General features: G+C 38.6%; 1 protein-coding gene across 2 annotated transcripts; it reads left to right on the top strand.

The window, feature by feature from the left end:
* The first annotated feature begins 33,943 nt into the window (after nt 1-33,943).
* Nucleotides 33,944-64,557, top strand: GUCA1C (guanylate cyclase activator 1C). 2 transcript variants are annotated; one of them, XM_074146102.1, is made up of 4 exons: nt 33,944-34,135; nt 56,774-56,923; nt 59,243-59,330; nt 62,385-64,557. In XM_074146102.1, exons 1-4 carry the CDS (start codon nt 33,944-33,946, stop codon nt 62,513-62,515), a joined length of 561 nt encoding a protein of 186 aa, XP_074002203.1. In that variant the 3' UTR covers nt 62,516-64,557. The 2 variants fall into 2 exon arrangements, with proteins under 2 accessions (XP_074002203.1, XP_074002202.1); XM_074146101.1 differs by lacking the exon at nt 33,944-34,135 and adding an exon at nt 41,154-41,437.
* Nucleotides 64,558-72,089: the final 7,532 nt, after the last annotated feature.

Genomic DNA, 72,089 nt, shown 5'->3' with positions numbered 1-72,089 from the left:
TGGACGTCGGCCATCGAAGAAAAAGAGTTGACCCTTTGATCCCTCAGCTTTTATACCGAGCGTGGGACAGATGGGATGGAATACCCCAGTTGGTCAGGTTTGGGTCACCTGTCCTGTCCTCCCCACAGGTGTAACCCCTTTACATTTTTCCATTTCTGACCCCCTAAGGGGGCAAATAACGAAATTGGCTGACTTTGGTTGTTATAGCAATAAGTATAAGCAAGGGCCTCCCTGCATACCATTCCTTGGCACGGAGCACAAACATTGGTCTTATCATTCTGAGAACAAGCAGTTTTTTCCACAATATGCCGTTAATTTCAGACAGTTAGAAGAGGCCTAGCTAAAATGTAAAATTACAGAACAGAAAATTGGTTCTGTTTTACTTCAAACTGGGACAAATAGCAAAACTGAAATCACTTCAACTACAGGAAAACACATCACCTCCACCTCTTGTGATGTGCTTTGCCAGGTTGGTAATAATTCTCCTTTTTTATTTCAGCTCACCTAGTATTTTTGATCTGTTTTCCTTTCTTCTCTAGAGAATTACAAACAAGTTCCTTAATATGCGACATCAGATTTTCTTTACATATTTCTTTCTTTTTTAGAACAAATTGTGTCTCCCTACGTAGTTGATAAATTGATCAGAAATTACCACCAAGTTAAGTTGCAAGTAAATTTCTTTGTGATTCAGCATTTCTCCTTTAGTTTGCCAAACTCACACCTCTTCTGTTCTTAGTATTATTTTCTTAAAATTTCTTCTGGGAACGTTGCTTCTCCACAAGTTAACCAATTGGATTACTCTTGTCTTCATCTAGTTCTCTTTGTTTTCTGAAGCTTGTCTATTCCAGCATTGATTATGCTTGTTTATCTTCTGTGTGTCTTCTTTATCTTGGTATTTAATTGCCTGAAAGCATAATCTCTGTGTTCTATTTAGCCCAATGCTTGCAGTTCTTATTTAGTCCTGCTTTATTTATGCTAAGTCATTTGTTCTCCCAAAAAGAATATGAGACAAGGATTTAGTAAAGTTAAGAGTTTAGAACATATAGAATAAATGAACTCACTTATGGTTCATAAATGGGGCAAATAAAGATTTCATGAGTCATCATGCACCACCCATGATAGAAATGATGAAATTTTACTTTGAAATTTAATTTGATACATTTGTGTTACTGCCTTACTGGCTATTGGTTTCTTATAACCTCTCTCATTTATCTACACTATTGGCTTTTCATCTGTGGGCAATGCCTAGCTAGCTCCTAGAACTGCCCCTCCAGAGGGTAGAAAGAGTGCAGGTATTGGAGTCATCTCTGCCAAACTGAAAAGCTTCCAGCTATGCAGCTTTTCCTTTTTTTCTTTCAACAGCTTTTTTATCCCATATTCTATTGTACCTTCTGTTTCTTTGATTGAAATCCCTTGCCAAATACTTTTGGAAAATCTAAATATAACTACATCCTCTGAATTTGCCTTATCTTGGTGGTAATACCTTCAAAGGACTCTTGCAGGTAAGATAAATGTTCTTTCCACTGTCCAAATGAATATGGAATAACACTTCAGTTGTGCATGTATCTTATGGAAGTTTGAAAAATGTACACATTTTATTGTGGCAGCTTTACACTCTCTATTATACTGCAGTCTTTTCAAGTAAAGCATCTTTGCTGTAACTACAGGCTATTTTTTCAAAATTTGCACTCAAATTACAGAACCTTTTGAGGGTTTTCAGGTGAAGAGGGGTTAAGCTCTTTTTGGATGCTTCTTGAACTTAAGTCACCTATCAAAGAATAATAAATTACTTCCTAAAATGTAGTAATAGCACAATGCAGAAAAGAGATGCATAATATATACTTTCCAAAATGCAGAGAGAGAAAGGAAGAAAGTGGGAAAGGAAGAGAGAAAGGAAGGAAGGAAGAGAGAAAGGAAGGAAGGAAGAGAGAAAGGAGGGGAGGGAGGGAGGCAGGAAGGTCGTTAAAAAGTGTAAGTGATACTAACATTTTTCCAGGAAGGAAGTATAAATGCTTTCATATTTTTGAAAATTTTTATTTGTTTTCATGCATAAATATACTTCAGCTATTTATAGAAAATGTATGAAAATTTGATGTAAAATAATTCAGTTGGAAGTAGCTGAAATCTGTTGCAGAAGTATGACATATGGCTTGCCCTATTCCTGATCTCCCTCAGCGTTTTCTCATAGCACTTCTGGGAACAGGATAGGTGGTGAGATGGGCCCTTGGGCTGAACCACGTCACCAATTCATCTGTACTATTTTGACCCCACATTGATGAAATTGATGCATCCATTTATTCCATCAAGAAGGTATAAACATAATTTTATGCTGAGTGACCACTCTTACAAAGCCCACATTCCTTGTGCAAAGAATATTATTTAAATAATTTCTGCACATGACATGTTTTATATATATTGGAAATGTATATAGAATACCTCTTAAAGAATCACAAGGTGAGCAATAACTTAGATGTTGAACTAGTGTTGTCTGTGATAATTTCTTATGCAAACTGTTAATGTTAAAACATATTACTATTCCCATTTTTTATAACAATTTTTTTTAAAAGAAATTTGCATTCTGCTCATCTTGCAGTCTTCTGGATAGTCTAGTTAACACTCAACCTCAAGGCCTTTGAGAAGCAAAAAATGAAGGGTCATTTCATATTCTCATTTCTTGAGTTTCCTAAAAACAGAAAATACAGAGTTAAGGCGTTCAGCAATGTCCATTGATGCTAGCCTGAATTGTCAACAAATGGTAGAAATTACATGCATGTATGGCTGCCCTGCACAGGGGTGAGGGGAGCTGATGTGATGCCACCTGAACATGCCCAGGATGCATCATCTCAGAAAGAGCAGGTGTCCATAGTTGAAGTGACCTTTTTTCTCCACAGGCTTGTAAGGGTAGTTAGAAGTCATTTTAAAAGGGGTTTTGCAGCTTATTTCTGTAGTTATTTCTTTGTGCCACTACATCAGGGGGCATAGTGAAATCTGAGCATTAACTTAAAATGTCAGTTGCTAACCTTTTGAGCAGTCATTCAGCAAGCCTTTACCATTTAATGACAGGCATATATAATTAAGTGCCTACATTTCATGCGCCTTTTTCCTAGAGGGCTTTTTCATTAGGACCACAAACAGCTCTTCGTTGTGGAGGCAGCAGAGCCCCAGGAACAAATGTCTTTCATTGTTTGGTTTCGTGCTTTCTGACAAACACCTACAAAACAGTGCTAGGATAAGAATGAAAATACTCCATGCACACAGTCAGTTTTTGGCTTTACATCATACAAAATAGAAGCTTGCCTTCAGAAAAAGTCACATTTCGTCCTACGGAGACAGTCTACCTGATTGGAAACCCATTTAGCATTAGCGGGGAACTAGAAAAGGTCAAACTTTACACTTATTCATGAGTTATACTGTAAAATCAAAGACAGACAATTCTTAAATGGACTGACCAAGTGCAGGTTTCAGCATAGCAGGCCTCCTCCTTTCTCTAAGGAACAAGTGCATGGTCACAAAAGAGTGCAGCAAAACTAATTTTCCTTGAGGGACCAGTTCTGTCATTTCTGTACCTAGACAACTGTAGGAAAAAAAGGCCACATGCCAATACAGGCTTTAAAAGGTGCTGTACTTCAGGACAGAGACTTCCATCCCCAAAGAACACTAGATCACCTAGATGACAAACATACTCTTTCCTTTTTGAACCGTGGAGAGCATCCCCATGCTCCTGAGGTGCAGTATTGCAACCCTCATTGCCCTCCTTATTTTAGTTCTGTGTTTGCAGAGTTTATTTTGTAACCCTGCAATTTCAAATGTGCTTTCAGAAACATTAAAGATTGTGCAAATACTGTCAAAAGTGATGCATTGGACCTGGTTTGAAGTGGAATATTTATCCCTTCTTTGTGAGCCCTGTTACCTCTGCCTGATGTCTAACACACGCAGCTAGTGGGAGTGTGTGTGCAGATGAGACTCACACAAGTGTCCCCCAGCAGCCTCAGCTGTCTCCTGTCCTGCCATTTGACTTGTATGTTAACGCAGCTGCCTGTGGGCTCTCTAATGACTAGCTGCTGTGCCACCATGGTAGCAGCTGGTTTCTTCACTAAAGCTCTGTGGACTAAATACCAAGGGATTAAGGCAAGACAAACATCAGAAAAAGGTTTGTTATACAGCAGAGGCTGATGTGAGGGGACACCAAGTACTGAATCTTGCTTGTTTTAGACACATTACAGAGCAAGTTTCTTGAGGGAGGGATTGTCCTACGTATTTTTAAAAGGGTCCTTACCCTTCCCTCCCCCCCCCCGCCCCCCCCAAAAAAAAGGCCTTAAAATGCTGTTTGAGTATGTAGAGTAAATGATTTTGTGTTTTCCTTTCTGACAACATAAGAAACCTTATTTTAGGTTCTGAGGCAGTTTTAAAATAAGTAAGAATCTAAGATTTTCCCCAGGGGATCTGCATTTGTGTGCACTGGCTACAGTGTCACTGAAACACATTTTCCCTTTGTCATTTGACAGCCAGAGACACATGGAAGGTGGGGCATGGTAAAAAGAATCTGCTCTATTAAATACCATACAGGGAAGACTCAAAAAATGAGGTCAAGTAAAGAGCAGCCTAAGGTGCAAGGCAGTTACCAAAACTTGTGTACACCCTTAGGTGGCATTTGATTGTACAGGAAGAATTAACACATTTAATGTTAAGCTGGTTTGGTTAGGTTTTAATGCATAAATGATAGCATTGCTTAGCATTACAATGGGTTCTAGCTTCCCTGGAACAATTTCCAAGTCTGCCAGCAATAGGTATGTACTCCTTCTGCTGTTGTTACATACCTATTTTTCATGTAACTACATTTGTTTGACTCACATTTACTGCATACCAAAACACAAATGTATGGTTAGCTCTTGCTGGTGATTTTATCATGGTAGTGATTCGGGGAACCTTTAATGTGTTTCTCTCAAGCACGCAGAAGTTTGTGTGTCTACTAAAAAGTTGTTCTCCTATGACCTTTACCCTGCATGGTGTTTTTTGAATTGTAAATATGCTGATTAAATTTCACTGTATCTCATTTCTCAGTGAAAAGTTTCCTTGTAATTATAGATGCCAACTACAAGTTTTAACATCTTCATTTTGAAACCAGTGTAGCAGTTAAGAGCAAGATGATGATTTTTTTACTGCCTTTGACACTGGCTATGTGAAATACCAGGTTCAGGAGCACGTGTTTTGTATATACAATATAGTTAGCAAGCTCTTTGGAAAAGGACATTTGTATGCTGAACCACAAATAATTCCACTCATCTTTTAGCTCATGAATGATGATGAATCTTATCTTCTGTGTTGGTAATTTTATTACAGTGATCAGATCAAGTCAGGATTAATGCTTCTTGAATTTGGCAATAGCCTCTTACACTGTGATATTGCAGGTCATGCCTTTGACAAGACGACTAATTACATTGCTCCTGTGAAGGTTTGTCTATATTTATGTTTTTTCATTAGAATAGCTCCTAAACCATTTTTCAGACAGTTAGCTCACAGTACTTTGCCACAACTTCTTAGTCAGAACAAAAAAGTAACTTTTCTTGAATTAGATTGTTCTCACATTCCCTCAAGCGTCAAAAAGACCGAACCACTTTTATTTCAGATGGCTGAAAATTCCACCCCCACAAACATCTTCAAAGATTAACGGGGAGGGGGGGAGTGGGAATAACTGAAATAAATGGCTTTGCCTTGGATAGAGACCAGGCCTCTAGCGCTACAGATTTCAGTTCCAAAAGAAAGGGATCAGAATGTTAATGTATATACAATTGGGAAAATAACATTGTGGTGTTATAGCTCCTATAATTCAACTTGCCCAACATTTCTGCGTTGTGCTAGAAGAAATAGAATGTCAGAGAGCAGTAAATAAAGCTGTATGTTAATACGAGTCTAAATTATAAGGCACGGCATGAGTAATGCTTGTATTTAAACTGGCTGGGATAAAAACTTATTGGTGCTGCCAGTCTTCATGCTTCAGGATGTACATCAATCACTCAAAAAGGTTGGGAAAAAATTCATCCCCTCACAGCCCGTTCATCCTCTTTTCACTGCAAGTTTGTTGAGTATGAGTGTATTGATTGTTTGCATCCTGGTTTATTTGCTTCTGCCTGTTGTTGAGTCCTGCTGAAGATTACATGAAATATTGGTTTAACCAGATAAAATAATTCCTGGTCATATCTGCAGCAAGCAGTGGTGAGGAATTATGTGGCCACGTGTGAACTGATTAGCATTTTATTTGTTTTCTGATTTCCTGAAAAAGAGGTGTGTCAGATCTCAGTCTTTGGAAGATTAAACTGTCATTAAGCTGAGTGCTATCAGCAAGATAGAGGGTTGTCAGCCAATAAGCTATTAATTGGAAACCTGTTTTTTCCTCTGACAGTCAACCAGAAAAAGGTAAATGCATCCAGTTTCACCCACATTTTTCTACAAAAACGGCAAGCAGGATGCTGCACAAGAAAATGGTGTTTTAAGAACAGAGGCGACTTTCTTGAAAATTTGTCCTTAAAATCAGAACTGCGAAGCCAGATATTTTAACATGGAGGTATGTTCCCCATAAATGTGATTTAACAATGTGTCTTAGGTTCTTGTAACTTACTCTATGAAAGCAGTGGTTTGTAGGGGAATTTAATGATGGTTTTCTAGACTGATGAATCTTTGTGCTGCTAAACGTCCATGGGGCATCTCTCTTTCTCTGTGGTCCTGCTCAGCTACAGGCAGTGGTGCAGTACACAGTCCAGAAAGGTCCATGCAACATCTCTCCCATGCACCCCAGGCCACAGATGTGTAAGTCACACCTGGAACATCCCATAACAAACTCAAGATCTTATAGAAAAGAATCATATTCTGCAATGTGACACAGAAGGAGATGACCCAGGGAATGATTTCAGACTGTGAAGGCATTCAACATACACATTGTTAAGCTAAAAATATCTCCAGCCTAGTTGTTTCCTATATAATTTTGAAGGTACCCCTTCCCAATCTAAAGGAAAACACCTGTGTTGTGAACCATGAATGTTGTTACAACTGATGTGAAAGACAATGATCCAGAAATTATCTGTGTGAGGAATTTCTTTAAAGCACCAAAGCTGTTATATGAAAACAAATCACATCAAAATTGAACACAGGGCTGATCCTAAACCTCCTGCTGCTTAAAGAACATTTTTTAAAACTGGTGTCTTACAATATTGTACTATCATTGAGGACTGAAAGAAGTTGTGTATAAATACAAATTTACCAAGTTTCTTGTAAACTGTGATGGGTTGACATTGGCTGGATGCCATGTGCCCACCAAAGCTGCTCTATTACTCCCCCTCCTCAGCTGGTCAGGGGGAAAAAAATATAACAAAAGGCTCATGAGTCGAGATAAGGACAGGGAGAGATCATTCACTAATTACCATCATGGGCAAACCAGATTCAACTTGGGGAATTTAGTTTAATTTATTACCAATCAAATCAGTAGGATAATGAGAAGTAAAACCTAATCTTAGAACAGCTTCCCCCTACCCCTCCCTTCTTCCTGGGTTCAACTTCACTCTGGATTTCTCTACCTCTGTCTTGGAGCTGTCTGGCACTGGGTCTATTGGACATGAGGAAAGCTTTAGCAGCTTCTCACGGAAGCCGCCCATGTAGCTCTCCCACTACCAAAACCTTGCTAGGCAAAACCATGATAAAAGACTGTGCTGTGGCAGGAAAAGTAGCATGGATGAGCTCCAGCATAGATGGGCTTTCAAAGTCTTAAAGCCAGTAATACTCTTAACACAGTGACTAAGCACTCTAAATCTCTGGATTGTGATATCGTTTGCCTTGATTACTTGTGGATCATCTGTCTTAAAGAGCTGACTCATTCTTGAAAACATAACGTTGGTGATGTAGTGAAAGTCAGTCTACAAACCTGCTAGATAGGTTCAATTAATACTTCCTTACAATTAGTTGCAAAAATACAATCAACCTAAAATAATATCAAACCCTCTAAATAGTAGGTTTATCTTTCCCTCTCTTCCTCTCTGAAAGAAAAAAAAAAAAAAAAGAAAGAAAACCCACTGATATAGTATATAGGAGGTGAAGACACCTATTATGTATTAAATTTCAGAAATGGAAATTTGATAGCCAGAGGCTAATTTGCAAAATTATAAAGAAATACAGGCAAAGTAATTTCCTGAAAATAGTGTGAATTGAATACCCCAGAATCAAGAGGGTAAAGTATAAGCAGAAGATAAATCAGGTAAAGCTTAGAAGGTATTAGTAGGTTATTTTCATGAATTTGTCGTAGTGCTTCATTGCAGCACAGAATGGGACTTTTAGAGTACAAAAAAACTTCCTAGAGTCATTTTTAATTGAAAAAAAGAAATCTGCACCAATTTATGACACCTTTGGTGGAGAAAGAGAGGGACTTTCAAATTAAGGAGCAGTTTCTACAATAGTAGTGTGGATGGATAGTAGGCTTGCATTAGAAATTAGCAGTCAATTTAAGAGCAGAATAATCCCGAGCTAAATGAAAGCAAAATTATTTCCTTTCATTAAACTAAATGTCAGTAAAATTTTAAGTGCTTATAGCACACAACTGTTTCTCATAAGGGATACAAAGTCTGGCACTGAGCAAGGCACTAAAGGTGTGTGTCATTTATTATCAGGCCTTAGGACTTACTCATTTTGGCATGATATGGCAGGAAGCTGTTTAGGTTGCAGTCCTGTCAGTCAAAATGAACTATCATTGTGTTGCTTTCACTTACATTGTGTTCCATGTTTTTCTGACAAATAGATACCTGTCTATATGCAAATAAAGTAACTTTTAAGAGGCAGCATGTGTGATAGAACTAGAATGTAAATTGGTATCGTCTGGCTTGAATTTACAGGTCTTACCAAGTCACATTACAAATGAAATTGCCTGCTAGCTGTTCCCTCTCTGTAATAGAGGATCTGTGCTGCTGATGTGCAAACAAAAGTTGAGTCCATACAGAGTAATTAATGCCAATTACATCTTGTGAGGACACGTTTTTGTGTTACACTGAAATTTTTATTTTATTGACCAAGAATTCATCACGATACCAGTTCCACCCACTTTGTATCATTTGATCCTAATCTATCTTTAATTACTGCTTAGACATTGTTCTGATTGTCCGATAAATAGTGAATAGCTCTAAAATCCCTACAAATGGCTACACTCAAAACATTAACTTTTCAAAATTACTGCATAATTCTCTCCAGGTATGCCATCCACTACAATGATTCTATTTTCTGATTTTTTTTTTAGTTTCTTTTAGCCCTTATGCCACTGTCTCAATTTATTTAAAAAACATATGTTTTACACTGTGACTTGACTAAGCCACGACTACATAATCACAGCTGACAATCTAGCCTCAGATTGCTGGTGAACAATTAGGTCATCTGATCACACCTCATGTACCTTTAATTGCTTTTCAATTATGCTTTCTGTGCTAGAAAAGAAACATAAGATTTAATAGTGTTATGTTCCCTTAGCAGCTTCTGTTACCCTAAAGCTGGCAGTTTTTAGCCCCACTTTCTTTGCTTAGCTATCTGCACACAATCTTTCTCTCATTTTTATGTTTCAAGACATGCAAACTCTGGCATTTTGGCAGAATAAAAAAAGGTAGTATTTTTCCTTACTACTAGGCTCAGGCTCTTTGTTTGTGAAAAAAAAAGGCCTGGGTCTCCTTAAGTTGCTGGATATCTGGCAATTTTACATGCACTGAAGATCAGCCATTTAATCTGTCAGCTGGAATAATGTAGGATAGGTTTGATGGATAGTTTGCAGAACACATATTATCCCTGTTTCAGGCCTAGCTGAAATGTCTGATAATCATACATTATACAATGCTTTACCTCATTTCCATGTGTTCAGATAGGTAGTTCATTATTTTTAACACTTCTCATCATGCCTGAATGGTGACAATAATGGCTTCAGTATTGCTTTCTATTTGTAGGAATGTGATGCTAAGAATTGGAGTTATATCTGTCTTGATCCTTTCTTTCCTTAGAAAGTATGATGTCGCTTCCTTTCCTCATCTCTTTAATCATCTGTTGGGCCTTGTCATCGGCTGCGTCAACACACGTCAGGGAAATGGCATAGCTAAGGCTTGTCTAAACTGACTTGATAACTTACTATGGCTATCAGAGATGAACAAGAGCACTAAATGTTGTTCCTCCTGCTGTCCCCTTCGGATCCATTAATAGCACCCTGCAGTTCAGGAGCTCTTTGTTTTGTTTTCTTACGTCTTCTTTAGTTGCGGAGAATTTGGGATGGCGTTGTTTGTTTGTTCCTTTAAGCTAGAAGCCTGTCTCCCTTTGTGAGCTAATAATTCTTGATTTACCATGACTTCTGTATCAGACATCTAGATCTGTGATTAACTTTTGTGGCTAGTCTGATTTGACCATAGGTGATAATCAACTTGCTTTTACTGTTAAGAAAGTTACAGTACAGTACATGGACACTTCATAAAATCATTGTTCCAGGGCATCTGTACTGATAAGTGACAGTGCACACAGAAGATAATCATTGCCAATTACTCTGTAAAAAATCCTGTACTATTCTCAAATGGTAACTCCTCTATAATAAAGGTCTGCTACTAGCTCTGTTCTTCTGAAATATATAACAGTTCTCAAAGCATACTCTAAGACAAAGCTTGGTATAATAAACCTAATATCCAAGAACAAATGTGAAATTACCTGCTCACTTTTCAGTAGGCAATAAAACAGGGCGGCAGTTCAAGCAGTTACGTGCTGTATATAAATGGCTGGAAATTGTAGGCTAGTACAAATCTATGCCTCTGGTCAAACAGCAGATTCCGTTTCTGTCTCCGATAGACAGCCTGCATCCAGCTGAGTGCTTTCCCTGCAAAACCAGTCTTGCTTCTGCTTCTTCCTTTTGAACTTTGCATGTAGAAGGACAGAACGAGCGAAGAGGCTGGCCTGCTGCTGCCTTGGGCTGTCAGGTGGGAGGTTTGAGCTCTTTCACTCAGCTTTTTACAGCAGCTGTTAACGATGTTCTTCCACTAGCATCAGCTCAACCACTTCCCTCGAAGGTCTGCATATCTGCTTATGACATTTTTTAGTAACTCTCAGGATACAGATATATTTAAGATAATTAAGTCAGTCAAGGAGCTTGCAAAAAGCTTAATCTTTTTCACCAACTCTAGTAAAATGCTTTGTGTGCATGCACATATTTCTTTGTTCTATATTGTGGCCAGCAACTGAGTACCCACCAGTCACTTGCTCACACCCCCATCCACCTCCATCCTCGAGGAGGTGGGGGAGAGAATAGCAAGAGCAAAAGTAAGAAAAATTTGCGGTTCAAGATAAAGACAGTTTCATAATCTGTTTCATAATAATGATGAGTTGGTGTCTGAAAATGTATTGGATTGAAATGGGAAACAACTAGCAAGGAAATATTTATAGCTCAGCTCTGCCATTTTGAACCTATTAACATCAATGTATTTATTTCTGATGAAAATGAAAGCAAAGGTAAAGTAGGATGCAATTGCACCTAGTGAACCAATAGCATCTGACTCTTGTTAGCTATATCTATGTTTTTATCAAAAGTTAGGTAGATAAATACATAGAAAACTTGACTTTATTGTAGTTGACATTTTATAAACTTTGCTTCAAGATGAGACTGAAGACCAACTTTGGCATGAGGAAAGTTAAGAATAGGCTTTATTGATCTCAGGGGAAAAAAAATGCTGTTCTGAGCTTTAATTTGCATTCACGAGGTTTTACTGCTTTTGAGTGTTTTTTAGCAAAACTATTCATATAACGGGGCTAAAACTTTATTTTGCTAGTATGTCATGTGGAACTGCAACTAACCAATCTGAATGCCATCTGCCTGTTAACAGATTATTTACCTTAAAGAAAAGTCATCCTGAAGAGCCTTTTGTTGTGCTTGCACTCAATGCAGAGCAATATGATTCTTCTGAGCAAGCTCTTTTGAAGAAATGATTGCTAATATTTTTTAAATAATAAGCACGTACATCCTTACTAAAGGTAGGTACGTTGAAAAGTTCTTTACAGATACCATTTTCAAATAATTCAGTGGATGTTCTTGGCCAAGACTGTAGACTTACTTACAGGAAGTGAAAATGTTATGATGTACAAACATGTATTTGATGGGGAAGAAGAAGGAAGTAGCTAGCTGCTTCTAAACCCGATAGGCAAGAAGAGTAACCATGCTATTTGGAATAGCTGCAGCTGATGATACAAAACATAATGCAATGCATAACATAGATTGTTCTGTATAAAATAATGATTTAAAAACTGGGGCTAATGATGCCCTCACATTTCAGTGATGAGATCTTCCCTGGAGAATTATGTCTGATACCTTGTATTTATGCATTATTTTTGGTGACTGCATAACCATTAAATCTATTTCATCAATCTTATACACCAAACCAACTGCTAAAAATCTCCTGGTTTCAAAAAACTTTTCAGACTGGAGTTTCTTTCAGTCAACAGGTACGCTGATAAATTGAGACCATCTTCATACCATCTATGGTATTTAATTTCCGAAATATAAATATTAGAGTATTAGTATTATCTGAGGATTACATGACCAGGAGTATCCTCCTGAGACAGTTCCCACCATCTCATCCCAGAGTAAACTATGTCATATAACTCGGTTCATAAACTGGTTAAGATCCATCTTTTAGTGCAGCAGATGATCAGTAGGCTCTCCTTTTACCAAAAGCAACAGAAACTGTTCCCTTTGCTAGCAACTTTTTCCTAGATTTGAGTGTGATTTTAATTGAGCCTTATGTAGGAAATTTTGCCTTCCATTGAAATGATTCTTTTATTCTTAAAGATTTAAATCATAATTCCAGTCAATTTTGAGAAACTAATAATAATTTTACTTGCAACATTCTTCTGTAAATAAATGTCTCTTGATGTAAATTTTATCTATAGAATTCTTGTTTATTCTTGTTCCTCTTAATTTCCTGGTACTTTATTTGATAAATATAGGGTTAAAACAATAAATCTGCCATTCTTCATGCAAACACAGCCTCAATTATTTTCAGAAAGACTTTAAAAGCAGTTATTAAACACCTATTCCCTAAGCTGCCAAAAACCAGAAAGGGTTCTTTGAAGACCCTGCTGTTCACCCAGTACATTAAAGTCAAGGACTTGTCCAAGGTTTCAGATTCCTTAATCACGCTAGCTTAGCTTCAGTTGTTCATTTTTAGCATGTAGTTAGACCAATATAATTACTACTTTATGCAGCTGGGAGAAAATATATGTGCCACTGTAGCTGCTTAACTCCAGTGTGCCAAACACAACACGTAGCCTTGCAAAGCTTGGAACAACATCTGCTCTCATAGATTTGCTATAATAAGGCTCCCTAGGCTGGGGTTGTTGGATGCCTGACCCTAGTGTTTTCAGGATGGTTAAATGCAATGTAGCAGTCAGCCAACTGTCTTGGCTTTGTTGGATGAATGAGTTTAAAGACATGTAAGAGTGTTGCCATGCAGAGGTTAGGTACATGGAAAAGGCACTTCAGTAACACTAATGCAGGTATTAAAATAATGTTATATCAGAATAAGCTAGTATCTGGACAAATATCTTTTATGCAGTATCGCAGTAATTTATCTGTATGTGGTATCTTGAACTGCTGTTGTGTGCAGTATCAATTTCTGCACTTTGCAGTATATATCAAAACTGGGAATTGTTGCTTTGAATTTTTTCATGTGCTTCTCTTAAAACTCAGTGAAATGAAGCCCACTGAATAAATTTTATTTTTAGCAGATTTGTCAAATTAATTTTTTTTTGAAAGAGCAAGAGCAACAATCAGAATATTGGTTTATCAGTACTAAAATGCTAGATATTTTAGTGTAAAATATCCAACATTTAAAAAAAATCCAAAATACATAACACTAACTGTTTCTTAAAAGATTTAGTCTGTTTCCCATCCTCCTTATTTCTTTGCAAAAGTACCTGTTCACCTGTTACTTGTTTGATTTTGCACATTTAAGCTAATTAAGTTTCACTCCACCAACCACTTCTTATTTCCTCTTTAGTAAAATTTCCAACTCTAATTCACTTGTCTTCCTAGTCCAAAAGTACTTGTCTCCTGTTGGATGAAAGAATAGGTTGAGAGATGCCTTCTGTTCATGTCTGTCTGATATTATTGAAGTCCAGCTGGCTAAACAGTTGATTTAATCAATACTTCCCTGGCTTAGACTGTGCGTATCACACTCTACCCTACACAGCCAGAGAAACTGGAGAAAACTGGAGCTCCCCAGTTTAGAGCCCTGGGGCCAGTGCCCTCAGCACAGCAGAGGTTTCACCTGCTTCCCCAGCCTTGACTCAAAACCAAGGATGGTGTGGTCTCCCTGATTTTAGTTTGACAGTTACTGTGGCAGCTTTAACATGTTAACTGCTAAGAAAGCGATAGGAAGGGTACTTCCAGCTTTCGTTAAGTTTATTCTGTTCTCTGCCTAATTAGTGTACTGAAGAAATCTGTACCACTAGATGGGAAGCTGATGCAGTGACAGCATTCACGGCATCTTCCCTGTGCACGTGCAGAAGGACACTGGAAATGCCAGCCTCTCATTTAAGGTAAGCTTTTCTATGGCAAATACCTGAGCAATCCTGCTGTGCTCATCTTGTGTGCAGGCAGGTTTGAATCCAATTTCAGTCTGTGCTCCTGAGCCTTATGCAGAAATATAAACAAAGTTTGAGCACTGTACAAAATACCCAGAACATAATAAACTTCTGATCAAGTTTTCACTAGTCTAGGACACGTGGCCTGCAGTTTTACTTAAACTGAAATTTTCAGGTGTGCATAGATCACCTGGAGTGTGCTCTTGTAAGACTATTCTTGGGTGAGAGTTACAGTTTTGAGGACTCAGCTCCTCCGTGTTGTTTGTTCATGTTGGGGCAATACTATTCAGCTGCAGGAGCAGCGATTTGAAATGGAAGGGAAGGGAGAGATTTGTCCTTTCGCAAGCTGAATTCCCATTTTACAACATTATATAACTAATCCTGGTTTCAGCACTTCAGCAGGATGAAAGTGGCAGGTATTTGGCTCTTTTCCTGTCACATCACCGTAGTGTAATGGTGGATTTAGCAGGGTGAAATGAGGATTTTCATCTCTTACTACCTCTTACGTCTCTCTCTGAAGCCAGTAATAGCCATGCTCCCTGTGGGTGTTCAGGACTGTTTTTCAGAGAGTGAAAGACTGTTCCTTCCTCTGGACAGTCAATTGAATTAAAAGTGAAGGTGCAAGTAGTTTGCCCTTGGATGAGGGAGGGAATCTTTGGTTTAGTGCTGAACTTGGTGGGCAGGAAATTGCATAAATTGAATACATAAGTTTTTGGCAGATGCTGTGTTTCTACCAGATTTGGAGGAGGAGTGGGGGCTTAAGAGTAGAACTTTGAAACACTGTGCTTAGAATTTAAACTAGATGCATTGTGGCAGCAGTGATATCTAACTCTCTTTGCAACTCTCTTTCACTTTTAACTGCATTTTTAATTTGCACTACATGTTTCACATAGTGAAATGCCAAACAGATTCACTTGCAGATTTGGCTTCTGAAACTGTCTGCTCTGTAGTAAAAAGCAAAGTGTTATGCCAGGTTCTGAAGACAGAATCAAAAAGAGTTTTAGATATTTTCAGGCCATTTATGTCCTGAAACAAAAAGAAATTATGTACTAAGCAAATGACAGAATTAGGAACACATTCCGTACTCCTGTTACATTGATCACTACAACTAAGAAGCCCTAGGACAGGTATAAAGAGCACCTGATCCCATAGTAGGCTTCTGCTCTCCATGAGTATTTCACATTGAACAGCCACCAGATAAAGCATAGCTTAGTAGATTCTTCTTAAACTAAAGAAAAAAATACAGGTAGGAACTAAGATTAAATAGACAAAACATAACCAGGCTTCCTATTTAAGGGTTATCAACTTGTGAAGTGAAAAAGTAGAGAGATTAAGAGCTTGAAAGATATTTGTTAGCAAAATGATTATATTTCTGTTTCAGTGAATATAGTTGCTGTGGCCAGCTACATCATTAAGATTGTTAATATAATTGCTCTAAGTCATTTTCTGAGAGGAGAAAAAGAATTCCTAAATTAGAAGAAATGTTGAAATCTCTCAAAAATCACTCACTTTTAGTAACTTTGACAGAGGAAAAACTGTTGTGCTTTGTTTTGTTATTCTTTGATTCAGTAGATGCAGTTTGTAAGAGCATGAGCAGGCTGCAGTTAACTGTCAGATTTTAGTTCATGCATTTGACAGTCTCTTCAAATGTGTGTTATAAGCATGATATAGCAGCCTTATCATTATTATGTGCCTGAAACTGAGCAGATGTCCAACTCCGACAATTCTGTGACAATTCTGTGAAAAAAAAAAACCTGCCAGAAATACCAGTGGTTCCCTAAGGTGATTTTTCTGTCAATATGGAGAAATGCATTAAACCCAGCCTTTCAACACTGTTCTCTGGGAAAGCACAACTGCCTTAAGGCCAGAAGTACAGGCATCTGAAAAGCCACCAGTGTCAGCCTTTACAGTCAGACTTTTTGCAGGTAAAATTAAGCTTGTAAGAAGCTGGCTTCCCTTACTCTGTAAGTGCAGTGGCACAATAATTGAATGTGTAAGGTAGGGTCTCACACAAGCTTGCAGTACAGTTTCCAGGTTTGTTAAGCCTCTGTCTGTGATTTGGGTTGCACTTCATTTATTGAAATGGCATCCATGATTGATTTGCATCCATCTTAAGGCATTCAATAATTCAAGCAGAGTTATTAGGCAATGCAGACTAGGCAACATGAATATTCTATCTTCTATGATAGAAGATCTTCCTTCATCCCCTTTCTCTGTTGTTACTCTTACCTCCCTTACTGAACTCCCAACCACCATGCATGCAGCCAGTGGCATGAGTAAATACATTGGATGTTGTTCACCGGAACCTGTCGCATCCCCGCAGCAGAAGACAGCTCTTCTGCACCCCTTCCAAGGACAGAGCGAGTGGAGTGGGATGGAACCTCGTCCCTGAGATGCCAAGTGACTACGTCAGGTGTCAGACCTGTATGTGCTATTTCTGACCCCAGCATGGTTTCACTGCAGCTCTGACACAAACCTCTTTCTGTGCTGCAGCTTCTTATCTGAAATACAAAAAAAAAAAAACGTTTTGTAAAATATGGACTTTTTCCCTCACTGATGTGAAATTAAAATAATAAAAAGCTTTATGTTCTTCTGCTGGCACTGTGTGGAAGACACATTGATGGCATTGGATAGCACACATAGTGAAGATACACTGGATAGCAGAAATAGTTGACCTGCCATCCAGTTCTGTAATTTTAAACACAGCAAATTACACATGATGGCTGCCAGATGGTTTAGTATATCTTTAGTATCCATGGTTGAAAGACAGAATTAATATTCATAAAATCGAGATTTCTGCTACTTAGAAGTGTACTAAATTGGAAACTGCCCACCAAGTAAATATTCTGCTAGCTTTTCTAATAGGATGGTGTGCACTGAAGTCTTGTTAAGTGCACTTTGCCTGTACAAGGCATTTTCCTGATGTTTCCTTACTCTAAATAGGGGGAATATCCTGCTCTCTTTAGTACTTCCAACATACAGATGCACGCAGGGTACCTATTTCACTGGAAACTACAGTGACACCGTGTCTGAGTTAACACAGGCAGGATGCAGGAACATGGACAAAATGCAAAGACTAAATTTAATCTTGATACCTCACCAACCAGGGGATCTCGGAAGCAGCACACAGGCAGAGGCGTGCAAGTCGGGGACACAGGCACCAAGGAGCTTGAGGGTCCTTGCTAGACAGTTTTTCCTTATTAGGGAGGGAGTCCTTGCTAGTGAGAGACAGAGTTCCAGCTCAAACCTGCTGTTCTCACCTGGGTATCAGGGATTCAAGCAGGCACAGTTTTCCACTGTGCTTTGATCTTCTCTGGCAGCAGGGCAGGAATCTCAGGCATGTTCAACAAGGTGCCTCTGAGTCTACCACAGGCCTTTGTTATCTAAGCACAGATGTACTACTTGTTGAGCACATAAGACTAAACAACAATTACTGTGATACATGTGTCTTCTGACACCCCAGGTTAAAGTCACTTGAGCGTGTTTACAATCCTCCTCGCCAATCTTCCATTACTTCCCCACACACCGACATACACAAGTGACAACTCTACAGACTTGATATCAAGGTGTGCATTGACACGATCTTTCCAATGAGTTTTGTAAGGGAAGTGATTTGCCTCTCCTGTTTTTTCAGTGTGTGAAGTGTCTGCTTCTGTCCCCACCCTCAGCTGCACTGAAATTTTGGTTGAAGCAATGTACAGGGTGTGGGTGTCAAGGAGCTGTAAGGATGGCTCCAACTGATCCACCACAGGGCATGTCTGAGCTCCTCCACCACGGTGGTGGCACCTCCAGGAAAGCCTGTATCAGAAAGGGCTAAACACTGCACAGTCAGTGAGAAGTTAGAGGAAGAGTGTGAGAAACAGCCCTGCAGGCAGCAAACTCAGAGAAGGAGGAAGGAGGTTCTCCAGGCACCCACGCAGAGATTCTGCTGCAGCCCCTGGAGGAGAACACGCTGCAGCTGGCATCCACACTGTGGCCTGTGGAGAGGACCATGCTGGAGGAGGTGGATGTGCCCTGGAGGAGCTGCAGCCCACAGAGAGCAGGTTTATCCTGAAGTACTGCAGCCCATGGGAAGGAGACACCCTACAGAAGGAGAAAAGAGTGCAGAGGACGGAGAGGCAGAGAGGAGCTGTTATGGACTGAGCAGAGGCCCCGTTCCCCATCCCCTGTGCTGCTTGAGGAGGTGAAGTAGAGGAGTCGGGAATGAGACAGTGAAGTTGAGTGTGGAAAAAAGGGGGGCTGTAGGGAAGGTGTTGTCTTTATTTGTCTTTCTTTCTCAGCATGGTACTCTATTTTAATTGGGGATAAATTAAATTAATTTTCTCCAAGTCAAGTCTGTTTTCCTCATGACAGTAATTGGTAAGCAATGTCCCTGTCTTTATCTCAACCTGTCAGCTTTTTCATCTTATTTTCTCCCCCATCCTGCTGAGGAGGCAGAATGAGAAGAGGGGCTGTGTGGGCATCTGGCAGCTGACCATGGTCAGCCCATCAAAACCATTTACAACAGAAATTGGTACACTTTAGCAGTCCCTCTTGGTAAGTACAGCTAGTCAGCATGATTATTTTTACAAGTCCACATTACATGCGCTTAGTTGCTATGTTTTGTTTCTGTGGACAAATTGTTACCTGTTTATTTCTAAAACTTTGCAGACATACGATGAACTCAGAAGACAGGATTACAGTGCCATTCAGAGAAACTGCAGCTCACTCTACCCCTGTTAATAAGCTGCTTTCCTCTGGCTTCTGCATGTTGCTAATCCGATTTAGAAAGGGAACAGCTTCCAGACACCTTTAAGGTGAAAGGTAAAGATCAGATATTTTCATGTGAAGTCTGAATTGCTTTCCCCATCAAGGACTCAAGGAACATATAGAATTGTTTTCAGGAATCTTTTAATATTTTGTCCTATGCTGTCTCACAGCATCTGGAAAGTTTACTACATATGCATGTTTACTGGGGGCTCGTGTTACTGTCAGATGCCAGCGGTTGGTTGTCCAAAGTACACATTCACATTCTCTGAGGTCTGTTGCAGCAACAAACTTAAGGTTTTCAAACTTTTTAAGGAATTGATCCACAGAATTAAACAGCCTGATATGGTTCTTCTGGTGAGCTTTATTTTAGATCAAAGGATTTGATACTTATATTGGTATCAGAGGGCAGGTTTATCAGTTGTCTTGGCCTTTTTCTCCAGTACTGCAGACCTAGTATTTTTTTAAATACTTCAACTTCACCTTTAAGGTATAGGAGGATAAATCAGCTGTGAAAATGTCGTTATTCAACAGCTGGTAGTAAAGAGTTAATTTGCTCATCTATGGTTTCCCTACCCTCCTGAATTTAATTGGTGTTCTCTCCTTTCTTTATTTGATTTTGTTCAGCTGTTGTTCATTTACAAACTTCTCTTGACTCCTTTTATACACGTGCATATAACTCAGCTCCTGAATGTAAATTCTAATTATTTTTCCGTCTAAATAAGAACAACCAGAGATTCCTCCTGAACAATAAAGAAGCCAGAATCATAGTACATCCAGGTAAAAAATACTATCTAAAATTCATTTATATTCTAAGATGATGTGCAACAAGATAGGTATAATTATTCTTCATAGATGTTATTTTGCAAGGAAAAGAGCATTCTTTCATTTATGTTCTTGAATTTATTAACAGAGGTATGTTTAACACTCCAGAGGTCCTTCTTAAATTAGCTGAAGTAGACAAAATGTTAAGCCTAAACCAGAAAACCTAAGCTCAACTTTAGCTTGAAGTTCTTGTTGCGAAGTGGTTTACTCTTAACAGTGAATGCTGACATGCTGACCTGTTACATGATGATGAAAATGTTTTTAAAATGTAAAAAAGAAAACTGTACTACATCAGCAAATTTGCCTGGAAACAATGATCTTTACTTTCTAAACTACAAGATTTCCTGAGCCCTTTATTTATTCCTCTTCTAAAAGCATCAAAGTTGTGCCTTCCTACTCATAGAGTACAACTTCTTAGTGACGAGAAGAAATTCTCTAACATGTATTTTCATCAGCTTTTCAGACTGACACTCAGAGGAATACTCTTTGTCAATACTCCGTGAAAAAACATTTGAATAAATGTTGTTCTTACTGATTTTTTTTCATCTTAAAATTTATCAAGAACTACATGAACTGCCTTTGAAATTGCTGTGACAGCATGAGACAACTTTGCAGCACAGTCAGTGTTGCATAGCACAGTGGTGATGAAGTTCCTCTTGAGGCATATAAAGTAAAAAAAGGTCGAAAGATTTTTCTACATCTTTCCTTTAAATTAAATTCCATGTTGGTTTTACTTTTTGTGTATTGCCTCTCGGGATGTAATACCAAATACTGATAGTAAGATAAAAAGATACGAGTTTCTTCTTTGTTTTCTTTGTCCTATCCATTAGCAGATCTTGCTCTCAACTATTTGGGGCCCTTCTGATAGAAAAACAGGAGGTAGAAAACAAAATTTACAAGTTTTTTCAGTCTGACCTCAATAATGTAAAACAACTGGTATTGTGGCTATCAACAGGCTGGCAAAGGTTCAGATAAAACTTTTTGGGTATGCTGGAAAGTAAGTTACTGTAATCACCTGAGTCCATTCTGCATCAGTTTCTGTTGGTAACATAAACCATGGAAGTACCTTACAGGCCATTGTTTACATGTCCTCTGTTATGGGTTATTAACCAAGATGAGTTGTTAGCTAGTAATTCTCTACATCCAGATGAATATTTATAGGAGTTCTCAGTAGAAATATATTTTAAAGGGAGAGCAGAGTTGCCTTTATCCAGGATATAAAACAAAGCTGTCTCTTTAGATTTGAAAGACTATTTCATTCTATTTAAAAATCAAAAAAGAGAAAAATTCCCTCACTCACCACATCTACAAAACAGAATATGCCAGAAAACTTCTGCAAGCTGTGAGTTGCAAACACAGCTGTTCAAGGAAAACTTAGTAGCCTGAGGGGAAAGATGGCAGAATTACTACAGTGCCCTCGCAAGGTAAATTACATTTAATTTCAAGTATTTCTTGTTATTGAACAAAAGAAGAAAAATGTGGCCTGACCTGGGCTTCCAGAGTTAGTTGCACATCCATCTATAAGCATAGATGCATATAAATAGCATAGATGCATAGCTATGGATTAATTGTAGTCCAGGAGACATGCCCTGGTGCACTGGAGCTGAATCGGCTCCCATTTCCCACCAAGTCCCTCTGCGCCCAGGTGCTCAGAGGGAACGCAATGCTTTGTGTGCTGTGAATTCCTGTGCCAGATCACATAGCACTGATCTCATTGCTTAGATAATCCCAGACTCTACCCCAGTGAGGATGACAGGTTAGATGCAATTAGTGCTGTCAAATCAAATTATGACCTACTTACTAAGTGTAAGATTTCTATTCAAGGCTAGTGGTGCTAAGCATGTTATGTATGTTCCTCAATTTAAGTTTGTATAATCACTTTACAAATATTAATTGTTATATTATTTCATTAATATCTTCTGGGAAATTTTATGATATTTAGTATCCTTCTGAAGGAAGTATAACTTTTACTTATTCTATCAATTTTTTCCACTCAGGGTGGGGGGAATGGGACGATTGTCTTTTGTTTGTTTGTTTTAAGATAAAATAGTGTTTGTGTTGTATAAGAGTCCCAGAAAGACAATGATGTCACCTTAATACTTTAGAAAGGGCTTTAGTAGCATTAGAATATTACTTAAGTAACTTTACCAACAACTTAGTAACAACTTACAAAGCTGATTTTAAGAGGCATCTAAAAGTTTGAGAACCACTGCAAATTAATTAATTATAACAATAATAAAAACAATAGAAGAGGACCAATTACAGGTCAATTGCCATCTAGCTATCACAACTCTTTCTGATTTTTGTTCTCTCATCAGCTGACATCAGTAGAACCCTGTTTTGTCCCTCTATGCATCATGACTTTGGTAGCAGTTAGACTTCTGAATACGTGTTGCTTTCTCACTTAAAAAAAACAAATATAGGAGATAACACAATAATAAGCCACTAATTTACAGGTTTATTACTGTATATTCAGAGTTGCATATTTTCATGTACAAGCACAGTGAGTTTACAGGCAAATTAAAACAGAAAGGGTCCTAATAAGGAAGCACTAAGCCTGTGTGAAAAAAATGATGCGAAGATGCAAGTAAAAATTCTACAGAAAAAATAATTTTCATCAGTGCTTTTATGACAAATGTGAAAATACAAATAAACCGAGTTTGCCTACATTGTACGCAGACATCCATCTAAGACACGATCTTTGAGATAGATTGCTCTTCATTCTGTCAGTCTAAGCACCTTCTGCATAACTATAAGCCAATTAAACACTCTTTGGATCATGTCTGGTGTATAAAAATAGCCATACTTCACTATTCGGGTCAAAAGTACTTCTGTCCACTCTCCTGTCTCTGGCAATAGCCAGGAGCGTGTGCCTAGGGAACAGGTATCCCATAGTCATGCTCTCTGCTTCCAGCAGCCTGTGGCCATTCAATCAAATAACAAGTTCAATAAATGGGTTTAATGGCCTTTTCCTCCACAACATTGTCTACTTACTTTCTGAACTCATATTTATTTTTAGCCTCCATACCACCTTGTGGTAATCAGTTGTACAGTATAATTACAGAAACATTCTTTTTTCTATTTTAAAGAAATCTGAGCGATCCTTTTTCAAATTATTTTGCAGGAATATTTTAAAGAATTCCAGAAAGGCTGCCTTGAGGTTAAGGGAAAATAAGACTCTTTAGTTTAGTGTCTTGTGATTTTTTTTTTTATGGCCACAGTTAAGATCCTTGCCTGTAACCATAGCAGAGGGATCAGATAAAAATTCTAAATAGTGCTGTCTTCCTACATCCTTAAAGTCCAAGCATCTTATTCCTGTGGATTGCAGAGGCTGATGGTGATGATATATAACACTGAGAGAGAGTTAGTGAGAATTGTGCTACGGGGGAAAAAGCTGGGGTCAGAGTTTAGTCCCGTGAAGCTTCTCCATAAAATAGCTGTTGATTTCTCTGTCCTGTTATCATTGTCCTGATTGTCTGTGATTTTTATGTTTCAAATTCTTCATTATATTTTCCCCTATATTTCATAGCATCATGCACAGAAAATCTGAAACTTCCTAGATACAGTTTATCAGAGCCTCAAGGGCCTTTATTTTATAACCTGGGTTAGTAGCCTTGAGTCACTTCCATTACATATGAAGGTCTCAGTGCAGGTGCCATCTGGTATGGTGCTGAAAGACTCCAGGTGACCTGGCTTTTTTTTTTCCAGTCACATTCAGAGGAAACTAAGCGCATGGTATATATTTGATACAGGCACTACTCTGGCAACAGGTTTCTGTGCATGACTGTTGATGCTGGATTTAATCTTTAGAATTAAATTCTGTTTTTCACTCTGATGTGTAAATTCAGTTTCTTCTCTCCAACCCTCACACTTTTATTTTTTTTATCCTTTCTTGAAGTGCCTTACATTCTAAAAGTCCTGCCAGTCTCTCTGCTATGTGTTTCTCTCCCTCCCCTTTATATTACATTGCCTACAGACCTACAATTCCAGTCCTTCACTTCTTCTGCATTCTCCCTCATCCTTCTTCTGGCCGTTGCTTGTAGGGTCATACACGTGAAGAAATATAATCCACAACTAACCTGGGTGTGCAGATATGGTAAGTCTGAGAAAACTGCTTTAACTAGAGAAGTATCTTTTCCTCAGAGTGAGAGAGAGCATAGCATTAAACTGCTAAAAAGAACAGTGTTGCCAGCATAGCCCTTCTAATCTGTGTGCACTTCATCACTATAATCCTCTGGTAAAGCTGTCCTAACAGCAATGTGGCCTACAAGAACTCCTTTAAAAGCAGTTTCTTCTCCGACTTGCACTCAATTCTAGCTTCCATGTTTCCATTTTATTCTGGGCTATTGCACTGCTTCTTCAAGTCTTCTGGGTGTTCTCTCATTTCTTTTTTATTTATGACTTTTGCTGATAAGCATGTCATGTTTTTCCATACGCTTATTTTGTCAAATGCTGCAGTGTAAAATTTAAGGGGTTTTTTCAGATTCCTCAGATAATTTTGAACAGCTTCATGATTATCTTAAAGAGTTACTTAAATAAAATGTGGATTTCTCTGATGTTTTAATCTTGTATCCTGTAAGGACAAACACAGCAGAGTTAGGAGATTCTTCCAGGCCATATGAAAGAAATCTCCATGTTTTCAAGGACTGAGATGTCTTAGTCTTTGATACTCACGTTTATGCTGTCATATTTTTTCAGAAGCACATTTGAAAATGAAAATGTACAAAAAATTATTGTAGACTCCTGTATTTACAAAAAAAAAGTCTATGACTTCTGAAACCTATGGTTGAAATCTTTGATTTTTTTTCCTTTCAATACTGCTGTTATTTCTGAAAAAAATTGGAAGTCTGAGTAACATTTGAATTTTAAAACACTTTTGCTTTTTGTTGAACAGGAAATTTGGTAGGTATACACTTAGAAAATCCTGTGTTGGCATTCCCAATTACTAGCTACTGAAAATTTAGATTTGATGAACACAAATAAAAGACTGAAGATTGCCACTTCATGCTACCTTTCTTTTGCTTGCTGTTCTTGGTTATTGAAAATACAGTATTCTTTGCCTGTTATAGGTATTTTGAAGTGGAGTATTTCCAAATACCACTTCATATGTTTTAGATTTATCCGGGGTTTATTCACTATTTTACATAGGTAATCTTTGCTGCTTCATGGTATTGAAGTCCTTGATCTTATAACTGACAGCATGTTAGCAGACAGCTATTTTTGCTCTCGGAAGATTGTTGAAAGGGGTTCAAGGAAAGACTAGAGATTAGAAAAATCACCTTTCAGTGATAGCTACAGTATATGTTGCTGTTGAAGTCCTCCAGGCATCCACATGAGCTTTTTTACCCCTTCTCTCCCTTCTCAGCAGCATTGCTCTGACAGGCTGCAGACTCTGGTTTATGCAACGTAATTATAAATATATGCTGAAAGCCTGTAGTCACAGCCCAGCTTCTTCCAGCCATCACCTTTTGCAGTGAAGGCTTGTACATATTTCTGAGAAATATTTTATAATTCTTATCTTACGTGATTAGTATCTCACAGCTCTTTATTTGCCTAAAGAATTAAAAGAGTTCAAAATACTGGGTGACTCTGTGAACCTGTATGCTGGGACATGGAGCCTGCCCTAAACCTGCTGCTGCAGGTGCAGCTTGCCCAGGTTCATTATGGCACCCTCACTGTGCACACAAAACGGATGCACCACTGCTCATCCTTCGTGTCACCTGAAAACCAGGTTTCATAACATGTCTAACAGTAGCATTCCATTTCTTTGCAGCTTTGAGATCAAATTTGTCTTTCATGGCTGTTGATAATGCTTTTCATAGAATAGAATTGTAGAATCATAGAATTGTCTAGGTTGGTAGATACCTTTAAGATCATCAATTCCAACCACCAACACTGCCAAAACCACCACTAAACCATGTTCCCATCATGTCTACCCATCTTTAAATACCTCCAGGGATGGTGACTCCACCATTTCCCTGAGCGGCCTACTCCAATGCTTGATAACCCTTTCAGTGAATAAATTTTTCCTAATATCCAACATAAACCTCCCCGATTTTGCAACTGAACCAGCCTGAACCTTGGCCCAGAGGAAATGCACAGGACTCCAGTGGGGCAGCTGGACTGCCTTCTGCTCTGCAGAGTGAAGTAGTAACGCTGCTCAGGTAGTGTTCGCCTTTCCTCTTGTGAGGCACCACCAGAGTGCCATTGGTGAGACAAAACCTTTACAGTGGGCTTAAGTGTAACAATTATATTTTTACATTCCAACAGTTTAGTCTTTGACTACTGTGTGCCATGGTACATAGTGTAATAATATTGTAAAAACTGCAAACCGCTATGTACTGCCATACAGCACAGACATTATGACGTTACACTGCAAGTTTCCACAAATAATTTAAATCAGCAAAAGAAGCAGTCCACCCCCTCTACTGCTGGCCACCCTTTTCTGTCCCTGTTTAATCCGTTCTCTTGTACAACATAATGTTTTGTGTGACCAGGCAATGCAAAATTTGAATGATGTTTTCTAAAGCCAACTATATCAGTATTCAATTTTATTGCAAGCTTTTGCCTGGATCTGTTCTTACAGTTGTTCCAAGTGCATCCACAAACACTCATGCTGACCTAAGGGAAGGGAAAGCATGGGATTGAATGAGCAGTGGCAGTGGGGGAGCAGTTTTTAGGACAACATTGGCTTATGCAAGCCTCAGATGTTTGTAAAACTGCTATCTAAAACAATGGCAAGTGTTTTGTGCTTAGTGTATAGCTGCTTTCAGGGTTTTTTCAGGTTATCCAAGTCAAATCATGTTGCAGTTTGGCCTATAAGCTAAGATTTGGACCACAGTATATACAGAAGTAATAAAATGAAAACTCAGTTGCTACAAGGCAGCTGTACAAAAGGTATCCAAATATTAAAATGGGGCTGAAGGTTTAGTTAAAATCTTGTGAATTATTAAAACAAAAGTTTAGAAACTGCTCTCAAAGTCCCCACGTGTTGCTTATTCAATATTTGCCTAGTTTATGTAGCTTTAGCACCCTAGACGCCAACACAAGATAAGAATCAGCATAATCAGTCTTCATGCCCTGCTGAGGCTCTGCAAACTGACTGTGCACAAAGACTGTAATCAGGTGATAAAACCATGGTGCACTAAAACTGGGCGCCAGTAATCTTGCTAGGGTGCTATATTTACTTAGTCTATATTGGTAGCAATCTGTAATAGGTTTAAAGTAGCTCTCAAAGGCAGAGTTGGTGTCTGAATGATCACTGTTGAGAAGCAAGCATGACTGAATACTGAAAAAGGTTACTTGGTATGTTTGATACTATGGGTGCTGCTGGGTCAGCGGATGACATTAATGCTATGGAAATTCACCACTGGTACACAAAATTTATGAAGGAGTGCCCATCTGGACAACTCTGTCTGCACGAATTTAAACACGTCCTAGATCTACATGGACTTACTCCAGAAGCTAACAGCTACGTTGAACAAGTATTTCACACGTTTGACATGAATAAGGTAAGAATTCAGTCTTAACTTGCTGGCTTTCTTACAGCTGTACCATTTGATGCATTCAGTGACATGTCTCAGAGGGCTGGCAATGCTGACTGTTCAGAGGTAATGGAAGTAATTCAGAGGTGATTCAATAGAAAACTACAGGTAAATAAACATGACTGGCAGCCAAACAATTTTGAATGCTCTGTTCCTGGTACATTTTGCAGTTTTGAAAATTGCGTACAGTCATTCTAATACATATTGAATAGTTTCTTATCTTTGAAACCCGGATTTTTATTATTATTTTTAGAGTTTGTTAACAATTGGAAGTTTTATTTATACGACACTGCTTGAAAAATCTTTTTTAAAGCAGTAAGTGTTTGGCTGGGTCCATAACTACTATGGACATTTTAAGAATACGCAGCATAGACACAATATGATTCCTTCTGTTGCCAAATAAAATATTGCTGGATTCATTCCGAGCACCTTCTGTGGCTTAGTTTGGTATAAGTCAATCCTCCTTTTCCAAAGACGCGTGTCTGGTTTTGATTCCTCATCCCAATTTTACTGCTTCACATCCCAAGTCATCCCAAAGGCATCCAGCAGCTTTTAGTTACATCGCTGTCTTATGCTCTTCCAACTCAGTGTTCATACAGGTTCCTTCTAGTCATGAGATCCATCCAGAAGAACGTGCCTTGTTATTTTCCCCTTAAGCCAAAATAACATTTTCTATCAAATGCTACAAAAGTGGAGAGTCATCTGTAATTTCTACAAAAGTGTTTGTCCTTGACTGAAAACAGGTTTAGGCTGAATTGCCAATACTACACAATCAAAGTCTGCTTCCAGCTAATAGAACAGATGGGGCCATCATGATATAAAATCTTATTTAAAATAAAAATAAAGCATTAGTGTTCTCTACCCATGCTATTGATCTCAATGAATTCAGAAATGTAATGTAAAAAGTACTATTGCATTAATTAATTACTTTAGTGGCAGGTTAAAACTAGTCCAAATTACAGCCAGAACTACTCCAGACAATTTCAATTTCCAGAAACGTCCTTTCTGTTCTTTATTATTAAATTAATTGTATTTGTTTCAGACAATGCTGAGAGTACGAGGTACCTTGTGTGTTCTTACATCCAACTTGTAATTTCTTGTATGGTGCCCAACAGAGTAAGAATTCCCAGAATCAGTACCATTGTTACACCAAGTTTTCTTATTATGCTTTTTTCCACCCATACCCCCTCCCCCAATTCAGCTTGCTTTTTTGGTGTTAGGTAATTCTTTCTCACATAATCTTCAAGTACTGCTCCTATAAAATCAGGCTCATTACATGCTCTTTTCTTCCCCCAGGCCAATTACCAGATGGTTAGATATAACGGAATTTGATTAAGTAGAATCACCTAACTCAATAAATGGGCTAATTACAGTTGGTGAGCAAACTTCAAGTCTATCAATATGAAATCTGACTGGCAGAAATTGTCAGTTTAACTGTGTTCTTTTCAATTCATAAATCCATGCGTTATGTTCCCCGGTAAAGCTTTAACAATGCTAACTTTCTTGAGTAATGCACATGGACAATGTTTGAACTCATCTAAGAGCTTTTTCAGTTTAGCTTTATTGTGTACTGCAAAAAGACCCTGACGTCTCAGTGCTATTGAGAAATATTTGAAAAATTTTCCAAAATTTATTTTAGACAAATACTTTTAAAGCAACTAGTGACTTGAGGGTGCTTCAGAAAATTGAGGCCGCAGCTTGTTTTAGTTACTTTTTCAGAAAAATGGAACATGACATAAACACTTCTTGAAAATCATGCTTCTGTCAAGATGATAGCATACCAGTGCAGGACCAACCCCAGGCATTGGGAAACTGAGTGTTTGCCATGGGATAACTGAGAGTGTGCAGAGGGGAGAAGAAAGTGCCCTTCAAATAGTTCTGCATTAACAGAAATGCCTAGAAGAACTTGCCACTACCATTGGTATTGATCTGATGGTATTGATTGGTATTGAAAATATCTATCGTACTCAGCAAATGGTGTATCCAGCACAAGCAGAGAGTAGAATAGATGCAAACTTTCAGGACACAGTTGCTCTTTACCACTTTACTCCATTCAGCTGTCTCTACAATTTGTAGTCCTTGTAATATTGAGTGTAATTAAAACTAACAGTTTTCTTCACTTGTTTATATTACTTATAGTATTGAGAATGTGCATATAGATGCTGGCATTTGCTTTTTATACACTTGTGAAGAATATTTTTCCATATCTAGTTTATTTTTAGAGTACCTTTCCGTAAGGAAAAAGTATTTTGCAAAAGTAGCTAGTCATTCAATATTAAGACAAGCTTTATGTGAACCTGAGACTTGTCTAAATAGGGAAAGTGCTCCAAACCAAAAAGATGGGGAGGTTTTTTGGAGTTTCAGGTTGGTTTGGTTTTTTGGTTGTTGGGTTTTTGGGGTTTTTTTGTTTGTTTGTTTGGGGGGTTTGGGGTTTTTTTTTGTGGGGGTGGGGCAGGGAGTGGTGGTGTCTTTTTGGTGGTTTTTTTACAAGTTACTAATCACGGTGCATCCCTCCCAGTGCAAATAGCTTTCCTTGAGCAAGCTACTCCCTGGGTATCTGATGAGTATTAAGACACATGCCTTACACTTGTCAGGTTATACACACATCAGAGTGTAACTGTTACATAGTCCTATCCATCAATCTCTGATCCCCTTCTCCTGTTTCCTCATAACTTTTCAATCAATTGGCATATTTCAATGAAATTTCAAAGGGTAGGCATTTCAGCTAATTAGTTCTTAAAGTTTTCATCAAGATGGCAGCTGGGTGGCAAGGACACATCCAGAATGAATGTACCACTCATGCAGAATTTGACTTTTATTCATTGTTTAAGGCAGCAGCTGGCTGGCAAAATAATCAGGCACTTGTTTCCTCTTGCCTGGTGAAGATACAGCGTGGAGCTGGGATATTAGGGTGCAGAGATTTAGGGGGAAAAAAGACAAGAGTCTGTACAAATCTAGCCTTTTGTTTTGCTGTTCCCAGAAGAGCTTGTTTAATTTATGTTCCATGTTAGACAGAAAAAGATGTTTTAATGTTTTATCAGTTTGGAAGTCTTCCCCCCATTTTAATGAAATTAAGCAATTACTTGGCCTTTAGGCTTCATAAAATCCACTATAAAAACTGCTTATGCTAGGCTTATAACTTCATTATTTAATAATGAGTTCCCACTAAATATCTGATATTCATTTCCATTTCTGCAAGACGTTGTAACAATCCTCCATTAGCTACTGTAATCTAAGGCATAGCTATTATTGTATATATTAGTTGAGCTGTTGCAGCAATAGGCCCAGGAAAAGTTATTTAGAAGGCAGGAGTGGAATTTAGAATAGTCATATACCTGGGACTGTATAGTCTGTATTCTTTACAGCTGGATGTAATATTAAGAATGCGGCATCTACTCCCAGATAAAAGGCTGTCAAGTTTTTTTTTTCCCATTGTTCAAACTATTTGTATACTGTAGTGGCTGGAAACTCTTAAACACTTAGGGAAATGAATCAAATGAACCGGAATGTCTTACCTGGATGTTTTACTTTCTCATTTTTAATAATAGGAAAAAACCACTATTTTTGATGAAATGGCAACAGTATAACTAAAAGATTCAGATACAACACAGAGCATCTAGCTAAGCCGTAGCTCAGTTTTATTTTTCTCTTGACTTGAATAAAGTCTTGTGAGAGCCTCACTGAAAACCCTGTGGCAAATGAGGACCAGGACCTCTCAAGCCACATTCCAGGATTTCATAAGCTTCCCCTTTGGGGTTCACACCACATCTGTTTAGTTTGATATGATGTGTATATTTATCTGTTGTAATGTATGTTTCCTATGAAGTCATTCTAAGGGGCTTCAGGCTGGCTTAGGGAACCAATTTACGTAAGAGGAATAATGAGCTGTTGGCATACCAGCTTGCCAAGAGTAATGCATATGGGATTTTTACGGCTTGGCACGAGCTTTCTCAGTAACAGTACCCTCATACTATTCTTGATCATTTTGACTATATCGACACTTCTCTAACAAGAGCATGACTTATGTGTAGTACAATCAAAATGCATTTGTCTTCTGGATTCTGGTCTTGATACAGAAATCCAGCTCAAGACTCCTTTCCATGCTTATTAGAGCTGAAGTAGCTTATTTCAAGATGACTCAGCTCTTTGCAGGTTAGATAAAACAAGTCTCTTCATCCTCTTCAGTGGAACAATCTACCTGATTTGGTCAGCGGTAACTATTTAACTCTTTCTTAACAGAATAAGCAGATAAATTTTTTTTTGGTGAAAGAAATGTTGTGGTTTAACTCCAGCCAGCAACCAGGACCACACAGCTATTCGTTCACTCCCCCTGCTTCCCCTCAGCAGGATAGGGAGAAGAGGGAGAAAAAGCAAAAAACCTCATGGGTTGAGATAAAGACAGTTAAACAGAACATCAGTGGAAGAGAAAATAATAATAATAAAGAATATACAAAATTAATGATGCAATACAATTGTTCACTACCTGGTAATCAGTTGCTAAGCTCATCCCAAGCACTGATTGTGGATTCCTGGCCGTGGCAAACCCTCATTTATATACTGAGCATGATGTTTATGGTATGGAATACGCCTTTGACCAGCTTTTCCTGTCTAAGGTCCCTTTCAGCTTCTATGGGAAGCTGAAAAATCCTTGACTTAAGACAAGCATTACTCGGCAACAACTTAAACAATATGTCATCAACTTTATTCTCATATTAAGTTCAAAACACAGCAGCTACTTGTAAGAAAATTATCCCAGCTGAAATAAGGACAAGAAACTACACATAAGTCAAGGTCCTGAAGTGTCATAACGTCTTACCCCCTGCAATGCAATTAGATTTTGAAGTTGAAAATTGCAGCATTAGTTTTCTTTTTCTTTTTCTTTTTTTTTTTTTTTCTGAAGTCTGTATGTTATTTTTCTTCTGTTAGAGGACCAGATTTTGTCTACTGCCATGATGGGTAAAAATCACTGCCAGATCTTTGACATTACCGGATGAGGAAAGGAATTTGGGATCTAATCTCTTGCAACATGTATTTGGCATTTAGGAAGTGAGATTTCAAGAAAATAGCAGACTTTGGTGTGCTGCAAGCTTCTCCCTGAACCTGAAATTGCTGAAGGTGCCTCTATCAGCTTCTAGTTTCTATGATACTGAAAGTGCCATGCTTTAAATATTCAAATTTGTATCACTGTATTATCTGAAAACTCATCAGTGAGAGTGTGTGAACAGAATGTGTGTGTTAAGTGGATTATGCAAATTAAGCAATATGATTACTTTTTAGTGCCTCCCCACGCTCTTACTGTTTAAGAATTATATAAATAAGGACATATTCCAACTTCTTTTTACCTTAAGATTATATGAAAAGTATTTATCACATGCTTGGATTAGACGGAATGTTAAATCAAATTCAAAGTATGTACTTTTAATTGGAGAGTCATGAAAAGTCTGCCTTCAGTTAATAAGTCCCTCCCTGAGTTTCACTAGCTCTGATTTATATCCTTTCCTCAGGTTCTAGTGTGTGAATTTCACCATTTTTTTCTATTTAAATAACCTGATATTTCCTGTGAGACATTATCAGATTATCTGTTTTCAATGCTAATGTTATGATATTGTATGGTTTGTTCATATATTATCTTCCTTCAGCTGGATGAACACTTACTGGCACACACCAGAGTCACCATACATATCGTTAGCATTTTGCAGGATTTATGATTCTCCCTGTTTTCCAAGGGGCTGAATGCAAAGCCCTCCAAACAAAGCACAGCAACACCATTTCACAGTTTGGGAAGCATTCAAAGTCATCCTAGCCAAAACATTTTTAGTGCAAAGCACTACGTTTGGCTCATGCACCGAGGCTGCAAACCTGACATAGGATCTTGCACAGCGTGAGCACAAATTTCACGTTTTGCAAGAGCCCCTACAGAAGTGGGTTGATCCCTGGGAACATGTTGAGGTAGCTGTGGCCAGAGAGAAGCACCCAGCTGTTGACAGGCCTGCTTGCATTCAAACAGATCATGAAGGATGATCCCGTGCAGTTCCTATTTTTGCTTAATCCAGATCTGCAGGGATCTTTAAGAGGTTTACGGCAGTTTTACAGCTCCTGGTTTGTTGGTGAATTCTAGCTGGAGGTGAGCCAGGGAATATAGGAGCAGAGCGCGAAGCCAAACAGTGCAGCGTGGATGGGCAGAAAGGGCAGCCGGTGCTATGGGTGCTGGGGAATCAGTTGATGATGTTGCTGCAATAGACAACAGTCAGTGGTACCGGAAGTTTATGAACTACTGCCCCTCTGGGCAACTTTCTCTCTATGAGTTTAAGACAATACTGGGTTTACATGATATGAACCCTCAGGCAAACAAATATGTTGAGCAGGTGTTTCACACCTTTGACATGAATCAGGTAAGAAATTTTCTTGGACTATTTTCATTGTGAAATGTGTGTGTTTGCATGAACAGTAGAGGACTTTGGCCTAGTGGTATCAAATAGGAAGCATTAGGTAAACAGGAACTGTTTTTTCCTCATTAATTTCCAGCAGCTGTGCAGCATTACTTAAGCTGAGAAAACAGGTTTTGTTGGACTTTTTTCAATGTCATTTAGGTTGCTTAAAAGAAGAGCTCTTAAAAAAATCTACTAAATGAGATTGATTCCTTGTAGGTAGGCCTGGGAAAAAGTCCTAGAACCCTCATGTTCCCCTCTTTCAATATTGGAAGGTTGAGTGACAATTTCTGTCTTCACTCTCCTTTTTAAAAATTATTTTAAAAAATTATTTTCCCCACCATTTCCAAAGCAAAGTCACTTCAGATTTATTGAGCTGCAATTTTGGACAGTTAAAATGAATTGTTCTGTATTTTATTTTATTTTATTAGCACCATTTTTATTCTTATTTGGAATGTTTATAAAAGAATGACACAGCTGTTTTACTTCCCTACCCAACCCTTAAAAAGTAACTTTTAAAGCTGATTAGGAAGTAAGGTAGATTTTAATTATTGCATAGATCAGAAATCAGAAGACTATGTTATTTTTTCTAAAAGATAACGAATCAAGAAATGCAATGAAAAAAGTAAAGTCAAAACCAGGAATAGGCAAAAATAAGATAAGTAGATACCAGCCTTCCAGGAGGGGGAAGAAATAAGCAAAATGCAAAAACAAACAAACAAAAAAAACTCAAATTAAAAAAATTAAGGCACAGGTATAAAGAGAGAAATAATTCTTCAAAGAGTGGAAGGAAGGAGGAAATAGTGTCTCATCCCTTCTTTGTACGTTAATTGAAAGATTTGTGAAACTGAAATGCAGGTTGTGGAGAAAAAGTGTTGAAAAGATAGTTAAAATCAGGACAGAGTTTCTACTTGGGCAAAACCAACATGTGGGAATAAATGTGGTCGTTGGCTCAGCTGCAGTAAGAAGGAGAAGAGGCCGGGAATGGCAACTGCGAGATCCAGCCCCTCGGGGTGTCTCTCCGCAGCTCCTGCCTCTTCCAAGTGCCCAGAAAAACACTCGAAGAGAGATTACTAGACAGAAATGCCACTGTGATCATTAACAACTGCCATGAACCCTTGCCTTTCTAACCAGAGCCACTAGGAGATGCAAGTTGCTCAGTGTCTGCTCTGTTGGGAAAGACTTCAGACACCAAGAAGGAGAACACCTCGAATCAAAACAGTGGTACCTAATTAGGAAAGACAGTCTCTCCTTTTAATTAAATGTTTACTGATGCCTCTCTCCATTGGCTCAGTTTTCTTTCTTCCAAAACACTTAACTCGGTGGATTTTATTGCTATTGGGGGGAAAACAAAAAAAAAAAAAAAGGATGCATTAATATCCAAATTTCTTCCAAATAGTGGTGCTGTGTAAGCAGATAAAAAACAGAAACTGGGATTTAGAGTTGTGTAAGGATGTATATGTAACATTATTAACTGGAAAAAATCCAATTTGTCTAAGCTGAAATCCTTCATGAAAACAGCCTGTGGCATCAAGATGTCATTGGTAGAGGGGTTAATTTAGAGATATTACCCTTAACATTAAGATTTTTGGGACTCTGGAAACAAGAATTTATTAACTTAAATTGAAAACTACTTTTTACAAATTTAAACTAATGGTAGCTACAGACAGTTGAAAATCAAGTATTTTAAAAAAATTTCAAAATTAAATATTTGTTTGTTTTTCCCCCCTTTCATGCAAAAGGTTATCATGCAAAAGTTGAAGTTTCTTTTCTCTTTATTTCTCCCAGCTGGAGTCAGAACATTTCATTGATGTCCCAGATCTTCCCTGGATGAGAGGACTCTTTCCCTTCAGTTCTAACGAGACCACCTAAAATTAAGTTTAACAGCCCCTCTCTCTCCTTACTCAGAGGTTGATAGTCCCACTTGCAGTTCCCTGATACCCACATGGCAAAGCACAGCCCAAAGTCTTGCCAACCCTGTGTTCAGGAAAAAACAGTGAATTCGCAACAGCTACAAAAAGAAAGTGTTCCTCACTTACTCACCTGACAAAGGAGGCTGCATTTCTTTGGCAAATAGAAACCTTGATGAAAATAACAGCTTCAGGAGTGGGCCCTCATTGTATTAAGTCTTTAACTTCCAAATGGAAAACGTAAAGTCAGTATCTCAGAGCACTTCCCATAATCATTAACATGAAAACAACTGCACAACAAATGATTCTGTGGGAAGTATAAGACTTGTTATTTCATTAGGCATGGTCTGCTGGTTATTTATAGATACTGGTGCACTGAAGCATGTGTGGCTAACAACACCCACAAAATCACATCTGTAAGTGGTTTGTTTAATGGCAAAAAAAAAGCTTGGGCTAGAGTGCGCACAACTAAGATAAGCACAATTGCTTATCTCATCACCCGGACATGTTTCATTGTGCTACACTCATAATCTCTATGTCAAGAATAATGAAGCAGCAGTACAAAAAGGAATCAGACATAATAGGCTTCTATAGATGTATTTTTAAATGATCACTGCCTTTTGCTTCAGTTTTAAATCCATACACAAATCCAAGGAGTTCATTGCTTGTAAAAACATATTAGCAAGCACACAAGGAATGTGATTATGAAATAACAAAGCTGTGCCAGTGCTTGATCAGGTTTTTTTAATAATTAAGCAATTTTATGTATATTCCCACATACCTTGCTGTGTATACCATGGCTAAAATGCCATAGAAAGTAGCAATGACATCTCTTTTCCTCATTCCTGTGCTTGACTTAAGAAGAATTTGGTGAGTCCTCTCCTCTCAGGCAGGGAGATTAGAGGTTATGTCCTACTAGAAACTTGCCTCATTGGGGCAAAAGCTTTCTGGTTTATGAAGGAGAGGAAAGCAGTCCTTGAAAGCAAGCTACCATTCTGTTGAAGATACAGGAGGAGGAAAGGCTCACTTGGTCCTTCTCCTTGTAACATGCATAGGAAAAGGAACACAGAATTTAGAAGCTGAACACTCATTCAAACAGTAGAAAAGCGTAGGATGGCCCGTAGGGAGAAGATGGTGATGCTTGGGACCTCACAGTTTGGGACTTAAAAAAACCAATAACAACAACAAAACAACAAACAAACAAAAAAGTTCAAAAAGTTAAAGCCTTCATGGGGTAAATTTTCTGACCAGGATAGCCAATTCCAGTTCTTCCTGGAGGATAACCTCCTCTTTCTACAGTTTTGTATCCTGTCCAGATGACTCTTTCATTTGGGCAGCCTAGGTAATCCCTCTGAAAACACCTTACTCAGGTCTGCTTGAGCTGGGAGGTAGGTTGCATCTACCTTAAGAGAAATAAATGGACTCTGAAGCTGCCTGGAGATGAGGAGTAGCCATGTGCATGGGGGGAACTGGCAATGAAGTTAATTGAGGGAGATGGCAGGACAGGGGGAAGGAAACTATGGTCTTAAATCAGTTGGTTAGGCTGGGACACGGGAGTGCCTGCAACAGTGCTTTCTGTGGTCCTGTAGCTCCCCTCTACAACTAAAATGAGCAGAGGCAGATCTCTGTCTCACTCAGCACGGGCAGGACCCAGCATCTGATAGCAGTGAAGTGCAGAGAGGGAAGGGGATGGAAGAAGAGGGAGACGGCAAAGTCCAGAAGCACGAGCCGAGTCCCATAGAAGAGAGAAATGGCATTTTTCAGAGCAAATGGCAGTCAGAAATTGCTGAAGAAGGAAAAAGGAAATGTGCTGGAGTGAGTCAGAGTGAATTAAAAAATCAAGAGGAAAAGACAAAATGTTAATTGGCAAAGATGACACAATTTTTAGATAAAAAAAATAATCTGTAGGTAAGCTTTTTATTCAAATGCATTTAAAACCTAACATTTGTTACTTCAAGTGCTCCTAGTTGTCTTTTTTGTCTTACATTTCAAACAGGTAGCATTTGATTGAATCTGTCAGAGTGGAAAGATGGGCAAGCTCCTTGTTTCACAACACAGGGATTTAGTATCTGCTGCCTACAGCCAAGTTATTGCTGCTTTTATAATACCCAAGAGAAAAAGAATGTCATCTTTATTATTTTACTTTTCTGCCATTTTTTATATCAGGATAGTTCCTGATCACCCTGCTGTGTATTTTTTTTTTTTAAATTAAAAAAAAAAAGCAACTGTTATTTTTAAACTCTGTCAAAAGACCATCTCCTTTTCACTTTTAAAGAAATCTAGATTACATCATCCCTTCCAAAAGTAATGATATTTTATACCATTTTCAGAGCAAGATTAATGAATCTGGGTTTTTTTGCTCATGTTTTCCTGCAGAGGCAGTTTTGCTTTACCTGCAGTGTGCATTTTCTGTGTGCCCCATGTTCTTGCAATTTAGCAACAGTCTGTCCTTGAACAAGCAATCTCCTTTATTACAGGATTGTCATTTTCAGTGCAAGTACATAGTCCCACTGTTGCCTGTTTGTATCCTTTTCTTTTCTCCAGAAAGCTTCTCGGCATCTCTAATGTAGATCTCAATAGATACTGTAATTTTATTTTCATCTTTTAGCATCAGTTCAGTTTGCTTCAGATAACTCGTTTGGAATTGCTTCACTGGGCTTCCTATATACAAACTAGTCTCTATACCCATTGTTTCAGAGTTCTTCAAAATGGCTTTGCCATATTAATTTCATCAGTTAAGCTCCACATTATTATGATTTTTTTCTATTTTTATTTGTAAAAGTAGTAATGTCCCGTTGCTGTTGACTTCAGGAACAGGTGATTTCTGTAGAATTTCTACTATCTCAGCGTATGCTTTGTCTGTGTTTATTAAGTGCTGTCAAACTATGCAGCAGGTTGTAAATTCTAGCTTTGTTGTGCTCCATAAAGCTTGCCTTCCTTTTTTTGTCAGGCGTAATATCAGCTATTATATACTATTCCAGTCCCCCACTAGGAGTGAGGGATGCTGTGAGACTGAAGTAGAAATCAGATCACTTTTTTCCAGGCATTTTTGCTGTCTTTTACAGGTATTTTAGTTATTGCTATTAAGGTAAAGGGATTCTGAAAACAGGTATTAAATTACAGCTGGAACTACTTTAAAATAACATTCTCTTGTTAGCTTTTTACCAGAACATAAGAAATCTGACAAAAATCTGACTTCTAAGGCCCCATCTTTAAGTCAGTGCAGCAGTCTCTCGTGTGCCTCAGTCACCGTAGGTACGCTTCCCCAAGACTTGCTATTTGGAAGCAAGTAGCAGTAATGTGGTTTTTTGGGAGGGGAGAAAATAGGAGGGAGGTGAGAAGGATCAGTAGGTGTGAGCAACTTCAAAGTTCCCTATGCCTAAGTGGGATCCTGTGAACAGCGCTTGCGCAAGGTCATATGAAGAGATGTGAGAGCTATCATTTTCCAAGTGGAAGAGATAAAAGAGGAAGGATGACCAGCACTAGGTGGGTTACCTGATCATATCATGCAGAGTTTGCAGCCTGCTTAAGTCATGTTCCTCGTGCCCTGTCTTTCTATGGTGTTTGACACAATAACTGGTCATTGCTTTAAGAGCACAGCATGATGGCATGAAGAAGAAAATTCAGGATTTTTGTCAGACTGTGCATACCCAAAAGTTTTGTCTGCTTATTTCCTTTCACCTCCCTTGTCCTTGCTTCCTTTTCACTCACCCTCACTTGCCTGAAGACAAGATGCCCGCATGAGATGTGTTTCCACTCTCCCTCAGTTACTGGGGTCACACAGCAGCTCTAGGGCTCAGAGACAGTCTCTGGGGGAAAGGCAACACACCAACCATCCAGTTTGCTGTATGTGTTTTACCTGCTGGACCAGTTTTGGCTAAACCAATGGCAATGTCTTTATCTTCCTCTTTCACCTTCAAAAGTTCAAAGGCGTTCACGCCTTCTTACTCGTATGCCACATCTGGAAGTATATGATGTTAAACTTAATGATGTCCTTATGGAGAGAACTGTAGTATAGCCCATTAAGAGTATGGGAAAAAACTGACCGGATCCTGTAAAATATTGATTGCTTTCTGGCTTAAGTTGGGCTGGAGGGAGGTTGCCGTTTTTCATGAGGCACTCAGCACCTCACAGGACTGTGCTCTTTAACTCCACTGTGTGCTTATAAATGAAAAGGATAAGTGAGTGGGAGTGTCTTGTTCCTGCCTCTCTAACGTCCTATAGTTTTACACTGATATTTATAGCTCTGAATTTGTCTGTGCTACAGTAATGCTCCTGAGCTGCTCATCTCCTTGTATAGAAGCTAATCAGTACAGAAGTATTATTGATACCTAACCCCTTCCCTGACTTTAGAGAGGAAGAAGGAATTGAGCTTCTGAAAGCTGTAAAATAAAAAGCATGACTACAGTACTGACTGGCAGCAAGAAAACTTGCATTTAATTCACTTATCGTACCAAGTTAAGTCGTGTTAAAGAAGTTACTGTAAAAGATTCCTCTTCCACTAAGGTTCTGTCATGAGGCTGGTGACCACAATTGTGTGGTTTATCGGGGGACCTGTGCTGAAAGCAGGGATATAGGGTGCAATTGCACACAAATACAAGACACCACACAGCATACTCATTATACGAAGTGCCTCAAGGAGGTGTCCCAAGGGCTCTGTCTTTAGAAAGGCTTAATCCACCTACAACAGATAAAATGTAATAATGGTCATGCCTTTTTGCATTCTCAACCTTTTCCATCCTTACTTACAACATAAATTATAGCTATTCCTTACAGTCAATCCGCAATTAGACTTTGATGTGTTGATAATTGCTTGCATGTAACTCGGTCAACCGCTTTGAGGACCTCCTCATTTTTCTTTTTCTAACATGCATGTTTGTAGTCAGTGGGAGAGCCTGGATTTTCATGAACTACAGTTACAGCATGGCCCTCTTCTACTTTAGGCACATTCTGAAATCCTATCTGGTTTAGAACTGGGCATTAAAGGTAATCTCACATGAGTACAGATAGTTACTAAATAAAAATAGAAACTTACGTTGTAAGAGGTTTACCGTGGCCATTTAAATGCAGTATTTGCCTGAGTTCTAGTCGTGAGCAAGACTCTGAACCTCAGAGAAATAAATGTGAATATAAAAAAAAAGGACACTTTCTGCATAGTAACATGGGCGCCAAAGAATCATTACCAGGTGATGGCCCTGCCCCAGAGATGCACCATTATTACAGCAAATTTATGAGAGAATGCCCATCTGGGCAACTTAGTCTGCATGAATTCAAGAAACTCCTGGGTCTGCAAGGGCTGGATCCACAGCGAGATCTATACATTAAACGAGTGTTTGATATCTTTGATCTGAACCAGGTAAACTTTCTTTTCTTTATTTCTTTAATCTCATACTATTGCTTTGTTTGTGAGTTGTAGTCTGCAGGCTCTTCTTTGTGCTCTGCTCACAAAACTGTTATTGGGGACAGAGTTGCCATTATGGTGCATTAGAGGTGAAGAAGTGGGACTGTGTTGTGAGGGCTTTGAGTAGGACTATTGTTAGTACTTTCCAGAGGCACTTAAAAAATGTCAAGAAACAATTTGGAAAATGAGATGTAATTTGTGATTCACTAGTTTTTTTTCTATCCTGTGCTTGTATGTAAGCATATGAAAATATTAATATGCTCAAATACAAAGTTAAGAAGTTTTTACAGTTATGTTAGACAGAGAGGAAAATACGGTCTGCAATTAACTGATGGTGAAGTGCAGCACAGATAAACAGATTTGTCCAAAGTACTGTATTGAACCTGTGGCAGAGAGGAAAATGTTACTCAGATGAGGAGATCACACACAGTGCCCAAATTATGAGACCAAACAGACTACCAAATGAAGAGGTGAAGCAGCTTCTCCAGGCTATAGTTCTAATTTACCCTCCCTCCTACTGCAATAAGTGCTTGTGATTGCAATCAGCTCTCCGTAATGTAGCTGGCTCCCAGACAGACAATGCATATTTTTTCCTTAAGTGTACAGACAGGGCCAAAGCTCTGGCCTTCTGGTACTTGTGTGTAGCACCTTTCACTAGGTGCAGAAGACCTGCTTCATCACCCATCATATTGCTAACTATCACACCTTTGGGAGACACACAACCTTGGGGGAAAGCGTTTTCCCGTACTGTCTTCTCTCATGTCTCTATTTCAAAATGCTCGGGGTCACAGATACCAGACCAACAAGGGGTGGCCTGCTTCATTACAGCAAACTGGGTGGGTTGGAACAGCAGACCCTCCACCAGAGAAGGCTGTGCGTGTCCAGCAGCAGCATCTCGCCATCTGCCAAACAGGAACTGGACCACACAATAAGAGCAAATCTATGCACTTGCCAGCCTTCACAGCTAAAGTCTTTTCCAAGCTATCACATGCACGGCCATTGACAGACATTGTGATCCTTGAACACCTCTTGGAGGGTCTCAGCATAGCACAGCACCTCTTTCAGCCCCTATAGATATCCTTTTTTTTTTTTTTCTCCAGCTTTTCATATCTAGGTTTGTTGAAAGTTTCGGCTCTCTGTGTAATGTGGAGTTGAGCTGTGGTTACAGTAAGGAGATCACAACCTGTAGATTAGCTTCCAAGCTAAAAGAAAAATGAGTAATAAAAAATCCCACAAAAAGGAAGTAAAGGAATGGGTATTAAACAATACAGCAGCTGGGAATCAAGCTAGAGTGTAGCAAAGCTCAGAAATCTATGCTGATCACTAGCCTGTGAGCATTTGTAAAGGTATGTTAGGTATTGAGAGGATCACGCCTGCTAGGGAAGGATGCAAGGCAAAAAAAATATATCTGGTATGTTTGAAACCAGCATAGATTTTTATTCAGTATAAAAATGGAAAGGAAAGCTCAAGATGCAAAACTTATATCATGAGCCCACAACAGCTTCTTACAGAGCTTTACAGTTTTGTTGCATTTTAATCTCTATTCAGTATAATGATTGCATTTTTGTTACCATATAGGCTGAATTATTATCTAACACTGTTAACAGCACTCTTTATAATTTTAACTATGTTTTTTCCTTCATTACCAAAATTAATGACCGCTATTTTTGAAGTATACTTTTAGAAATGAAAAACATCAATCAAACGCTTTTCAAGTAAATGGATATGATGCTTTTTATGTGGCTAAGCTGGGAATAAAGTGGCAACAGACCAGCCTCTCAGGGCAGGGGAAAGGAATGTTGTATGTTATTGATGAGGTAACGTAAGAGGAACTCCTTATTCCATACAGTCACATTTTGTCCTATACCTTTTCTACAGCTTTTTCTCCTTCCTGGGGTTTTTGGTAGAAATGTCGGATTTGATCCTGAAAAGTGCTTTTAGTTAAGTACAAATTTATGAAGAGTGGTCAATAGATGTCTGACTTGGAGTATCACACTGTGTGCTCTGAAATGGCAGCTATGATTGTACAAATAAGGGGTCATTATCCTTCCATGAAATTGTGTAAAACATTTAGGCACTGTGCAACAATAACCAGGTGATAAATCTTTCATCTCCAAGCCACGTAAGTTAATGGATGCAAATGGTTGCCTGTATAACACACAAATTCAGAAATAATTTGGTCATTTGAGTTTTTGCTTACATTCAGTTTCCTTCGGTACTACAGCAGCTTCTCAGGTTTGTAGATCAAAATTTTATTTCCTTTGCTATGGTATTCTTGTCTGATTGTTGCTTTTTAATAGAAGGGTCATTGTCCCAGTGAATGGTGAAGTGTACAAAACTTCTTGATAGAAATTATTTCCTTTCTCTTAATAGTACTCTTTATATAGAAATGCTCTTTAGCTGGACAGCGAGCAAACTTGAAACTTCTCTCATGCTTCCTCCAGCTGATTTTTATAGATACACGATCTGATTTTTTCCTTATCTAACTTTTTGTGGCCATGGTTTAATAGTGGGGCTTCTACAGTTTAAAATTATTATGACTTCAGTTGCTGAAGCTTATATATAAAAACATATCGTTTGGGGACTAGTTTACAGTCAATCTAAGTGTGGAAAACTTATTCTGGAAAACTTAAGTAATTTAATAAGGTATCCTACTCTCAGCATAAAATATATTTTTCTTATGTAGGCTTCTGTTTTCTCACAAATAGGAATCTGCTTAGAAAGCTGTGCTAAAGTGTCAGGGCTAAATTAATCTACGATTCCAATTATAGCAGCCTAATGCTCCTTGAGTGAAGTTGGGGTCATTAATGCTTGGAAGTATTGAATCATACAACAAGATGATAAAACACTCTTAAAAGGTGCACAGGCTTTCTCCTCTGTGTTTAATGTATGCCCAGTTTAAAACCTCTAGCAGGCAAGGTGTGGAATATTAACCTCATAAGATGCCAATGGGACTTGGTGGGGTGGGGGGCACAATTACAGCTATGAATTGCATTCCATCTCCTTGTTACCCTTGTTGCTTCCAGCTGAAGTCTGTTACCGACATCCTTATCCTACTTAGGACTTCCATAAAAAAAAAAAAAAAAAAAAATTGGCAGTAAACTAGGAACAGTTAAAAAAGAATTATGGCAGCGTGGTAAGTTTTTTTTGACAATTTGTGACAGATTGAAAGCCTAGTGGAAGCTTGTTTCACTCAAGTCATCTATAAAAATACCAAAAAGAATTCACTTGCAAGCGAAACCTTATCGTTCCCTGGATTTCTTTAGGGTGGAGATAATAGAGTAGTTCAGTTGCCCACTCATGGAAATGACTATGGTGAGTGCACGTAGTACAGGGAGGGGTACATCTTCACAGCACAATTCAATGTTATGTAGAGATTGAAGTTACCCTCTGGTCTTGGCAGACTGTGTAAGCTCAGAGCATTGCACTAACTTACCATGCCAAAGAGGCAATGCTGTGGCTGTATGGCTTCTTGGACCCAGTTATCTTGTGTGTTTATATGTGGCAGAGCATAGTGCTGTACAGGTATTCACGCCTCTGGCTCAACAAGAGTGCATCTGTTCAATGTATAAAAGCTGTTTCCAGTCAGTGCCTGTTTCTATTGGAGATTAGTGACATAAGCTACGTCCTAAAAGCTTTCTTGTCAGGAACATACTAAATAAATGTTAACCATTTCTGGTGTGTCTCTTGTGCAGACCACCAGCTGTTTCATAATTAAATGACCTTATACACCAACTATGAGGATGTCTTTAATTTTTCCATGTTTCTTAAAAACAAGGGTTCTATGTCAAGACTTTTCATCCCTTCTTTGACCTCCGTGGGATGCTTTGTTAATAATTAAACAAACAAACAAACAAATATGGCAGTGAATTTTGGAAGTTGTTCTTCATCATTCTTAGCTCCAGTGAAAAATGAAGTTGCTGAATGTTCAGAACTATAATTGCAAAGTTAACTTTCCTTGAGATTATCACTAGGAGTGCAGGAGGTAGCATTTAGGCAAACATTTTATTCACGACTCATACATTAATACTTGCAAGCGTTATTTATACAATGGCATTGGCAGTATAATAAATGGTGGGTTTATCTTTTGCCACAGCTTTCCAATGAAGGCCTTCAAAAATAATGTTTTTATTAAAATACAAGTGCAACGGAGTTCATTTTTTGAAAGAGTCCCTATATTAGGTCATTTTAGGGAAAAATGATCTCAGTCTTCTTCACCCTTAAGCTATTTGTAATACAAAAATTAAAAAGCTGCAACCACATACAAGTAAGCTGAATTCCTCCTACTTTTTTTATTCCCTCTGCATCGCAGTCCATGCATAACTGTCATACAGTCCAGCTGATGAATTTTAGAGAGAAAACAGTTATGTTTCTCTAAGATACTTCAGTAGTTGCCAAGTATACTGATGTATACTTGGTTTTCTGTAAGAGTATGTATCATATTTCAGAGAGATTAGATCCTTCAAAATGAGGTTACACCAATGTTAAAGGACAGAGCATATCTAGACAATTGTCTGGTGTATCCATAATATATTGGAAGTATTAGTTGTTTTTAAACAGAACTAGGGTAACATTCTATAGTCAGCACTGCCGCAGTTTAACACTTACTCTAAAAAAAAAAAATCTTCTTTCTTCAAATCAGAAACCCAGATCGTTTCCATCCACTTCCACTGGCTGGCAGATAGGTTTTCACACCACTAAAATAAAAATTCAACATGTAAGCATAGATTAATTGATAAATTGGTTTCTTATGACCTGTGAAGGATAAAATTTGCATAGCAATTTAACATGTGAAGCACTGTACTGAAAATGGGATGCTGCGATTGTAGTTCTCTTACTGCTTATTTTGGAATTAATTGAAACTAACTATAAGAATAAGCGTCTGTTGCTTTGTAAGAAAATTGAATTTTAAAACGTAGGATATACTGTGAAAAGCAAAGATTAATAGGTATGTGGCACCAAAGGAAAATTATGCAAGTTCAAGGATCTTCTGTTAACATTTTATAAAGCATTGGACAGTCCTCAAAAGAGAACATTATTTTCTGTTACACTTCTTATGCAGAGATAAAGTTGGTAGACGCAGAAAAATGGACACTCCACAGCAAAGGGTTTAAGAAATCTTTAGATAAGGATGTCAGTCTTTAGTCATCTTTCTAGTTTGTGCTTTTTCATTTAAAATTTAAAGTAGTTCTGTGATAAATTAGAGTTCATCTGACATCGTTATGCAGATTAGAACTATTAAAAAGATTTTAAAAGGAATCCATTTTAAAATCTAAAGAAGAAAGTTAAAACAGGCTGTTTGATGTAGAACAGGTAAGAAATGCAAAAATGTTACATCAATAGAACTTTGTTGTGTGTCAAAATGACTGCATAGCAATGTAAACTAAATCTCAAGCTACATCTCTTTTATATTTTTTTTTCCCTGAAGAATAAGAGTTTCCCTTCACTCCTCATATTTTGCACAATGCTGATAAATGTTGGGAGGCAGACCACCATTTCTTTTTTCCTCATCCCAGCTCTTTCCCCACTGTCCTGCTGTGTCTTTATAGTTCTGATTTTCAGGTAGACTTTTCATCATCTGATTCTGTGTTCTAGCTATAAATAGATGTTATCCTCTCTGGTTATAGGAACATGAATAGGATTAGCCAAGTATATCTTCTCAGGTATTATAGTAGAAGGAAATGCAAATCATTTGGCCGTGAAATTCTCTATGGAAGCAGTGGTTGCACCTCATATTCCAAGAAAAGTGGGCCAATGTTCACAGATAGATGTAATATTTTTCAGAGATGTTTTTATAATTAATGCAAGTCATTCTTCATTTGACTTTCAATTTTCTTCTCCCTCCATTTTTTCCCCCTTCTTAGGAATTTTGAAAAACATAGGAACATTATTTTCATTGATATGAGGCAATTAGTTGCTAGATTCTACTGAAGACATTATTTTGTTAAAGTTTGACATGGCCCAACTATGCAACAGTTACCTACCGCTATGTGATAGCTGCCTTCCATGTTCTTATTGAAGGCACAAAGAGCTCTTAAAAGATGAAATAAAATGACTGCTAGTGAGCAATACTTGGGTACTATCAGTGAGCACTATCTGGAACCGAAATATTGTTTCCACCTCTTGTGGGATTAATTATAATGGCTCGGGGCATCTTTGCTAACTGTCCTTTGCTGGAAAATCTGATCTTCATTTGGGCTTCTTTCTCACATTGTCTTGCTCTGATGTGTCCTCAGGACCAGGAATAGCTGCTGTAATATGAATTGTCAGGCTGTCTAAGAACTGCCTAGAACGTTTGCTGCATCCTTACATGTTTGCAGGTATTACCAAAGTTGACATAATAGAACTGGGTGCAATAGTTAATAGATATTCAAAGCAGGGAGAGAAGCGGTGATAATTATAGAAATATTTTCCTAAGCTTTCCGGAACAACTTTCTTTTTTTGTATCCTAAGTCTTTAAATAATTGTGCAAACATAAGTTCAGCTGCACACATAATTTTAGGGATGTCTTCAGGCTGAAATGACTCTCTCAACAAGTACACTTTTCTTAATTTACGGTAACTAGACAGCTTAACCATGTCTGTAAGGTTCCAGCAGCAACATCTGCATTACACACTACAATATGGGGCCAAGAGCCATATAAGCTGGTATTGTAGTTGGCAAGACATGCATCGTTTTATGCTGTTTCTTTTCCGTGGTTCTTGTGTTGGCCCAGCATGTGTGGATAGTACTACCACTTTACCCAGAGAAGTGTAACTCTTGCTCTTGCACATTTTGAACCCTAAAAGAAAATAAGAATCAACCTATTTTTTAGCTAGAAAGAATTATTTTGTCAGAAGTAACAAAATTCTACAGCTCTCGCTTCCTGAAATATGCAGGCTTTTTGGAGTTGACATGCATATATACATGTACAAATCCTTTTCCCGTTAGTTTCAGACACAATCCAACAAAAGCAACAAAAACAACAAAGCCAAACTATTTGCTTCCCCTTAATCTCGAGTAATGTTGCATAAAACTATCTCAAATGGAAAGTAACTAGCCTGATTATTGTAAATAAGGAGAAAGTTAAATTATGCTTTGCTCTGTTTAAGGCAGTGCCTTAAGTGCCTTCAAAAGGTACTGTACCCTTATAAGAAATTCCATGGAATAGAAACTATCTTCTATGAATATTTCACCTGGTTCCGTGAAACACTATTTATTTATAGATTGTCTTAAAGAATGTCTTTGTTCTTCTTAACTATCTCCAGAATTTTTTTACATCCAATTTTATATATTGATTCCAAAAAGGAATCTATTACTTTGTAAGGACTTCCCACAATTACTGGTGCAATTTCACAATCTTAATTTTTTTTCTAGTGATTTGGCACAGGACTTACTGCTATGATTGTACTAACTTATGCTATAATAATGTGTCATTATCAGCTAAAAGCCTATGTTAACATTATCATTAAAATCATCACTTGCTTAATGTCAGTACAGTTGAATTCTTCACTATAGGATTTGATGTTATTATCTAAAAGTTTTAGACCAGTGGTAATTCTCCTGTAGCAGCACAGCACCATCAATCATGGCAGGCTTATTCTTTATATGGGACATTAAAGTGAGGTCTGTCTCAGATTTCTATTAGAGCGTTGCAGAATTCCATTCCTTTTTTTTTGCATTTCAAAAAGGGTAATCTGAATGTCCAAGAATCTTTCTCTTTAAAAAAAAAAATAATTCAAAATATTCATGTAGGCAAGCGCTATTAAGTAATATTCCAGTTGAATTTGCCTTGCATCATAGTCTTGATGCTGGATTGGATTAGATTGAATTGGATTGGATTAAGCTATGCGATGGGACAGCAGTACTCACAGCGCACACCACGAAGTGTCCTCATGTCACTAAATAGCCCCTTCCTTGCCATCTGCGCACAGCGTGTCCAGGCTCACTGTGTTTGCCATAGATATTTGCTGCGCTTGGCCAGTAGGTCCATCACACTGTAGAGCATGCCTGGATCAAAGACATGGTTTGTGCATGGTGCAAGTCCAGATGTACTACATTTATCAATGCTCTAGCAGCTGGCTGTCAGGAGTCCCCTTTTACACTAGGACCCAGCACCTGAGATCCCCAGGTTAAGACGGCGTGGCCCATAGATCCTGTATGAAGCTGTAATGCCAACTATGTTGCACAAGAGACCTAGAGAAAATGAATCACTGCATTGGATACAGAGAAATCAGTAGCAAAGTATACTGTGTATAGAAAGAGAGGAATATGAAAGAATGATGACATTCAATTTTATCTAAAAATAATCTTCCTTGTCTATGTAGTCTCCTACTGAGTTGTGCTGAGTTCCTACATTTCCTGACTGTTTTTAAACCAAAAGAAAGAGTTTAGAGTTGTTCCCTCTGCAATTACTCAGTGACCAATATTACATATCAGACTGAAGCAATTAAACTTTTCTAACAACATGTTGCTGTGGTTTAACCCCAGCTGGCAACTAAGCACCACACAGCTTCTCGCTTACTTCCCCCTGGTGGGATGGGGGAAAGAATCAGAAGAGTAAAAGTGAGAAAACTCGTGGGTTGAGATAAAGACAGTTTAATAAGTAAAGCAAAAGCTGTGCATGCAAGCAAAGCAAAACAAGGAATTCATTCACCACTTCCCACCAGCAGGCAAGTGTTCAGCCATCTCCAGGAAAGCAGGGCTCCATCATGCGTAACGGTTACTTGGGAAGACAAAATGTCATAACTCCAAATGCCCATCCCTTCCTTCTTCCCCCATCTTTCTATGCTGAGCATGATGTCATATAGTCTGGAATATCCCTTTGGTCAGTTGGGGTCAGCTGTCCTGGCTCTGTCTCCACCCAACTTCTTGTGCACCCCCAGCCTGCTCGCTGGCAGGGCAGGGTCAGGAGCAGAAAAGGCCTTGACCCTATGTAAGCACTGCTCAGCAATAACTAACACATCCCTGTCTCATCAATGTTGTTTCCAGCACAAATCCAAAACATAGCCCCATACTAGCTACTATGAAGGAAATTAACTCTACCCTAGCAAAAACCAGCATGCATGTGTCTGGTTTCTTTGAAAATTTCATTAAGTGTAAACAAATTAGCATGTACTGTGCAGCTTTCACTGAGTTTAAAAAGCACTTGGAGCATATTAGTACCATCACCAGCTAACAATGTAATTTTGTCACATTACGTGAACAGGCAATGAAGATTAACTTTGTACAATTAATCATAATTACTTTTAAATACTACTTGTTATGTAGATAATGGGGAAAGTAATTTTAACAATAAACAGTTCAGGAATCTGCTCCTTTTATTTAAAGAATTTTTAAGTAAAAGTGCAACTGTCTTTTTTTCTATTTATTTTCTTATTAATTATGAACAAGAGCAGTTAGAGGCTACTCTAGGCTTATATTTTCTTCTTTTTCCCCTTTATCATTTAAGTGTTATCATTAAGAAACATCTGAAACTATGCAATCATGATTCACACATTTGTTGGTGCCAATGATGTTGGTGAACCACACTTTGGAAATAATACTTGCATAACAATGCAGCAGAAATCGGATGATATGTTGCAAACTAACTTGGCTGCAAACTCATGTAATGACAACAAAGTGGTAACTGCTTTCTTGTGACAAAACATGATCTATAATCTCCCATTTTTTACAGAAATAAAAAAATGCCTACTAGGTAAAGAAGGTAGAGTATTAACTTTTTCCTTCCCTGAGGTCCTTTATCTGATAATACCAAGTAGTTTAGGGAATGATAGTATATGTTTTTAACTCTTGCATACATCCCTTGAGACATTAATTCCTAAAAACATTACTTAGGAGCACCCAAGATAGAGACAGCACCCAAAGAGAGCATCTTTGCCACTAGAACACATGTATGTCTTCAAAGTTCTTTTCCTGGAGGTTTGTCCTGCTGCATTCTTGTGTCAAGGAAGAAAAATTTGCTTGAATTGTCAGCAAGAAATTTGCTGAAAAATGTGTTATGTGGTCATGGCTGCATTTTTTAGTTTTCTCTGTCTTGCCTATTGCTTTGTTTTAAGTTGGGAAAGATGCTCCTAAAAGCACAGGCAGAGGCTCAAAATTAGGGGTACAGAAAGATGAACCCCACCATCCAGGAGACAATGGCAGAGGGCTCAGTCCTTGAGAACATGCTTTCCTCAGCACAGCCCTCCCGGGCACTGCTGTGCCCTGCTGCAGGCTCAGCGCAGGACCCAGCCCAATGACTTAGTGACTTCCCTGTCTCCCTGCTTCTCCAGTAATCTTGAAAGAAAATCATGAGTGATGGCAGGGTGTTGGGGAGTAGTTACTAATTTTAAAGAAATAAAATTGTTTGCCATCTTAACATTTTGGATTTCACCAGTTTTTACCAGGGCAGCCTACAAGCCTGAGAGCCAAGATAAATAGCTGGCTTTGCATTTCCAGCTCCTCTAATACAAAGTTCCTGGTATTGTCTTTGTCCCCAAATCTCGCAGGTCCTCTTCGTCTGGGCAAAGCAGAACCTTGTGTAACAGTCTGGTGAATACAGCCTCACCTCTTTATATAACTGTGGGTAGGCAACTGTCACAAAACCACTTAATGATCTGCAGTTCCTAATTCCCTGCTTCATTCTTCATCCTTATCTAATAGCCTTTGCTTACTGAGGGTTCCCCCTACCCAGTGACAAACACCAGCTTTGTTTACTTAGGAACCCGGTGATTCTGGCCACAGTCTGTAGGGAATCTGGAGCTCTCGCCAAGCCCCAAACTCCAATATCAGCAATATCAGACCTTAGGGACGTGTCAAAGCAATAGAGCTCAGAAGTAGCTCTGTATTTCTTCAATAATGCCTGTGCAGCCTTTGAGGAACAGCTGAAATTCTTCCTTCAGAAGTAAAAAGAAAGCAAGGAAACAGGGGAAGATGAAATGGAGCAAAATGAATTCTCCTTTAGTTTTCTGAGGGCAGAGAAAGCAGCGCTATATTTGAAATTGGGTCTAAAGAGAAAGAGAGAAGCACATAGGATTAGCTATAAATTTCACAGTTATTCTGAGCTGTTGTAATCTGCCGTTTGACCTGTGCCCCCTCCCTCTGCCTTATGAGGTTTAAGTAGTATTCTGAAAGACAGGGGGTGGGGAGGGAAGGTGGCTTAATGTCCTAAGCTCTAGGTTTGAAATACCTAGACTGTCTATATTTGCACACTTGTTAATCCTGCTAAAGCCTGTTGAGCTAGTCTCCTGGTGTCAGGTTGAGTTTAGAGATTTTCCAGGAGCAACCCTGAAAACAGGACGCGGCTTACTGTGTACAGACTCACTCTTCACAGAGTCCTCAGCACACCAAGCTAAGACAAGGGGTTCACTCATCGTAGGGTTTCGCGGGGACAGAAATCTGCCCTTCCCACACGCATAGCCATGGTGTGCTGTGGGAGATGGCTGGCCTACTGTCCCAGTACCACTGCATCCACACGGGTAGGAAATCGCCTTCTGGTAAGAGCCAGGCAGACAAAACGCCGAGTTCAATTCATTCTGGCTGAACCTCGAGTTACCATGCCATTAAAGATCAGCTGTGTACTCACAGCTGACAAGTCAATTATTTTTAATCCGTGTTCAAATAGTTTGAAGCTGTAAAAGTTTTTTAAGGAGCTGTGAAGATTAGCAATGTTATTCTGGGAACCGACGGGTAAATGCCCTCTTACGGCTCTGGGGCTGGGGTATTAATGGACAGCCGTTGTGTAACGCTGCCATCCCTCCCTGCCCAGCTTTGCCCTCGCAGGACACACATCCTTATCCTCACTGAACAAAAAACGAGTGGCCTGCACGCAGGCTGACATTCTGAAGCCAAAACATTCCATAAAAATATAAAATTAAATTGCTTTCTCATCAGGAGATCCAGTAGCCGATGAACAACTGAAACTGGGCCTGGGGTGGTCAGGGCTGGTGGTGCCCTCAGGGCCATGAGGATCATTTTTATATCATCAGCAAATTCTCATTCCAGTTTTGGAGCTGCCTTTTGTCTTTGTTTTATGAATCCAACTGTTCCAAGCAGCTTAAAAAAAATCACTCGTCATTGAAAGCAAAACAAGTTACAAAAACACAGCTTCAAAGGGTACAAACACATGCACAACCATAATGTGTTCTTAAGCTTCTAGCTCATCTGGTCAAGCCGTTAAAGAGACTAGAAAAAAAGTGTATCTTTTTATTAAGTCTACTATGCTAAGCGGAAAGTCCAAAACACTATGGGGCACATAGAAGAAGTGTTGAACCCTTTTTTTTTTTTTGGTGTCTCTCCAGCTCACTCCTCAGCATTGGAGGAGGAGATTTCTACCCCCCTGTTTCACACCATATCCAGAGTGGGTAGGTACCCTGTGCTCTCACCCCAGCTGGCTCTGCACACACAGGCAGGGAAGGCAGCTGGACCTCACCACACTTCCAGACGCTCATGGTATCCGAGCGTAATTGTGCTGGAGCCGAAGATGGCATGGCCAGCGCCATACAGACATGGAAAATAAGCCTTTGCGCGCAAAAAATGCAGCCAGCACCCTAACCTGCTAAGCTGTCAAATAAGCAGGTTTCACCAGCATTAACTCCATTTAATAGAAATACTAGAAATTTGCCCTTTGGAATAAGAGAGTAAAGCACCAGAAGTAAATTATTTATATCTTCCACCACTGGTAATCAGCCCTGCTTATTATATTGTTGTGGGTTTTTTTAATTTTATTTTATTATTTTTACAGTAGCCCTTTCCTTGTGAATTACTGACTTCCTAATGAGCAACAGATACTTTACCATGTGCACAGCACAGAGTGAAGTTTTATAGAGCCTGGAGACGTGTAAGGACCTACCTAGATACTTGTATTGTGAATGGCTATAGAGCAGCAGATGGGTAAATTAGCACGGCAGTATTCTTCTAATAACATCATAACACATTTATTGTATTATTTGTTGTAGTCACAGAACCACAGGATGATCTTCATAGGTTACTGTTATGATTTTTTTCATTATTTAATGTACTGTTCCGAGGCTCTTGGATGCTACTGTAAAAAGCGCAGTATTTCTCTTTATCTGAGAAAGCTCTGTATATGTGTAACAAGATCGCCATAGCCTTCTGCATCACATAAATGTTTTCTTTTTTACCTACAACATATGTCTTTTAGTGTAGAAAGGGAAAACTACATTTCTCATCAATGCTTTTGCGCAGTGCTTCTGGTTCCACATCCTGTAGATAAACATGCCTGCCTTCTCAGGATTTCTACTCCTGATGCACTGGCTGCTGAGGGTTTGTCGCCAGTGGTCTTTGCACGTCTACAGAATGTGGCTGGGGCTTTCCTAGAAATTACAGTATCTCTCAGGTGTTTTTCAGAGGTGGGGAGTTTTTTGACCTGGGTCTTCAGTCCCTATCTGCTTGGGGCAGGCTAAATGATGCACCAGATCAGAATTTCATAGCTGAACACGTTAAGATGATTATTACCTTTTCCAAGCTTCTGATATTTTGTTAGAGCAACAACAGTGACACCAAGCCACAGGAAGAAAGTGAACAAAATACTATTTTCCAAAATCCCAAGTGAAATGTAAGGGAGAAAGAAGAAAATTAATTATAGACATCCAGTAATCCTAAAATTAATCTGTAGTTTCAATAAGTGGTATGAAATGCAACAAAAAAGCAGCAATGTGAAATTATCTATACCACATTCTCAATAGATCTATCAAATCAGATGATGGAAATATAATCAGCAAAACAAACTTTGCCCTCCAGTAAAATAATTGATGAGATGCTTCTTGGAGTAACACTTGGAAAACTGAACTTCAAGCTGGTGTGCCAAAAAGAAGCACAAAGTTTGTGGAAGATGATGTGTCATTTTTTGGTAAAGCATCTGTTTTTAATACTGGCATAATCTTGTTTGAAAACTATATGCAGTTACTGCCAAATTTAATTTAATGCCAAACAGTGGATGGATGGTGTCTTTGCCTTCGCTGAGTTTGCTGTGATTGCAATTACAGTAAATCCAGCAACCACAGCAGAACCTGCACAAAGAGTCTGTGAAGTAATTGTCAGTCTGCACAAGTTATGCACGCACCGTTTCTGCATGTACATTGATTCCAGTGTGTTTGAAACACTGGATTTACCTCTTACGTGCCACTCAAGGCCGAACAGCCTTGCACAGAGGTCAAAAAGAGCACTGCAAGTACAGCAGTGAGTCATACTGCACCTTTACAGGACTTCTTTTCCTTTAGTTGAGGCTTGAGGGCTGATTAATGCCTGCTGGTTGTAAAACCTCAAGTGGCAAGACTTGTGTTGGCGTATGACAATAAAAATAAGTAATGTACTAAACCTACTAGATATTCATCCAACCTTCTCTTCTCAGTCACAGGCCATCTGAATCCGATGACGGTCTTTCCAAGGTTTTCCAAACAATTGGATTCTGACCAACATAAAGATCACAAGATTAAATTTAACAGCTGTTAATTCTTTTCATATGGACATGAGAAACAGCTGGAGCAAGTACTCTCCAAATTCAGCAACTGTTTCTGCCATCCTCACCACATTTTTACAGAAACAGAGGAACTTTAACAGTGACATAGACCACCTGACCATGGAGGCCTGTCCTTGACAGGTTTCCATAACCAGATTCAGAGAAGAAAGCAGAAAATATGGAATTAAAACAATCTGAAATGCTCATTCCCTATGAATATCCCCCAATCCTCATTATTTAGAGATTAGTTTATGACTGGAGGGCTTTATATCTCACGTAAAATGTATTAGTCAAAGAGACCTGATGTTTATATGGAAAAAACATAGTATCTGGAGTTCATGGCAGGTTACTGGTTACCATGTACAACACGTGCTAGATGATCTCTCAGATGAGTAACACCTGGAGAAGCTCTGTTGCATTGGAAATCATCTGTAGTTCTGCAGTACCCATACAAATATAAGCAACTCCACTGCAGACATCTCATTAGTACCAAAACAGATATCCCAGACTCCTCTTTTTCACACACGGAAGTCTACCACAAAACTGTTTCTCTTCTCCTCAAAAAACGTCAATAACAATTGCTCAGAACAGATTTTCCCCCCCACCCCTACTGCTCCCAGCTTTCAGGGGAGAACAAAACTGCCTGTGCTAATGCCCCCTCCTATGGTGCTTCCAGTTGAGCACCTCCTTTTTAAACACCACAGGGGATTTCTATGTTAAGGTGCTTTATAAATCAGTGTGTATTATAGTGAATTCAATGACCTGTTTCTGTGAAATTGCCAGAATGAATAGAAAACCAATGTTGTTAAATAGTTTGTGGTGTTTTTTCTTTTTTTTTCTCTCTCTCTTAGGATGGATTTATAGACTTCTTGGAGTTCATAGCTGCAATAAATTTGGTTATACGAGGGAAAATTGACCAAAAATTGAAATGGTATTTTAAGCTATATGATGCTGATGGAAACGGATGTATTGACAAAAAAGAACTATTAAGCATATTCACGGTAAGGAAGTTACGACCAATAGCAATAGCATTTGACATAGTGTGCTGCCCCTGAAAAAGTAGTTCCATCATGTGTTTTAAATGGATTGTCTGTACTTTACCTAATGTTTTACAGTTGTAAAACCAAAATTTTTCTGGCCAGCAAAACTCCTGCCATTAGTTTCTTGCTTAATGAAGTAAACATATCTATGTAGTATTTTACTGTAAACCATAGTGCTACAGATACAATGCTTTACTGAAAGTGAAAAACTGTAGGAACAGTGAGACATTATTGTGATAAACTATACTATAAGGCAGGGTAGAACTGAAGCAGCATAATGAATAAAACAGCTGGTTACAAGTGTTTGCGCCAGTCTATTGTGAAAAACTGAACTTGCTGTAAGAAATGACACATATTTTATCAAAAATATTCCAATATTTTAATTTTTTGAAAGGTTTTTATATTTTTTTTTTACTACAATGCCATTACCCCTATTTTAAAATTAAATTGGGGAAAATAATTTTATCATTAGATCATGCAGTGAAATTTGGATACAAATATTGTAGAGAATTTTGCAGAAAATGGGTCAACTTCAAACCCATAAAACCAAAGCAGTGTAATTCCTTCTTTAAAATTATTTCTGTATTTTTCAACTTGCTCTACTGAAATAATATTTTGGACTTCAGTAGCTGCTTTCATCCAAAAGATATTACAGGGTTCCTTGCAAATACGAATGACTTAATACTGCTCCCTAAATGTACAGGACTCATTGCAGATCAAGGTTTTGCTTAGGGAGCATAAAATCTAAATAGGGATTTAATGTCATAATAAATAAGGAACGTACTTTGCCTGAATTCTGTATTACTGCTGGTGCCTGTTAGATGCTGTTAGAGACTTTCAAGACCTGCTGCCAAAATTAAAAGGAACTGGAGCCAGATGGAGCCACAAGGTCAAACAAAGTTGATGCATCACCTTCTAAATAGCAGCTTTCTAAAGGTAGAAGGAGAGGCTGCATCTCCCAGATTTCTCCTCATTTAAGACCGACGATGTCTTTCTTTTACAGATATTCTCCCTCATTCTTCAGCCAGAAGCAATGAGGCAACTGTGTTTTGTCTTGGGCTTTATCTGAAAAGAGAATTAAAATCCCTTTAATGTAAAGATTTCTTTTTCAACTTACCTGATTTTAAAACCAGTTTAAACCTGTGTATTTTCTCCTCTTTTCGAGTACGAGAACTTTAACTTAAACCTGCCTAAGTTTTGACCTAGGCTAGATTAAAATCCGTGGGCTCTAAACAAAAAAATAAAAATACAGGCTCACAGCCATTAAGGGTCCTGCTTATACTAAGTATCAATAAACAAGGGATTGTCCAAAAAGATATGTCATATTTGAGACATTAATTTTAAACCACAGAAGTCCTATTAAAACTTCAACTGTCCCTACAGCTATGCAAACTTTGGACCAGCAGATCACTACCAACCAAAATTCCTTCCAGACAACCATGCACCCTCTCAGTGCCTTTTAACAGCCCAGTTATTTTATTATTTAAGGTGATTCTGTGGTAGTCAGTGATTTAAGTACTTCAGGAACCACTGCTTTGCTCTTAGCACTACAACAAATGTGTGTTAGAGGTACAACCTTCTTCTGAAGACTGCATCAGGGTCAGACATATGCTTGTTGCTTCTGGACCCCTGCCATTAACATATAGGCTCCTATTTTGTTAACCTGAAAAACTACTGTCTCAGTGAATAGGATAAAATTTAGCAAAAATATTCATGTATACACTTACTCCAAATATTGGGTCACTTTGCCACAGAAATAGTAGAAGGGAGACTTCTGGTTTTCTTAATTTCTTTGGAGGACAAGTAAATTCTACCAACTTCCAGGACTGCTGGTCTGACTTTATTTGTGATTACTAAGTTAAACATGTCTTAATAGAAAAATTACTTAGGCTTTCTCCTCATGTGCTTTCAGCTGTGAAAAAATAATACTATATTTAAATCACACAGGCCACAGGGCACTCTCCAAAGACACAGAACTCTCTAGGGCCAGATAAAAATTCTGGTATGGAATCTAAAGTGTATTGCAGAGCAGAGGTGCCACATGGTTTCAGAAGACCTTCAGAGATATGTAAATTAGTCTGTAATCTTCAGGCTGTGTGATGTTAATTAAATTTCCAATCCTCATTACTGAAGATTTACTTGAAATAGCTATTTATTTAGTGATTTTTGAAAGGGTTGGTGCACTAAAGAGCTGCATTACAATTACTGCCTTAGCCAGTGTATTGTTTTTACAACTTGATGGAAAAAATCTGAAAGAACTTTCTGCATTCCTTCCTTCAGGCTATCCAGGCTATTAATGGCCACACCAACATGTCTGCTGAAGAGTTCACAAACATGATATTTCAGAAGATAGATGTGAACAATGATGGTAAGAATCTTAGTTTCCTTGGCATTGGCAGGGATTTCCCCCCATAAGGAAGCATGGGATCAAGAGGGAAGTTGAACACACTACTGAAGAACTGACTTTTAGATGAACTGAAAGCCTGAACTTGTTTTTCTTTACCCATATTGCATCAGCTTTACAGCAAAGTGTAAATCAACTGTATCAATTAAGCTGACATAGGAATTACATGCAGTAGGGATTAAAACATGGAGGTCTTGCACTGTTCATCCAAAACGCCAGTGCTCTGGTTGCAGAGCAAAATAAAAATGTGATCAAAGCATCTTTTTAGTATATTTATGTTGCCTTAATCTATCTAAAATGGATAAGAAAACCAATTAAGATGCAGGGTTGCACGTGCTCTGGCATGTTCTAAAGACTGGACAGCATATTGCATGTCCCTTGAAGTCTGATTGTTAACACATGCTAAGACACATGCTACTGTTTTCTCTCAAGACAGCTAGATTAAGCCAATTGGACTTGCTTTTGGAAACTATAACTTTAATGCACTTCTTCAGAGTTGTTTGCAATAGAAAACTTGTCACACGAATGTCTTCCCTCGTATTTATAATATAATCATGAAGATTCTCATTCTACTGGCAATTATGTTTTACAACAATTACTGCAATCATTGACAAATTAGGAATATTAGGAAAGCACTGCTGAGCAAAAACAGATCCCAGCCAGGTATTTTGTTAATTTTTTTTGTTTATTTTTCTGGTCTTATTTAGTGTATTAAGGTTACTTTTTAAAAAGCTGTTCACAATATATAATGAAAGTATGAACAGTGATCTTCTGATGCATGGAAATAACTTGTAGAGGATTTTTTTCCCCAACTGCTTGGCCCGTTTTTTGGGTGAAGGCAAATTACCAAAGGACTCCAAATAACATATAGTCATATTCTAGAATCTAACCCAAATTCTATGATTATTCATACTTTGGAACCTGCTTGGCCATATGTTTACTGCAAATAATAATTGTATCTGAGCTAGACCATCAGCTGAAAAAATAACTTTTGTGTCTTAGGTTTTAGCAATGAAATGCCAGAACATGAATTATTCAGAATTATCTTCCTGATACTCCCATTTCAAACTGCTTTCACAGTTAGTTATTTTTTAAACAGCTACAAACCAGCAGGACTAGCTCTACCTGAGGAATGGGACAAATTTAACCAAGTTTAGCTTAAACTATGCTACCTCCTTGTAGTTTCTTATTAAAGAAAAGGGCAAATAGACAAATAAATTGTAATGTCTTTCCTCACATTAAAATGCAAGAAATAATCCCATGGTTGTAGGGAGCATTTCTTAAAACAAATCTCCTGATGGTTTTGCAATTTATTTTCATTATCTCAAAGAAATCTGAGACCCGTCAAGGTCGCAGTGAGTCTGGGCATGCCAGTGTAATCACATCTCACTGGTAACTGCAGTGGGTTTTGTATGCTTGCACTCTGGTACTGGTACTTTGAAATATATAGCCTGGGATCGAGAGGAGGGAATTCAAGATTAGTTGACCTGCATAAGCAGGAAAATGACGCAACGTGTCCATCTGACAAGTCTAGGAACCCTGCCCAGCCAAAGACCTCAGTCAAAGGCAATACAGAGGGAAGGAGATGGGAAGTAAGAGGAGTGCCTGGGATAGAAGAAGAGATCGGAGAAAGTGAGTGGATGAGTGGCAAAGCAGGAGGAAGCAGACAGGCATAGAGAGACAGCTTGTTCGGTCTCTGCTCCCGGGATGACTACATAAGGGCACTGGGGTTGAAATAGGAGGTGTGAACATCCTCAGGGCCACTGTGTGCCAGACCCTAGAGAGGGTCTTACTCCTCTCACTGAAGCCTAAGACTTCTGTCAAATGACATCTTTCCACTTTGATAGCATGTATATGAACCTGCTCACCAGTGCAGTGAGGACCCATACAACTTTACTGCCCATGGGTAGAAAGTAGGTTTCATATTTTTGAAAAGCTGATCATTTTCCTTTTTCACATTAGATGAAGCTTCCAAGTTGTCATGAGCAAAAAAAAAAAAAAAACCACAAAACACAAAAAACCTCTGGGGAGTACTTAAATCCAAAAATACCCAAAAGTCATCTAGCTAAGCATTCACCAAAAGTGCATGAGACTTGAATTACTGCTCCCCTGCACCTTGGGGCTCTAAGTCATCCAGCTATCTTCCTCTTCACCTGGCCTCTTGTCATTTCTTATTTCAGTGAGAAATCATTCATTGTTGTGATTTTAACAAGAAACTTTATACCCTTCTCAGAGGAAAGAATCAAGCTCTTCCGATTAAACCAGGCTGTTTCCCCTTTCAGAGAAAAACACTGGAATAACTTATAACCAGAGAATTGTGTACACTCCTGTGTACAACATGAGCAGCCACATGCCTAGGACTGGTCTTTGCCTTTTCCAACAGGGAAGGAAGAATTAAAAAAGGAATAATGCTAAATGATATTCCTGCTCCTCAATAAGAAAAGATTTTATAGCTGTCATGACTTTGACATGAGCCAAAAAAATCACGCTCTAAATGACCATTTTGTTTGCTTGGAAGAACTTTATCTAATCAAACCACTTAACCGATTTTATTTTACTACATCTAATCATGGCTCTAAATAATCCTAGTAGTCAACACAGGGAGTATCCCTGGTAATCCTCAGCAAATCACACCCTAATCGCTGTTAAAACCAGATATAAGATAAATTCCAGTTAGCTCAGTAAGAATTGGTCCATGCAGCTAAATTCAGCCTTGATACAGGCTTCATTAGTGCCCTTTTTCACACATTTCTGTCACCATAGATACTGAGTATTCATAGTTGTCTTGACTTCTGTGAAAGGTGTGTTTGATCTCTTTTAACAGAAAAAAAGTGAGTCTGGGTTCTAGGATCTGATGTAAAGTGGGAAAACAACAGAAAATATTCTGCCTGCATTTGCCTGTCAGAAGAGAATGGGGAACGTTCTTGAGGGACTGAATCTGGCACGAATGGCCTTGTGTTGGTCTGAGAGTAATTGCTGGGTTCCTCTGTTCCTAAGGAGTATCTGATTTCCTTTCAGGGGAACTGACTTTAGAAGAATTTATCAATGGTGTGGAAAGAGACGAGGACCTAATGGAATTGATTACAAAAAGTTTTGACCTTTCCAACGTACTCAAAGTCATACAGAGTGGCAGGAGACACAGCATCTGAAGGAAACAGTGACGGATGTGGCATCTGTGGCATCATTTCAAGGAAGATAATATTTTATATATTCAGGGAGCCTGATGTTGTCAAAGCCTGCCCAGACAATACTGAGCAGCCTGCTCCAGGAGTAACAATTTTCACTCGGCTCTGTATCTCTCCTTTTCTTTTCTTTGTTCTTTCCCTTGCTAATGACTGTGGCAGCCACAGAATACAAACCTTTGCTCACATATAACAGAAAACTATTTGATGCAATACAATAACTTATTTGGACTCTATGACTGCTCAGAGTAATCTGTAAGAAACTGAAAATATCACAAAATGCAGCCTTGCTAGAAGACACGGAGTTAATAAATCTCTTATTTTTAAGTACGGGCTCTTTAACCTGCTATTTAAAGTGTGGACATAAACTTCTAGATAGGACTGGGTTCTATACGGATCAATTAAGAATGAAGCCTGGTTTACATTAATTTAACATTTGCTCTTATCAGTACTTAAAATTCAAGTAAGGTCTCTGGAAAATACCTCATCTTAATATTCCCAAGATGTGCATCCTCCTTAACAAACTGTCTACCACTCCTGATTCTGTTACATTTGTAAGTTAAAATAATGTGATATTTTGATGGTTTTGGCAGGGTTCGGTTAATGTTCTTTCAAATTAACCTTTTATAGAAGCACTGGAATGAAATTCCGTTATCTTTGTAGAGTAAAATTAGAAGTTCAAAGGATAGCTAAAACCAAATAATTTTGTAAGCACTCTGTTTTCCCAGAGATTTGTGTCCTTTGAATTGTATGTCCTCCTTTTCAAAACAATTCATTTTCACTGGGCTCTTTGCCACAGCTGCATGAGACAAAAGGTAAGAGGTATCGTGACTAGTTCCTGCTGATGGGACTGCTGGCTTCTGCCAAACAGACTGTTTAACAGCTGATTTTTTCCTGCCTTTCCCTGACAGGGAGTACTAATTCAGGTATCTTTGCCCTGCCCAGATACGTGGGCAAAAGCTTTTAGCAATTTAATCTCTTTGAGACTTACTCTGTCTTTCAAACGGGGTTGCAATTGTCTCTGAAGGTGGTAGCTGTTATGTGTGCAGGGAAGGCATTCACAGGTGGCACGATCACATATGCCTCATCTTCTTAGGAAACCACATTAAAAACAATTCAACCTTACCTTGTGAAAAACAAGATTAATTTTATGAGTTGAAACGGAACTGCATGAACTGTCTGCAAAGGGAAATTTATAGTCCTCCCTGGTTCTGTTGGGATTGATTGTCTCTCAAGTCTGCAACAAGTTTTATCAAATTACGACATTATATCGTAAGAATAAGTTCTCCTTGCCTGACAGTGCCCTCCACGCATCATACTAATATTAGTTATTGTTAGAAGCATCAGCTTTATGCAAAATAATTTCTTCCAAATCCACTTCAAGTCCATATCCATTTGCACATGAAATGTGCTCCATCACTGGCAATTATTATCCCAGGTTCTGGTTTGATCAATGGAATATACTAAGAGTATGCAACATGCATCCCTTGACATTATAAACAGTTCTGACATTATAGTTCTGACATTTGAATCTTTTATATCCTTTCCAAAAAAAAAAGGAGAATGATGTATAAGATTGCTGGTGGTTTGAATTTTAAGTTCTTGTATTTATTTATCATTGACACATTAATATGTCATTGTCAGTATCTGTTTTCTCACACCCAGACCTCAAAAAGTCACTTTTCTTAATCTAGCCATTTTGCATTTAGATTCTATGAGGGTGGCATCCTTCAGAATTGGCTTTAAAATATTTAAAATGAAATGGTCCAATTTAAGCAATCTGGGTGTCTGGGAACAGCTGTGGTTTGGATTTTTGCTTTTAAACTAATGAAGTTACAGACTTTGAAAAATGATACTACCTATGTACACAGACTCTTTTTTTTTAAAAGGGTTTTTAAAGAGAGTATTTCCATTTAAACCTGTCTATTTTTTCTGTGTAACTGTAACTATATGAAGTGAATTACCAATTCAGGAAGAGCATTGTTGTTATATTAAAAAAATTATGTATGAAAGGACATTCTTAGCCCTTTTTTGTTAAATTAAGTTTTAAAGGAGCAGCTGACATGCTCGTTTTCCACACTTTAATCTATAATCATGTAGCAGAAACCTGTGTAATTAAGAAGCAAGTATCTTTGCTGTTTAATCTAAACACTCTGGCACATCATTTCCAGAAATATTTACCTAGAGTAACTCCACATGTGTTTGGGACTAGTCATAAGATTCTATCTAGTTTTTTATAAGTTGATTAACATAAATTTTCTTTAACTACTTAAGCACCATTTGATACACAGCTGCTTGAGATACTTGCATTATGGCCACAATTTTCTATTGGTTTCATTCTTCTAAATTTGTCAGCTGCTCATACAGCCCTGCTGAGAAGGACTTGGAGGTGATGGTGGATGAGAAGCTCAACATAAGCCAGCAGTGTGCTCGTAGCCCAGAAAGCCAACAGCATCTTCGGCTGCATCAAAAGAAGCGTGGCCAGCAGGTCAAGGGAGGTGATTCTGCCCTCCTACTCCACTCTGGTGGGACCCCACCTGGAGTACTGCTTCCAGCTCTGGGGCCCCCAACATAAGAAGGACATGGACCCGTTGGAACAGTTCAAGTGGAGAGCCACAATGATGATCAGAAGGCCAGAGCACCTCTTCTATGAGGAGAGGCTGCAAGAGTTGTGGTTGTTCAGCCTGGAGAAGAGGAGGCTCAGGGGAGACCTTATAGTGGTTTTCCAGTACCTGAAGGGGGCCTACAGGAGAGGTGGGGAGGGACTCTTATCAGGGAATATAGCAACAGGACAAGGGGTAATGGTTTTAAATTGGAAGAGGGGAGATTTAGATTAGATACAAGGAAAAAATTTTTTACTGTGAGGATGGTGAGACACTGGAACAGGTTACCCAGGGAAGTTGTGGATGCCCCTTCCCTAGAGGTGTTCAAGACCAGCCTGGATGGGGCTTTGAGTAACCTGGTCTAGTGGGAGGTGTCCCTGCCCATGGCAGGGGGGTTGGAACCACATGATCTTTATGGTCCCTTTCAACCCAAACCATTCTACGATGATTCTATGATCAAGTGTACCAGTAAAATCAGGTGGCACATGGAAAAACTCAAGTGTGACTCCTCAAAGTCTTGTTCTAAACCAAAGTGAAGCTGCAACTTGTTTTGCTGGAGGTGCTTTGTAGTCATAAAGGTAAATTGTAAGTTGACCTAACTATTGGAATGCTTGTTGCTAGTTTAGCAAACAGCAGAAAAGGAAAAAGAAAGCCTAATGTTAGCTCATGTTATGTTATACCCCTTAGCAAATACATGAGTGGTTCAGGGGCAGTGCTGAGCTGCTGACTCTGATGGCTGCCAGAACCCACAGGAATGCTTTTGCTTCAAAAAGCCCCGCATGGGAGAGAAAAAACATTACAGCACATGCTCTGAAGAAGAGTCTTTGTCAACAAGATTGATGCAGATGCCAACTGTGAGTGTCTGGAGAAGCTGGGTTGCCTATATCATTGTCACAGGGGGGTAGGTTTTAATTAAGATAGATGTGTTCTGAGAATGGTTAATGATTTTGTCACCTTATTCACCTTGGAAAGAATCACACGTTTCAAATTCACTCTGTGCAGCTGGGTGAGCTTTGCCAATCAATGGGGTAATTGGTAGTTTCTCTTCTAATATAAGGTCTTTTACTGTTAAGAAATCCTTATGACTTTATGTTTTTTTTATTGCATCCAAACAGCTAAAGGCAATTAGTGTGACAGTCCCCTTTTTCAAACAATTCTTAATTGTCCTAAAATTATCTCCTTTTCTTTTCTGGTCATGCAATATGCTAGGAAAATATACAGGTGCTTTTTCTTCTGAGGATCTGGGAATTCAAAGCCACAAGCAAACTGCCTTTTCTTGTAGATATGAAATCGCTTAAACATTAACAGGCATGATTATACCTTATGCCATAGTTATGCATCCCTGACAAAGTGGGAGGACAGCTTGCTGTGGTGTGGAAAAGACCTCATAGCTGCATTTAATTTTTGACCTTATGTAAGATTAGCTGTACCATACAGACCATAACAGCTAAATATTCAAAGCTCAGGTCCCCTGTGTGCAAGGGCATATGTCCATTTACTTGATATTGGATCGCAATTTTCTAGGTGGAAAGATTTCTAGAAGTCTTGCATAATTATAGATATTGCTGAACATATCAGGGAGGGATTTTTAAACACCATTTTTAAAACTTCTGCTAATTACAGGAGAATATTCAAAAAATAGGAAACGTATACAGCTTTACACTGTGCTTTTTGACCTGCCTTTATTAGAAAGCTGAGGAAAAAAACCAGCTAAAGTATATGATTTTAACATGGCAAAATCTAGCTGACTTTAGGTTTTAAGAAGTCTGTCTGAAATAACAAGTATATTGACAGGCTGGAATAAGCTCTTTCTCCATTCCCTGCCTAAATTGTTTGCATCACTGGTGTTTCTACATTAGTAACCAGGCTATGGTGAACCCTTGCTTTTGAGTTGCTAAACCATCAAATACTACTGGCTCCTGTTTAAATGTCTAGTTGCTTTTAGTAGGGCCTCAACTTGTCTCATTTAAAGCTCCACTCTTTACAAAAAACATAGATTAACCCATGTCCCATGCAGAATACTGGAGAGACTGGGAGGGCAGATGAGGGGGAGTCACAGAACACCCAAAAAGACCACAGGGAAAAAGGAGGAGGGGAAGAAACTTGAGGGGGTAAAGGAGATCAGGCCCCATGAAAGGGACATCATGGTGTGGCAATCTCTGGCCCTAAGGGACACGTTCTAGAGGAAAGTCCAAACATCAAAGTATGAAAAAGAGGAAAAGGAGAAGAGACTAAGGCTATGAATAGGTATGTTCATGGTGTGACTGTTCTGTGCCTCAGATGATACTTGACAATTCAGTTGCTTCTACCAGTGCTCAACAAAATCTGAAACAGAAAGTATATGTAGTATTTAATTTGAGAGTCTGTCTGAGATTTGGTTTTCCTTGTTGCCCTAATAGAATTACAAAACTTTTCCAACAATGCCTGTCATGGTTTGGGCCAGGTTGGCCAATGACACAACAACCGCTGCTCTTCCCCACCTCTCGCTAGTTTAGGAAAAACTAAACTACTTTAATGAAATATTAATAATAAAATTAAAAAGGAAAGAATGAAATAGATGCAATATATACAAAACCATATCAAGCTCCCAGGGAAATGTCACCAGCAGGCACTGGGAAAGTTCTAGACTGGACTCAGTGACAAATGGGAACTGGATTCCAGATCTACCTTCAGGAATGCATAGATCAGAATCAAGAGTAGACAAATTGACATGGTGCTCCTCAGACATCAGTCATTGACAAAAAAGAGCCCCTGACTAAGAGCCCTTGAAGAGGAGCCAACCTGACCTCTTTGATCCCTCAGCTTTTATACTGAGCATGGCAGATGGGATGGAATACCCTACAGGTCAGTTTGGGTCACCTGGCCTGTCCACTCCTCCCCACAGGTACAACCCCTCCATGGGATAAACAATGAAGTCAGTTGACCCTGGTTGCCACAGCAATAAGTAAGAGCCTCACTCACTGAACAGAAAGTTGGCTCTGCCCTGCCCCAAACCAGGACAATGCCTTTCTCCTGTACAAAGGTACAAACCAAAATTGCATTCTGAGATTGTCTAGTATTCAGAAAGAATCAGATTAGTAATGTTATAAATAAGGAATATGAAAAAAAGACAATCTGCACCAGCAGTTTTTTTCTACCTGAGGATAGTGCTGGGGCACTACTGTTATTGCACCTGATTTCTTAAATACCAAGGGAATTAACCACTCAAGATACCTTCTGTTTCTTTGCAGATGTTCAACAGCCCAGCAAAACAAACGTACTTTTTGTTGTTCCTCTCTAGATTATTCTCATTAGCTGTCTGAGTTTGCAAGGTACTAGCAGGTATGTTGTCATGCAGAATTTTGCGTGCTGTAGAAAACTATTTAGGAAATGCAGTCATTTCTTCTTCACAGACGCTACTCTGAATGGCAATGATACTCAAGTACTGTTTTTCACAACTGAATCTGAGCAACTGATCTAAAGAGAAAGTGGTTGGTATTCCATTCTCCTATCCCGTGAGGCATACAGTCTTCTGGCTTTTTGAATATACATAGCAATTACAGACCTTTTAAGCTCCGCCTTTCTTGGAAAACTCAAAGTACGCTCAGAATGACGAATGTGGACTTATGGACCATTTGAGGTCCCATATATGTCAATGATCTCATTGACTGCAAATCAGAACAGAATTTCTTCATCCTAACATCTAAAGAATATATCAAATGCTTAATTTATTCAGAATCTTATTAACCTTTTGCGCGGCACAGTATTTCTGTGGGTTACTGCAGAAAGGTATAGGGAAGGAATGAAATAAGGATTTTGAAAACACTTGAAAAAAAAAAAAAAGAGTAATGTATTAGACCCATGACCATTTTCCTTTTAAAAACTAATGAAATATTCATGGAAAGAGCTGACACAGTTTTGAGAGTATCAAAAGAAACTAAACTCCCATCAGGCTCCAGGCACAGCTTTTCATTCCTAGCATCCATTCACATGTTCCTTCCATCCCTGTCCCCAAAGCAATAAAAATTATGTGGTTTTTTTACACTGGCAGCATACCTCTGGCACATAGCTTTAATGGTTCTGGACAATATGGGAAGAGTTTGCACTTTTCCTCCTCTTTTTATTTAAATTACAAATATTTGACAAACGGCTTCTATCCTGGAGGATTTCAAATCCCCTCAGATTTAAAACACAGCTCACTTTTAAAGAGCTTCTAACACTTAAGAGGAAAAAGCTGAACATTTGCAATTAAACAGGTATTTATTGTTCTTTCATTGTTCCTTTATTACACTAAAGGTGCTTATATCAAAAAAGGATCTTTATTCCCTGGCCCTCGTTTATTTTTTAATTAGGTCAGTCTTCCCTTTGATATGTTGATCACCAGCTCAGCCTCTAATGGCAGTGTCAGCTAGCAATCAACTTCTGGTGAAGATAATAATAATTTAGTCATCTTCTAAGTAATGCAATGACTTCCAAAAACATTCCATAAACAGTGAACATCAAACAACCCGCAAACTATAACTTAGGACCAGAACTACCTCCAAGCAGAATATTTTTAAATTTTCCAAGAATGTCTGGGCTCTTCCCTAGAACTTCAAAGTGCACAGGGAAAATAAATACAGAAAAAAATCCAAGCTTTTTAATTATCAGACATTTTTTTCTAAATAGCTAAGCTGGCGAGATTCCCCAGCACTCAAGTTAGGAGCTAACTTTCCTTAGAGAGTGGAAAGAGGAAGCTCTTCTAGTGGTAGGTCAGCACATCAGAACTACCATCTAAAGAAGCTGATAAGAATAATCAAGCAGAATAAAAAAAGGAAGCTCCAAAAACGATGTGTTCTGCCTCCCAGGGTTAGTAAATTCCCCTGGAGAACACAATTATAAATGTTAACTTGGTACTTCTGGTGGGTTTGATTGTTGCAGTAAGCACATTTGTCCCCACTCAGATACAGGATGTGTTCTGATGTCACCTTTTCTGCCTCCTGTCCAGAAAAGTAGCGAATGCTGCCAGGTTTCTGAAGAAAAGCCAAATGTGTACAATAGGCAAGAAGCTATTCCCAAGACTAATGGGAAGTGCCAACCAGTGATCTTAAAAGAGCCCAAAGCGAGGGTGGACACGAAGAAATGAGTGTCCTGCAGGTACAGAAGTTACGGAGAAATGGTTCAACAAATAAACTATTTTGGATAGATGAAACCAAAATCCACAAAGGAAAATCCTTCTAGCCTCCCAGTTTTTCCAGAAAGTAGTGATGGCAAAGTACGTTTGTGGCAAGACAGTCTGCTGCTGGCAGGAAGGAATATTTTATGTGATAAGCAAGCAAATCAGATACAGAGTGTGATGGGTTGTTTGTCCATGTCTTTTTTCCTGTTCCCACTGTTTTGGTCTGTTTGTGGCTGAGGTGTTTTTTTCCCTCTAAATCCTTTCTGTTTTTTATACTTGTCGAAAGTACTACTGGAAGCTCAAGGGAGAGGGAGTCAGACTGAGAACAAGCAGGAGAGGACAGATAAAAATGGCTTTCTGGCATCTGGGGAGTAGCTTTGTGCTGGAGAAAACTGTTTACTCACAGAGGTACTACTCCTGCTGCTTATTTTGATTTCTTTCATTTCTGCTTTTCATCGACATACAAGGCACACTGCGAAGATGAACTCTCCTGTTTACTGGAGAGATATAATAAAGCATCTTTTCCTATATATCTAAAACAGAGACATCTGGAAATGAGAGCCATGGTGCAAGGAAGCCTTGTGACACTATTCCCATGACAAGGCTCTGCTTATCAGACTGAGAAGCATTTCACATGTTGTGGTAATTTGCAGTAAAAATTGCCACAGATGGTGTTAGTTAGTGTTTGTGGCATTTATGAGATTAGTATTTGGCTACAGATCTATCTCCACATGTTTCTGTGATACCAAAAAGAGTGCAGAGATAGAGATGCACGAATAAACACAATTTTTTCTTAAACGAGGTTTTGTTGAAAATCAATTTCACAATAAACTTTGTAGTAGTATGGTAACCAGATACAGTGAGCTACATAAATCCAGCTCTAATTTCCACTCTAAAAGTAAGCCTAATCTATATCTGTAAATGATTCCTGATCAGCTTTTTTTTTCCCACATGCTGCTAATCTATTTATGGTATCGCTTTTAAAACATATAAGCAAGAGCTACAGCCAGTTGACTAGCAGCTCCTTTGCTCCTGCCCATCATCCATCTCCTTGTTGAGATGATGTTATACCCACCTCATGGTATATGTCTGCGTTTGCCTTACCAGACTTTCTCTAAACACAGAGAAATGTCTAAGCAAATAAATGTTAACCTCGTGCATCATAACAGTAAGGCAGAAAATTAGTGCAAAGCAACACTTCCTGTCTAAATTATTTGGATATGTTGTGCCAGAAGGCAAACGTAAACTGTCAATTTAATAAAGCATGGTGATCTGTGATGCTCTAAATATTGGGTTAAGTGATGTGGAGCACTGCATTCAGCTTGTCAAAGCAACCTGATGAGCACACATACAGCTCAGAGTAATAAGCACAATAATAAGCACAGGTAGGTTGGGGTGTTGGAAGATGTGTGAAGGATCAGGGTATAATAGTGTGGACTGGGAATGTGTTTTTGAATGGGGCATTTTAAGCATAGGTGCCATGGACTAGGGGTCCTCTATTACAATCTGTGAGTGTTAGACAGCAGATCAGACACATGGCACCACAGCTGCCTCAGGGCACAAAGCTCTGCAAGAGCCCTGTGATCTGCACTTGTCACTTTGGCTGTTTCCTTCCCAATCAATTAGGAAAGTAATTGGTCTAAATCTTCCTGTTCTATTTGGTTTTATGTGGGATGATGTAGTTCCTCCACACTGTCCTAAGAAAAGGGTCTCCAAGCATCCACGTTATGTGCATCTGTTGATGGTTCAAGAAAGATTTCCAGGCTTTCCCTGCTCCTTTTGGCCTTGCTCCTATTTGTAC

Source organism: Numenius arquata, chromosome 1, assembly GCF_964106895.1.
Source record: "Numenius arquata chromosome 1, bNumArq3.hap1.1, whole genome shotgun sequence".
In the NCBI taxonomy this organism is placed as follows: domain Eukaryota; kingdom Metazoa; phylum Chordata; class Aves; order Charadriiformes; family Scolopacidae; genus Numenius; species Numenius arquata.
The sequence above is the reverse complement of the archived record's forward strand: the minus strand, read 5'-3'. Positions and strand labels throughout refer to the sequence as shown.

Excerpts from the sequence above, each read along its gene's own strand:
- GUCA1C (XM_074146101.1), top strand. The coding sequence starts at position 41,243 with ATGGGCGCCAAAGAATCATTACCAGGTGATGGCCCTGCCCCAGAGATG. Across the intron at positions 41,438-56,773 it reads ATATCTTTGATCTGAACCAG|GATGGATTTATAGACTTCTT; the intron begins GTAAACTTTCTT and ends TCTCTCTCTTAG. Across the intron at positions 59,331-62,384 it reads GATAGATGTGAACAATGATG|GGGAACTGACTTTAGAAGAA; the intron begins GTAAGAATCTTA and ends ATTTCCTTTCAG.